The sequence below is a fragment of the Microchirus variegatus genome, assembly GCF_963457635.1.
Source record: "Microchirus variegatus genome assembly, chromosome: 8".
Lineage (NCBI taxonomy): Eukaryota > Metazoa > Chordata > Actinopteri > Pleuronectiformes > Soleidae > Microchirus > Microchirus variegatus.
The window spans coordinates 6530015-6602103 of record NC_139809.1 but is presented as its reverse complement, the minus strand read 5'-3'; the positions used below and the strand labels follow the sequence as shown (position 1 = coordinate 6602103).

The 72089-nt window shown below is 40.7% G+C and overlaps 4 protein-coding genes across 5 annotated transcripts; 1 reads left to right on the top strand and 3 right to left on the bottom strand.

Moving 5' to 3' along the window:
• Nucleotides 1–32089: 32089 nt before the first annotated feature.
• Nucleotides 32090–39396, bottom strand: gxylt1a (glucoside xylosyltransferase 1a). Of its 2 annotated transcripts, XM_083894061.1 has the most exons (7): nt 39165–39396; nt 37495–37675; nt 37268–37399; nt 36917–37168; nt 36302–36425; nt 35956–36128; nt 32090–33798 (listed from the first exon to the last, which is right to left on the bottom strand). In XM_083894061.1, exons 1-7 carry the CDS (start codon nt 39377–39379, stop codon nt 33604–33606), a joined length of 1272 nt encoding a protein of 423 aa, XP_083750187.1. In that variant the 5' UTR covers nt 39380–39396; the 3' UTR covers nt 32090–33603. The 2 variants fall into 2 exon arrangements, with proteins under 2 accessions (XP_083750187.1, XP_083750186.1); XM_083894060.1 differs by having other exon boundaries at nt 36917–37399.
• Nucleotides 39397–40503: 1107 nt separating this feature from the next.
• LOC310930397 (YY1-associated factor 2-like) lies at nt 40504–43343 on the bottom strand. Its single transcript, XM_083893365.1, is given in 5 exon segments — nt 40504–41189; nt 41192–41391; nt 41946–42098; nt 42816–42941; nt 43246–43343. Coding segments are annotated over 5 exon segments (543 nt in total). The 5' UTR covers nt 43272–43343; the 3' UTR covers nt 40504–41151.
• An 880-nt stretch (nt 43344–44223) lies between these two features.
• On the top strand, nt 44224–58999 carry LOC310930859 (uncharacterized protein). The gene is made up of 10 exons (XM_083893913.1): nt 44224–44317; nt 44499–44581; nt 45407–45477; nt 46079–46306; nt 46516–46559; nt 48954–49040; nt 49461–49609; nt 52173–52249; nt 52689–52838; nt 58203–58999. Coding segments are annotated over exons 2-10 (1029 nt in total). The 5' UTR covers nt 44224–44317; nt 44499–44580; the 3' UTR covers nt 58425–58999.
• Nucleotides 59000–59700: 701 nt separating this feature from the next.
• Nucleotides 59701–69558, bottom strand: prickle1a (prickle homolog 1a; the record flags this gene model as incomplete). The annotated part of the gene is made up of 8 exons (XM_083893976.1): nt 69470–69558; nt 65375–65578; nt 63752–63865; nt 62770–62907; nt 61993–62196; nt 61630–61816; nt 60675–61535; nt 59701–60554 (listed from the first exon to the last, which is right to left on the bottom strand). The coding sequence occupies exons 2-8, from the start codon at nt 65561–65563 to the stop codon at nt 59701–59703; spliced, it is 2547 nt and encodes an 848-aa protein (XP_083750102.1). The 5' UTR covers nt 65564–65578; nt 69470–69558.
• Nucleotides 69559–72089: the final 2531 nt, after the last annotated feature.

Genomic DNA, 72089 nt, shown 5'->3' with positions numbered 1-72089 from the left:
AAATAAAAAGAGATACTACTAAACAGAGCGTTCTGAACAGGGCTGTTTCAGCAGGGTGATTGAACTGCTGTGGTGCTTCATCCTTATGGTATTTTGACCAAAGCATGTCACAGACATGTTCATTAGGACACCAGGGAACTAGTTTAACTTGGAGAAATAGGGTATAATATGAGTCCTTTAAGGCTTAACTAATGCTAATAGTGTGTACTTCTTATAAAGTGTTACGCAAAACAGTAGAAAGTCAGTCTGTCATACATGCAATCTTGTGAAGAGAAACTGAACAACTTACTCACTGAACAAATACCTCGGTTATCTCTTCTCAAATGTACATCTTTTTTTCTTCCCCTCCCTCCTTTGAATGTGTTAAATGATTAAACACAAGGCGATTTTAATTAAAATCACCTTCCACGCGGGTGACTTTGTGTTCATTAAAATGAACCGACCACTTCATCACATTTCTGGCCTTGTCATTTATGCGAGGGATAACTGGTGGGACACTCTGGTCTCCTCCGAATTATCTGGAGTTGTCAGTGTGCTGCTGCACAAATTGGCGTGTCAGTGACACATTACTGCTGCCTGCAGACAATTCTGTACTTCTGTTTCCGCACAAATTCGAAACTTATTTCATTATACGAAATAAGCTTAAATGTGAAAGGAACCGAGTCTTCCTGATCTGAGGAAGTCTTTCTTTGTTATGTATAGGCATCGTAGAGTAGACCAGTGCGTTTAAAAAAAAAAAAAAAAAAAGGAGGGGGTGGGTTTTCAGGAGAATGTGTCTCAGAAGAGGAATCAGTTTCACTTTGTGCACAAGCAGACCATCTGTGTGTGTAAAAAAGCCCATTGTACTCATCTTACTGCCGACTATGTAGGTGCAAAACGACAAAATGTATACAACAACCAAACATTAACATGGCAGTTTGTAGTTTAGCCGTCCTGCGAGTGCATTTGCTCTCCCCTCGTTTGGTAATTCTCTCCGTCAGTGAGGCAAAGACCGTTAAAATGCCAAACGTAAAGCCACAGAAGGAAACGGCGAGGCCTCTGAAACTGGTCAGTGCCTCGCGAGCTAATTAAGTTCATCCCTGAGCCCCTGAAAGAACCAGTCAGGTGTAATTAAAATTGATCCTGTGACAGTCGTGGCATTTGTCAGAGCTCCCCGGCAGTTCAAATACCAGTTCTGACAGAAATGTCAAACAGACAGCGACGGCTCATCTCCTCTTCAGCGCTCCTCTCTCTCTCTCTCACACACACACACACACACACACTCTGTCTCTCTTATCAATGCTTGTCGATAACCTTTAGGATTCCCTGAACAGCGAAAACTACAAATTCTCTCTAATTATTCATCCACGGAGGCTCATTCTTTAGTGACACACTACATCTACTTCACAGTGTCTCTCTCTCTCCACTCTCTTCTAATCTCTGAGGCATAATAGCTGTTAATTGTGTCAGATTGCAAATATTTGGCTCTCACTTTAATTACTGACGGTCTGTTGTAATTGACTGTATCACGTTAGACTGACTGCTACTGCTGAGTGAGTGAACTGCTCTGAATATGTTTTTTGATATGTCAATATATATATATATATACATATATAAGAATGTGGCCAAAAACGGTTACTACACTCAAATTCAAATTACCGAGGTCTTTTAGGTTTCGTTTCCTCCGCCATTGTAGCTCAGACGTAACTGGCAACCCGTGGTTGCTCGGCAGCTGAGACTCTACTGACTGCAATGATTGGTAGACGGCGGTAGGTGGCGCCACATGCCAAAACATGATTTCAAAACATAAAGATGATTTGCGGTCTGCAAAATATTTTTTTTTAATGCAAATATTTTGCCTGTACTCTTGTTGGTGGTGAGTTCAGTTTGTTATATGAACATTATTCCTGAGAATCGGTGGCATATTAGGAGGATTTTATGGCCAGTTTAGCTTTAGATTTATTACATAATGCAACTTTAAGCAAATTTACCCTAGAAACATTCAGAATATTAAAGGAAAAGCCAACTCGACCTTCTACGAGGTACGATATACATGAAATGTTCATTAAAATCATCTTTAATAGGAGACAAACCTTTACTGGACTCTTGTTCCTGGCCTTCTAGGTAAAGTATCAATCAATTCACAGTTAACATTATTAAAGAAAATATTATATAATGCTAACACTATTCCCTACTGTAGAATTTTAATTAAAACGATCCTTCACAAAAACATCCGTATTCTCTTGGTTTCATTGCTGCTGCTTTGTTACCGATAAAAGAAAATAAAAACATACATGTTTTCTGTTACAATAAAATGCTTCATGTACCTCTGAAATGAATGTTATAAAAATGCATTTTGTTTGGTTTTCTTCTCCACAGCAATTTTAGTAGCTGCATTTTTTTTTTTTTTAGAGTTGTTTACTTCATATAAAAGATTGATGAAATGACATTACTAACACCTTTATTTCTCAGCCTCTGCAGAGAAAGAAGAAAACATTTGACAGCGTACATCATTGCCTTTTATTATAGGTAAGAGTTTTTCCCCCTAGTTTTCATCAACAAACTCCGATAAAACATTTTATTTGAACTGAAAGTGATGACATGTTAACATTTTCTTTTAGCCACGTCCAAGACAAAAGACACTGGTATATTATAAATGCCAAGAGTTAACGCTCACAAGCATTTTTATTTCATATTCCTATCTCCCCTCAAAGGCTTAGCAATTAATAATTTAGTAGTTTTTTTTCATAGAAAATGTTTTAATTCTTAGGTTAACAACAGCGAGTCCACGAATAGGAGATAATGGTGCATTAAATCACCTCCATTAATATCTTAACATAGTCGGGTATTTTAAATACAGTCCTCAGAAATGCCATTTAATGTGCCATCATTTCAATTTCACAGGTGAAGGTTTCCATTTATCCTGAATGGTAGAGACACACCAGACTTCACTGGGAGTTTGAAATGTTCACACTGGGCTTTTTTTTCCTCCAAAGGGGGAATAAAAGTTTGAAATGTCATAGAAATAAAATATGAAACGAGATATCCACTGAACACTCTAGTACTACAATAAACTATATACAGCCAGACTGAAGATTGACAATGTTCAAAAGCCAAATTGCTGGTGTGTTTGTCTCTGGGGGACGACCTTTTAATTAAGATGTTCTTAGCTGTCTTTTACATGACCTATGACCTATGACCTATGACCCCAGAGCCTGGTGACTGACAGTTGAGCAGCAGGAAGCTTCTCATTCAGGTCATTTCCAGCGTACAGGAAACCTGCTTTTTACAGCCAAATATTCACAGCAAACAGTGAATATAACACAAGTTAAAGGTACAATATGTAGTATTTATGGGTTTATATAACCCAAAATCCACTTTTTTATACATATTATGTGCTCCTGCATTGTCTAGTCGCTGTATAATAGTTTTTGTTTCATTTTCGTAGTGTTTCAAAAAGTCATGTAAAATAACATGACCGCGGACCGCGGTTGCATAGCCACTGTTAGCAGCGAGACGCCATGTTTCTACCGGAGCCTGTAAGGACAAACGCGAGAGAACAAAACAAGCGTCTCTTTACTTGTAGCAGAAGTCCCGCCTCCACTCTCTCCGCTTCGTCTGCTACGGCCGCGGCAGCTCGCCCTCTCCCTCGCCTCAGGAACCTCATCTGCTGACACGGAGAAAGACGACGAGGACGACATTTGACCAGCTGAGGATACCGTACCGCTCAGGGAAGGGAGGGGGTGAGCAGAGCAGCAGGTCTTTGTTGTAAAATTTCGGCCTCTCCTCTAGATGGCACTATAAACTACTTATTTCCCCTTTAATAGTTTGAATGATTTGATGGAAAGGCTAATGTTCTGATCAGTCACTCTCTCAGCTCTGTGTGTTCAAACTCTCTGCTGGATATGGTTGGCTAAGACCTTTTATTGCTTTTGTGGACCATTTGGACTTTTTTCTAGGTTCACATCCCCCCCCCCCCCTCGTGTTTTATTTGTCATTTGTTGGTTTGATGTATCTTTGGGACCCATTATGCAAAAAGCGGTGAATATTTCAGCGCATAATTATGGCTCTAATTACAATTCATTATTCATAAAATGGTTGACTCGTACTGCGGTGCATAAACTGCAGAGGTCTCAAACAATCAATTCTTCCCAGCACATGAACCATAGTCATATTATTGAGCTTAAATAGATATGCTATATGATATTATATACAGGTGTGTATTGCAGTTTTGCCAGGCTTTAAATCATTACTGGGTTTTATCACAGGATGACAAAAGTTAACAAAAGAGTACACACACGTATATATTATTTTGACATCTTAGAACCACGTGGACACAGTCTGGACACAAACTTTTATGTTGTGTGTACTATTTCATATTCACCTCGTTCATGTCCTGTGGGTTTGTGAGTCTGTATATCCAACATAAATTATTTATCATTACCTCACAGAGTTTGAGAACTGATAAATAATGTGTAGTAGCCAGTGAGTAATGTCTGCAGAGTTTTCCCTTTCATTATACACATTGATCCCCTCACCATTTCCATGTTTCTTAGAGGAGAGCCACGTTTTAATCCCGTCATGAGGAGATTTCATCCCTGGCCTCGTCTTTAACATTGTTTTAATTGACTCCTATTGCGCTTCCTAATTAAACCCTAGCATGTGGAGTACGAAGTGAACTCATATCTCTGCACTTTCTGCCACTGATACATCGCAGCGTCGGGTGCGGCGTTTGGGATTTGACTTGTTCCCTTGGATTCTGGTAAGCGGGACATCTGCACTATACTGTGAGTAATGAGAATCCTGCCAGGAGGCCTCGCTGCTCAGAGCTCAGCACTTTACAACTTCTGGGCTTTGCCACAGGCGAGTTAAGCTGGAAATGATACACACGGAGCATCTGCAAGAGAGCGAGCCAGTGAGTAATGACCGCTCACTGTAACTTAGATAGTGCTTCTTTTTGATCAATGAAATGTGGCCTATAAAGATACTGAAGTTAACTTAAGTTGTGTTGACTAATGTTTGTACGCTCATAGTTCATGTAAGGGAAATTGGAACTTCTTGGCCTGAACTTGTTAATATGTTAAAAGCATATTTATTTTGATATTTCTCTTACCCTTACCTGGAAAAGAGTGTGTTTTTTTTCCCTCTTTGGACTGAGAGATCCTTCACGCCCATGGAGACGAGATGGAAACGCCACACTTCAGTTGAACCACCTACAAGTGACAGAACACAGGTATCAAACGTTGCATTTTTGATCTAATCGGGACTCAGACCTGTTCTTTTCTTGCTGAGAGGCAACAATGCTAACGTCATTGCCACCATATTAATGTTCTACTGATATATAGACCCTCTCGCCTTTGCAGCAAGAAGACCCGGGTTCCTGGGTTCGAGCCCCAGTTGGAACAACCTTTCTGCAAGGAGTTTGCATGTTCTCCCTGGGTTTTCTCCGGGGTTTGGGATTAGATGAATTGGTCACTCTAAATTGACCAAATGTGAGAGTGTGAGTGCATGGTTGTTTGTCTCTATATGCGGCCCTGCGATGGACTGGCAAACTGTCCAGGGTGTACCCCGCCTATCGCCCTATGTCAGCTGGAATTGGTACAGCAACCCCCGTGAGGATAGAGCGGTAGATGATGGATGGATGATATCTAGACATTTTCTCCAGTTTCCTCCGGCAGTCCAAAAAAAAGGGGATTTGGACACCCCGACACCCTGTGACCCGCATGAGGAGGATAAAGCGGTAGAAGATGAATTAATGAATGAATGAATGATAGATAGACACAAAATGACATCAGCTCTTCTACGGACACGAACATCGGTTTCCTTTACAAGTTTCACATTTCAAAAGTTTTCAGTCAGGTAGTCAGTAAACGTGATTTTTAATTATGCAAATTAGCAAATTTCCCTGTCACAGAGTGTAGCCCCTCCTCATCAAAGCTCAATCACATTAAATCACCTGAAATCAGTTCTGCTAATTAAATCATCCTTCATTAATCAACACTAAAAACCATTGTCCTCCACTGAGATGTGCATTTTCGATTGTGTCATTTTTGTATGTATTTTTTTTTACTTTTTCGTATCCTCTAAAGCAGTGATTCCCAAAGTGTAGGCCATGAGAGGAGTTTTTCTTGGATGTTGTATAACAGGTGTCACTGGATTTGTTGATCCCTTAAATTTAGCTCTTGAAATTGACAGAACACTTAGGCCCCGTCCCATCTCTCCCCCTAAAAATTTCCACTTGGTTTGAAGTGCCCTCAACCGTAAATTCCCCTCGTTGAGGGAAGTGGCTTCCCTATGGAATTGGGACACCACTATATGCAAATTAGCGTAGTGAACGTAAAGGAACGTGCTAACCTAGGTCACATGTTGCCAATTCTACCGGTGGAGCGAGCTAGTTAGCCAGTTAGCTAGCTGCGTTCATAAATCGTTATTATCGTTATTTTCTGACATTAGTGTTCAAAGCTCAACGGTCCTTTGGACGTATATCAAACCAACATATTCCAACACATCGACATTGTAATATGATTATTTTGCGGAAAAAAATATACTTACAACGAAATTGTTCCTCTGCAGATGTGGCCGGCATTGTTGTTGGAGAAAAAAAATCAGCCAGAATCAGAATTTGCAAAGCATCATGGGTAATTTCATCTTCTACAACACACACAGGGGGTTGTTTTAGCTCATGTACGACACTTTCCATTGTCTTTGAAGTGAAATAAACAAGGCGTGTGTGGTCAGAGGAAGGTTAAGGTGATGGTATATGGAAAGTGAAAGCAGAATCTCACCGTGGATGAACTGAGGACAACTACTTTTGTTCGGGTTAGTGTTGGTGCCAATAAGTTAAGTTAGATAAGTGACACACGGCACAACAGACGGGTCAGAATGCCACATCACAGCACACTGTAGGCACCGATGCCTTCTCTCAGGCCACAGTTTAGCAGGAATGATGCACAACAGGCCAATACTATATAGTCCTTTTAATAAATCAACCCCTGCACTCACACAAATATTAAAAAAGTAGAGCAGTGGATTAGTTATTGGGGGCAACACAGACACACACACACACACACACAGCACACAAATGTATCAGGGCTTCCAATAGCGAGACTATTCATCACTGTCATCGTGATCTTCCTTTTTTGAATATCCTCTCTGGCATTCAGGCTCAGGCTGTGTCTCCTGTGGATTGCTTTGTTGTCACAGGTTTCCTACTGTAAAATATTACCCATAAGTGTGTTTGCATACATATGTAACCGCTTTAAAATAGAATTGTTTGGTTTTACTGACCTTAGTATAAGATTTCTATATGTACTTTATGTAAGGGTACAGGCTGTAATTCGACAGCAGCATTGTGAAATTTGATGCAGGACCTTACTTTCTGGTATCTGAAGGCCACCAAAGTTCCCTTATGTGCTTAAAAAACAGGGATGAGTTTAGATTTCTTTGAATCTGCTATCTCACCATTAGATGTTACTTTACTGGTGTGCGGTACGTCGCGTCTCTGTTTTCCTGTATGCACATGAGCTGCACGTTTCCCGTATCAAACACTTACAAAGTTAATGATCTTTGTTCACAGTTTTAAAGTCTATATCTTTCGCATATAATGCGACAAACCTGGCACTCTAGCATTTCCGTTCCTTGATCACCATTCCTTTTGCTGTTGTACATTTTGTCGTACACGTTTCAGTGTGAAATATGTGCAGCACTGAGAGATGTGCGGCTTCAAAACAGTCCTGGCCTTTAAATGATTACAGAGGAGTATTTATATTATATTTATATATATACTGTATACTCCTCTGTAATCATTTAAAGGCCAGGGCGCTTTAGTATATATTTTTTTTGAAAGCATGCTTCTGTGCAGAAGCTGCACAGACAGCTTTCATGGCAGGTGAGCACAAGACACGCACACACTCATTGGACCTTTAGTTTACAGAGAGAAGTAGCATCCATCCACTCATCTTCTACTACTTTATCCTCCACATGAGGGTTGCTGGTGCTATTCCAGCTGACATAGGGCGTTAGGCGGGGGGGGGGGGGTACACCCTGGACAGTTTGCCAGTCCATCACAGGGACACATATAGAGACAAACAGCCATTCACTCTCACATTCATACCTATTGTCAATTTAAATTGACCAATTTACTGTACCTAATCCCCATATTGCATGTTTTTGGACTGTGGGAGTAAGCTGGAGAACCCAGAGAAAACCCACGCACAGGGAGAACATGCAAACTCTAGGCAGAAAGACCCTTGTTCTGACCGATGATATACTTATATACTTCTCAGGTGTGCACTCCGTTCTTCACGTGTGGATGTGAGCAAAAAGTAGAACAAAGACATCTTTTACTTTATTAGTGTGCACTATACTGTGCTGCAATCAATCAATTAATCAATTAAAAATTGCTTGCGGTGGGCAGTGTTAGTCATGTTTAAGGAGAGCACCATTATAGAGAAGGATGCTTTAATCATCTTAAGTGTATGTGATTCTGTTTAGGTCAGCAGAATGAAGTCACTAGAATCATCTATTACTTGCTTATATGAGCCTCCGGAATGACACGTCACTCACAGCCTCGGCTGCTAGATTAGTCTGTAAATGTGACTAATAGTCTAATTTCCTTACCCAATAAGAGACCGATACAGTTTGTTGTCCTTTGTGTAATGTACAAGTCTGATATTTACATGATGAGCCTTTTCATTATCATTCCATTATTCACTCTGGGTTCTGTTTGATCCTGTGCAATATGAGGTAATGATTTCATCAATAATTCTCAGTAAACATTCATTCTGCGTTAGCGAACACACACACACACACACACACACACGTGGTATATTTAGCCAACGCCGTGTTGAAAACACATGCTGGTGCAAAGACGGTTTGCGCTTCACTGCTCGCGAAATTACAGATCACAGCGGCACAATTAAAATATCAAAGCGTTATTAACTTGATGCTCAAAGAAACGGAGGCTGTGTTCAATCGACTAAGAGCTGCAGCAGGGAGGACGAAGTGATGTGTGGCGAGGAAGCAAGGTTTTTAAATACTGTTAGTCATACGTCCATCTTCTCAAATGGAGTTTCTCAGGCATCTAACTGGAGTTCTTCAAATCAAACGTCTCACAGTAGTCTGACAGTGTGACAGTTATGTGGTATAATCAGTGCATGGGTGGACAAAAAGTGAGTTTTTTCTCTTTCCATTTTTATATATTAGTTCTAAAGATCTTTATTATAGTATAACAATGGTATAGTCATTGTCATCGATGTGAACAATACTAACAGTCAAGTAAAGATTCAAAAGAATCCAAGGTGGGTACACAGTAAAACAGTCCATGAAGCAAAAGTGCAATATCAAGAGGCAAAAACTGGCAAAAAAAACAATAATCATACACTACAAAAATCACTTAGCTGGAACGCTATCAAGAAAGTGGATAGACCAACTGGCAGGGGTCAAATTAAACTGTTGATATAAACTAAAGAGAGGTTTGAATAACGAGACACGGGTGCAAAACAGGTGCAAAACAGTTGAGGGCGTGGTTAACAATTCAGGTCCACAGGAAGTAAATGATCTGAAATGGGAACACAAAGTCGATACTAAAATAAAACAGGAAATGAATGAATCAAATAATCAAAAACAGCCCCTGCCTGAACAGATGTGACGACTACTATCTGTACTAGATGCTAAAATTAAAAAAGAAATTTGTTTTAAAGGTTTTACACTGAAACATGCAGACACAAAACAAGCGGGTGAGCCATCGCAGACCTTATGGCACAGACTGGTTGACATCTCTGATAAAATACAGCATAACGCAGTGTGCATGTTTAATATTCTCTCCCTTTTGTAGTCCTCACACATGTACATGTGCACGTCTCATTATTACATAAAGCTCTGGTGGACATTATTAGACTCCATTCAACAGTGGAAGCTCTATATCTGGGCTAATATTCCTTCTGACGAGCCATTCGTGGTCATCTTGATGAACTGATACGTTGAATTAAGGCTATAATTATGTCCATTTATAATCACTGGTCTTTGTGTGTGAAACTTTATGCCAAAAAATGTGACATTAAAGGTCACATAGAGTGGTCCTGTTGCACATATATGTTAGTTATGGAGGTCTACTTACATATATTAACTTGTTTTTATGGTCAAAAACCTCCTAGTTTCTGTGAACTAGCTGATAGAAATCCTCTTTTCTGACAGTGTTTACTTTCACCCCCAGAAGACAGAGTCTTGTGATTGGCCAGTACTATCCAGCACATCCGTTCTCAGAAGCGCAGCGCCCCCCTCTGGAACGGCGGATGCACTGCACTACATTGTTTTAACAGTGTTTAAAAATAGCTTCGTCACGACTCCCCGCCGCAGTCCCTTTTATGACTTTAAACCGGAGTCAGACCCAGAGTCAGAAGACACTGTTGCTCGTGAAACACCTCCACAACGGACGTTATTCTTCTTCTGCGGTTCAATGTACGCAACCGGATGTGTCCGGACTACCGCCCGGAGCAGGACGATCGGTTGTTCAGGAGAACCGCTGCTTACGTAACTATTACGGGGCTTCAGTGATCTCGTTGAGCCCCGAGATTACAATAAAACACAACGTTCTCAGCAATGGCTGAACTGTATGTTTAGAACCGTCAGGGCTTCATAAACAAGGTAATGACGCAGATACACACCAAAAAAAACAGCGATAATAGGAACTTCCGGTCTAGTTCCACTTTAAATATAAGTCTGATGTTTTTTTTTCATAGCTTCATCGTAAAATTAATTTTTATCTAATTTTATCTTCTTCATTTATCTTCATATTACAGAGTTATAACATGTTAGGAATGCAGAGCATGCTGGTGAAGTATCAAAGACAAAAGGGATCACACAATACTCTTCCTCTCGGTTCTCCACAGCATCTCGTTTGGTGCAGCAATGCTTCAAACTTTCCGCCGTGCACATCCACAGTGTACATTATTAGGTTCATCGCGTGGTGAAAATGAAATGCATTTGACAAACGAAAAAAAACAATGAATTCTATCTCCCGTTGTTACGTCGCATATATACAGTACGCTGGCGTGATGAACAATCCAGGCAAAGCTGAATGACCTCCGGCTACACTGCGATAGAGCCTGACATCACAGTGTATCAGCCGTCATCATCAGTTATTTACATTTGGCCTCGCGCTAAAGTGCCCGGGATGCTGTGCGGCCGTCATATTGCCTTACATTTCACCAGACCCATTCAGGGAAAATTGCCACATCTGCAAAATTGCCAATTACTTCTCTGCTGGTGACATGTTTAGCTGATCGTGTGGGTACAATACGATTTTTAATTCCACATCCCCGTCCTCTGCAATGGGGAAAAAAAACCAACATGTTACCTCTGCTCTGCTGTGACACCCACTGGGGCTTTTCTTACACTTACATGCATCATCTATTGAAAAAGAAGAAACAGAACAGGTCTACGAGATAATTAGGAGTGACTCACCCCCCCCCCCCCCCTCCACCACCACCACCACCATGTCTCTGCAGAGTCTTCTTGGTTGCTGGTGCGTTTGTCAGAAATCAAAATCAACGCTCGCGCTAAATCTTGCAAATTAAATCCGCTTGTCAATCTACGTCTGTTTGATCCTGCCCCGCTGTCAGTCTACATCGAGATTCCTCCGCCGCGGAATATAAACAGAGCGCACTTCTGCTCGCATTAGTCTGCTTCACACTGTTGGCAAAAAGGCATTTTTTTATTTATTATTATTAACTTTTCCATCCCTGCCATGTATTCCTAATCAGCATAATAACATCACTGCTCTCCAGCTGCTCTCCTTCCTGTCCTTTGTTTGATAACTTTGATAACAAGCCAGGCGTCCTATTTCATTTTGCAGGACAACAGCGTTTAGCGGTGAGCTTTTACTGAAACAATAACATTTTGTCTCCTCCATGAATAATTTAGCGCTTTCACCTTTTATAGTACAGTCACACACACTCTCCTACATCATAATGGTTAAGAATGATAACCGGGGCGTCCTCTCACTTCACATCCACCCCAATTTTGTTGATAGAAAGTAAAATATACGCTCTGAGTGACAACATCCTTCCTTGTGGTCTTTGATGGAAGGCCATAAAATATTAATTTTACAACAGCTGTCTGGGGCTTTCTGTTATTTGACATGGGCTGTCAGCCTTCTCATAATCTTCCCGGGTTTTGTCTCATTTGTGGGTCCCCATCGAGGTTGCCTGTAATCTCCTTTATTATTAATCTCACGGAGCAGAAATGTCATGCCGGCAGCCTCAGTGCACACTCGGCATCATTTAATTCTTGTTTACTAGCCTCCCTGTTTCACCCCCGCGGAAGCCGCCCAGTCCTGCCACAGCAGCACGCTCTCCCCTAACGAATAGTCTTTTCATTCTGTCAGGGGACGGAGCATTTGCATTGAGATGTATAGTCGTCTCCGTGCCACACACACACACACACACATCGTGACTTGCATCTGTGTCTGGTACAAAGTGCGCGGGCTAGTGTGTGGCAACTGTTTGTGTGAAGATGCCTTCAAAGCCCCATGAGGGAGTTTTAAGGATGATTTTACCCTCTTCATACATGTTCCACTTCCTTCTCCCTTTAGCTCCTTTTCCAGATCCCCAGACACCTGCAGCTTTGATGCGACATCACAGGATTGTGTGCTTTGCTGAGACCCTCAGCTGGAGCCAATACAGACAGGTTTTGAGAGTTTGTCTATAGATATGTGGTCTAACGCTTAAACACCTACGCCTCAAAATGTCCGTCTGGACTGTAAGACTGATTTATTTTATCCATAAAAGGGCCAGAAAACGTCCTGTGAGTTAGTGATTTTTCACATTTTTCCAGAATAACTTTAGATCTGGCACGTTATTTACAATTTACTACATGTTAAGATGGTGTATTAACACTGTAGTTGTACACAAACACCAGATTTTGCATGTTAAAGGGGACATATTATACCCTATTTCTCCAAGTTAAACTAGTTCCCTGGTGTCCTAATGCACATGTCTGTGACATGCTTTGGTCAAAATAACATAAGGATGAAGCACCTCATCAGTTCAATCACTCTGCCAAAACAGTCCTGTTCAGAACACTCTGTTTAGTAGTATCTCATTAGGTCCACCTTTAAAAAAAGTAAAACAAAACTTAAGGGACAGGAAATGACATCATCCACAGAGGCTACTGGGAGCTAACAGCAGTTAGCATTTGGAAAAGTCATCATTTGCAGGCTCTAGCAGGCACATTGCCGTCATATATAACATGTATCCACTGGACAGATAAATCCTCTGAGGCTGGAAGTTTGTGTAGAACTCTGTGCTGCACTGTGGAGCCAAGAATAGAACTTTTCGTGGACTTCCAGTTTTCAGATACCGTTGCCCTCACCAGCACTCTCACATGTTTTGCGGACAAAGTGGAGCTCTGCGAGACAACAATTCCAGGACTTTAGGGTCTTGTGACGTCCCACTGAGCGCGGAAGTCAACATCACGTGTTTTATCTCCTGTACTTAGACTGAGAAGGACCACAAAAGCACGAGTGAGTCATCTTTTTTACCATCTTTGCCGACTGATAGCGTTCCAAATATGGGATATATAAATATAAGGATTTAAATTATTAAAAAGTTGATTTTGCATAATATGTCCCCTTTAAATTTGAACTGTAGAACACATATTTAAATAACATTTGGCTGACTCTCCAAAAAATGGACACTATGTCTAGGCGTTTTACCAACTCTCTCCTCTCTGGTGACAAAAACGCTGATTCGACGGTATTTTTCCGATAGCACAAACCACTGCGTAATTGCGCCAATTCAAAGTGCGCTTGGGCAAACGTGTTGTCTGCGAATCGCTCAGTGTTAAAGGGTTAAACAATATAAACAAACAGACAAATGGACAGATGGTTGAATGAAATGTACCTTTGCCTTTTTTTTGACTTGTGTTCTTCTATTGCATTTCAAGCTCCTGTTGACCACAGTTACCCTGCTAACTGTTAAATGTTGGCTGCATAACAAACATACTTCTCACCCTCCAGATGCACAGTAGCTCTAACAGTGGCTGGGCCTAAATCGCCTCCCTTTGGATGCAAGTATGGCGAAACAGGTGGTGGAGGTATGAACCCAGATTTAGGATTAAGTCGGTTAGGCCGCCTGAAGGTCCAGCGGGGGCAGAAACCTGGGGTCGACCATGTCTCTGTGAGTCCGTGTGAGAACCACAGAGGCTTTGGCAAATCAGCAGGCCGATATATGAGCGCTCACCAGCTGTTCTTTCATATATGCCAACTCTTTCTTTGTGTGTTGATGGGCTCATGGGATGGGGGGTAACTGTACCTGTCAGAATTATACACAGGGCCTCCGGAAACTCCACAGACAACCTCACAACAGATGGAGAAACGCGACCTGTGTGAGTCCAAAACTTTGATTTTAAAATGTGTTCTGCACACAGCACTGGTGCTAACTTTATGATTGTGCTTTAATAATAATTAAGAATATATCCACTGAAAGCAACATGCTGGACAAAATAGCATTATCTTTTATCCGCAAGCTCAAAAGAGTGATATCATTCTTACCCCAAGCAAGTTTCCTGAAGTTTTTTTTTTTTTACACCGTGCTGTTCAGTATTTTGTATGATAATAAAACAGGATGTCACACCGCGTCTTTGAAAGGGATTCTTCTCCGAATAATAACAGAACACACATTTTAAGCAGAGATTTGTGACTGTAATTCAGTCAGAGACATCACATCACATCACATCACATCACATCAGATGACCATTATCAAACCTCAACACGTGATTTAAAATGATTAAATTCTTTTCGGCTGCACGCTGCTGCTCGTCTCCTGTGCAGCAACACGCTGCTGTTATTGTTTATGCTGCTTACGCCTTTTCCCCCATATACATATTTCTCCGTCTGCCACCAGCCTCCAATCTCCTGCCATCTGCCTTTCTTATTAATCATATGGCTGTGTTTCCTCTGCAGTATGTATATTCCATATCTCATCAATGATGTGTGACTGGAGAGTTTGGGTCGGGGGGGAAAATCTTTTGGGAATCCAGTCGCTGAAGTTTTGAATTCTCTGCGTGCTTTTATGTCGGGAGCAATGCGAAGAACAGAAGTTCGAGGATCACTTTAAATTAGATTCGTACTTTGTGATGGATTTTTTACAACACGGAGCAAAGAGAGCGTCAGTCAGCAGCAACACGTGTAGAACTCATAACTGTGCAGACAAGAAACGGTTTGATCCATGACACATAAAAAAAAAAAATGGAACCACCTGTCATTAGCTGAATTCTCTGCATTGCATTAATTAATTTTGTTTATTATTGCCACGCCATTTTGTTAAACGAACGCATAATTAATCAGCCTCTGAAAGGGTATAATGAGGCGAGATTTGTTAATCAAGCATTGCTTCAGGTAAAAAGCTCAGGGGAGGAGTTATTAAGGTTCTGCCTGCTGACAAGGATTGTTAAGTAAAGGTCTAGCGTCTCTACAAAACACTACACAGTTAATCAGTCCTCCCATCAATATGCAGATTTGAACGTTACAGTTGCAGAGAACAGGACGATTTCTTCCTTAAATATCCTGATATTTGCATTTGTGAGTGATATCAAGTCAATTTTAATATCATTTTGAAATTGTAACATCACATTAGATTGATGATAAATGCACTATTCTTACTACTTACTGAGCCTCAGCAGTAAAACAGGTGACTGGTTGTATTGTTGTGACTGACTTAAAGGTACAATATGTAGTATTTATGGGTTTATATAACCCAAAATCCACTTTTTTATACATATTATGTGCTCCTGCATTGTCTAGTCGCTGTATAATAGTTTTTGTTTCATTTTCGTAGTGTTTCAAAAAGTCATGTTAAATAACATGACCGCGGACCGCGATTTCATAGCCACTGTTAGCAGCGAGACGCCATGTTTCTACCGGAGCCTGTAAGGACAAACGCGAGAGAACAAAACAAGCGTCTCTTTACTTGTAGCGGAAGTCCCGCCTCCTCTCTCTCTGCTTCGTCTGCTACGGCCGCGGTAGCTCGCCCTCTCCCTCGCCTCACGAACCTCATCTGCTGACACGGAGAAAGACGACGAGGACGACATTTGACCAGCTGCGGATACCGTAGCGCTCAGGGAAGGGAGGGGGTGAGCAGAGCAGCAGGTCTTTGTTGTAAATTTCAGCCTCTCCTCTAGATGGCACTATAAACTACTTATTTCCCCTTTAAGCCATGAAGTTGTGTTGAATGAATGAAAAGTTCAAAAAATAGGTTACAGATTGCCAAGAATTATTATTATTATTACTATTATTTTAAATGGCAGAGACTTGCACAGATCTGTCCATTTACCTTTCAGTTGTCCTTTATTGTATCACTATAGTCATTCAATCATACATTCATCGTCTACCGCGGGGGCCGCTGGTGCCAATCCCAGCTGACATATGGGGCGAAAGTACATACGTACACACAAGTACTATAATCATTTTTCACAATGTTTTCGCAAAATAACAACAACAACTCTAGAATCTCTGTGTGGACACTGACAACATTCGGTATTCCACATCTCAAGTTTGGCACTTCTGCTCTTTAGGTTTTTGAAGATATCGACGTGTACGTAGAAGATGGAAATGAGCTCTTATTATGTTCAATAGTGACTTACTTTGCATGTTTTTTATTCATCCTCTTAGAATAATGCACTACCCGTGTGTGAGAAGATCTTATTACAGCACCATTATCACATTAGCAATCCTTTGAAGTGGGGTTTGTTGACTGGATCAGAGGGAAACATTTAAGCCCTCGTGAATATCTGACACTATTTTAACTGACACGAACAATACCTTTTACACAAGGAATAAGAAGAAAGGCTGAAAAATAATGAATGTACTGAAATGGACTAGAATAATTAGCCTTTATTGTGGGGGAGGTCATTTATTGTCTTCCTCAGTCCTCAGAAATATGCACTATTCAAAATGAGCAGATATCATCATTTCATTCAACCTGTCTATTCATATTCAGAAAAGCCAGAAGGCAAAAGCAGAGCAGGAAACATTTGTATGAAGCAGAATATGCAGGCGTGACATTGCCTGGAAAAAAAAAAGAAAAAAAAAGAAGAAGAAGCAAATCTCTTCCAAACGCATTCTCTGTCAAATTACCCCGATATCAGAATGTAATGAGACAGATAGGCAGTGCAATAAAGCTCAGACAATAAAAAAAAAAGTCACATCTGATGTCTAGGTAGGTGTAAATATGGTAATGCGAAAGCTGTGATAATCTGGGACTACAACAAAGAACTCTTCCTGCTTTGATATCAGCGTGTACTGGAAGAGCCAGGTATCAGATATTGACGATATGACAGTTCCTCACAACTATGCTTAAGAAAGGGGAAAATACCAGGGTGGGACGGGGACATGGGAAAGCAGTTGGGAGGAGGAGGAGGAGGAGGAGGAGGAGGAGGAGGAGGAGGAGGAGGAGGAGGAGGAGGAGGAGGAGGAGGACTTTGCACTGGGATGAAGGAAGAGAAGAGGATGAGAAACCACCAAGTGCGAACTTTGAGAACTTTGCATTGCAATGAAGAAGAATGGGAGAGAATGGGATGAGACGGAGATGAGATGAGCGGAGGAAAAGAACTGTGATGGAGAGCTTCCGGCAGTGACTGGGGCTGTTGGAGGCAGCGTTGTGTGCAGCCTTGCTGGAAAATAATATTTGAAGAAGAAAAAGAAGAAGCTTTGAGCTTGACTGTGATTTTGGGCAGCATTACTCCTCTCAGTGTGTACAGCCTGCCACACATATTAGAGAAAGAAGATAAAATGACTCTTGAGGGGGGAAAAAAAAGAGTGGTAAGCTTGGAAAAGTATCACTTCAGAAATGTAAGAAAATGAACGTGGAGATCTGTACAACTTGGATGCTGGAGTCGCTGTCCCAGTGAGACAGAGTGGACCCATGATGTGGAAATAATGTCGGGGTTTTCATCTTCATCTGCAGCATTCTGCTCTCAGACAACACGATGATACAGTCCATATGGACCAAAGCAGCATGACAAATTATCTACAAGCAGTCCGTCCATCCGTCTTCTACCGCTTTATCCTCCACATGAGAGTCGCAGGGGGCGCTGTGTGCCAATCTGACATAGGGCGATAGGCTGGGGTCACACTCTGGACAGATCACCAGTCCATCACAGGGCCACATAGAGTGTCCCAGTAACCTAATCCCCATAAACACAAGTAGTCAAAGTTTTTTTTTCTACCATTAAACATTTCAGACACACAAATACAACATCTCAATTGCAATTATAATACGGCTTTTCCCTCCTGTATGCAGTAGCAGTCCTTAGTGAATATTCATTTAATTAAATTCACAGCAGAACAGGCTACACGTTTATTATTAACTCACCAACAACATATTTCAGTCAATCCATTCAGGCTTTACATCTGCTGAACACGTACTTTCACAGAAAGCTCTCTCTCCCTCTCTCTCTCTCCGAAGATGTTACTTGGGCTAAAAACAAATGGGTTGGATTATCTCTTTCCTTAGTAAGCTCATTCATGTGCTTTAGTAGGGGAAGCACAATCTAAATGCAAATTGCTGGCTGACTTTTTCTTCTTCTTTTTTTTTTTTTAGCTCTATCCTCAGGCATGATGAGGTGATTTCAGTAGGTTGTGGGCTGTTTATTTATAAAAAAATGATTCCTAACTGTTATTCTGATCGGTCACACAGACCACCCTGTTGGTAAACACCAGGTTTGCCTGCATTGGTAAAACAGTATCATTAAATTCTTAGACCTGTACCAACCATTTGGAATGAATTAAATGCATTATTTAGTGGTGTTATAGTCATATTTTGAAAAGATGACGTGTACTATGAAGCTGACCAGTGTCATTTTTACTATGACTGGTCTTCAGTGTACTCAATAGTGTCAGTTAAATGGCAACTTCACATCATTATCTCCGCCACTAAATGCAAAAAAAAAATGCTATAGTATTTTATGATAGAGAAATTAGACACGCAATGTGGTTTCTTCGAGAAAAACCCTCCCCCCATCTCATGTGGGCACACCTGCTGTTGGTTAAAGTACTCAAGTCACTTAAGTTAATTAGTTTTTGAATCAATATGAGGCTTTGACCTATTTTGACCTCTTTGTTGTTGTCTTCTCATTTAAGTTAAACTACGGGGAATATAAACTTGTCCAAACAAGAGGGTAATTACTGTTCATAATGTGGACAAAATTGATTTCCTCTACCGCTGAAGTTTCTTTCTAATGAATCCACAGCGGAAGTGAGCGGCTACATATTCAACAATTCTTTTACTTGTGGAAAAAAATGGTTGTTACCTGTTGTAATGTGTTTAGAAATTCTCGGAATTCAAAATATACATATGCATCCTTGAGTAAAATAAAAATTATGTAATAAATCTAAAGCAACTGGCCATAAAATCCTCCTAATATGTCACAGTGACTCATATATATATATTCATATAACAAACTGAACTCACCAACAACAACAGTACAGCCAACATATTCACATAAAACATTTTTTTTTGCAGACTTCAAATCATGTTTATGTTTTGAAATCGTCTTTTTGGCATGTGGCGCCACCTACTGCCATTGCATCATTGCAGTCAGTAGAGTCTCAGCTGCCGAGTAACCACGGGTCGCCAGTTACGTCTGAGCTACGATGGCGGAGAAAACTAAACCGAAAAAAGACCTCGGTATTTTGTATTTCAGTGTAGTAACCGTGTTTGGCCACATTCTTACATATGGCGCCTTTAAAATGACTCTCAGTAGTATTTGCTCTGCATAAGAATGACAGCGGTTTGAAGCAGCTACACTGAGTTTGTATTACATTATTGCCATAGTTACACATTTGTCACAGCATGACCACGTACTTGGAAAATACATACTGTGACTTTACACCACATGGTTAATCCTCTCAAATACCCAACTCTTCCGTGTGATGATTTCGCACTCTGGCCACAGTGATGCCGTGAACTAGATTCCCTTTGCTACCCATGGAGCTGAAGTCCCACCATAATAAAGGAGGATTTCTGTTCAATGGCAACATGTATTGCTGTCAAAGACTGCAGAGGAGGCCAGCAAAACAAAACAGAGGGATTAGTGTTTTCTCAGTGGTATTCACTGTATAATGGAGGAATACGTAGGGAAAAAAAAAAGTGGATGCAGCCTTTGACAGGAAGATTTCTCTTGGGACACCAACACCTGAATAATAATGACACAGCCTAACAATGGAGTAGGGAGGAGTGGTTTCTCCAAACCAAACCTGTCACTACAGAGACAATGGTTGTTTAAAGACTGGCAACATTCAAATTTGTGAATTCTGCCTGCAATTTTCATTTTAAGCCCAAAAATTGTCATTGGGCACAGATAATACATCGCTGCATTTATTTGTCACACGCCTCTCATTTGCGCTTTCATGAATAATGCAAAATGCAATAGTTGCAACAGTGAATATGCCTAATATATGTCACAAAGGGTTTAACATAATCATTATAATAACAACGTCTGTTGCTGGCTTCACTTTTAGCTTTCGCTGACAGTGTATTAGCTGAGTGACTGCTCTTAACTTGTGTGCGGCTCCATTACAGTTATCACTCGGTGTAGAGAGGAACTAGCACGACAGCGTGCTTGTGGGAGATAACATGGGCTGGTGCTCTTTGTGGACAAGCCATAAATGTTAGATCGTGTAATTATGATATGGAGAAGGCGCCGCCGCGCTTAATTGAAGTGGGAAATTTGACGAAACGCCCAAGAAGAGCTCGAGATAAAGCCGTCGTTATTTAGACCTGCGTCTGCTCTGAGTTGCTATCGTCTCGTCTCCTCGCATTTACACATTTTTGCCCTGAAATTAAAGGCACATACAGTGACATGAAAGTTTGTCTAAAGTGGTAGCATTAAAAAAAGCCTAATGATACTTTTATGACTTTCTGCTCTGGTGAATGGAAATACTCTTCATTACAAAACACATATGGGGCGACTGCAGGAAAAAAAAAAACCCCAACTGCTAAATGATAACACACAATCAGGAGAGTGCCATCATTTCATAATGCATGACAAGCCCATATAGGCTGACAGCTGGAATGTGAGGTCCTTATCTTTAATCTGGATTCCAATCATTGATCATTTAATTTATAAAAGCCCCGTCAGGTTTCCCTCACATAAGTGAGAACTATTTTGCACTCACAAGGTTCACGATTTCCATATCAACTGCTTCGATGTGCATAAATGATCGTGCGGCCAAACTAAAAATCTACTGCAGCTTCTTAAACCGTATTTACAAGCCAACAACATCCGTTGTTTATAATTACATTTTAAAATGCAAATGGGAGAACCATTCGCACACACACACACAAACGCACGTGATAGAGTAAAATTCAGTATAAAGCTTCGCTCAAAGACGTTACAAAAGATGATTGGGCCTTCATCCAAAATACGTTTGATTTAATCTTAAACCATTCATCTGTAATCTCAGCTCTTCTGCTCACCAGCATCACTGGATGATGAGGGTCATTAGAAAGGTCTCGCCAATAGATTCTTTCTTTTTTTCTGCCACAGTTATCATAAGTATCATCGCTATGAGACGGCAGCTGTCAACATTCATCTCGACTCCTGCTAGCATTTAATTCTAATAATCACCAAAATATTTTATACATTTTTTTTTTTTTTGAAAATGTTTCTGTGTTTTTTAAAGCTGAACTAGACCGGAAGTTCCTATTAACGCTGTTTTTTTGGTGTGTATCTGCGTCATTACCTTGTTTATGAAGCCCTGACGGTTCTAAACAAACAGTTCAGCCATTGCTGAGAACGCTGTGTTTATTGTAATCTCGGGGCTCAACGAGATCACTGAAAATCCCGTAATAGTTACGTAAGCAGCGGTTCTCCTGAACAACCGATCGTCCTGCTCCGGGCGGTAGTCCGGACACATCCGGTTACGTACATTGAACCGCAGAAGAAGAATAACGTCCGTTGTGGAGGTGTTTCACGAGCAACAGTGTCTTCTGACTCTGGGTCTGACTCCGGTTTAAAGTCATAAAGGGACTGCGGCGGGGAGTCGTGACGAAGCTATTTTTAAACACTGTTAAAACAATGTTTTGATAATGAGGAGCAGTGCATCCACCGTTCCAGAGGGGGGCGCTGCACTTCTGAGAACGGATGTGCTGAATAGTACTGGCCAATCACAAGACTCTGTCTTCTGGGGGTGAAAGTTCACTCTGAATTCTCGCAGCAGAAAAACACCGTCAGAAAAGAGGATTTCTATCGGCTAGTTTACAGCAACTATGAGGTTTTTGACCATAAAAACAAGTTAATATATGTAAGTAGACCTCCATAACTAACATTTATGTGCAACAGGACCACTCTATGTGAGCTTTAAGTGGGACATGGTTGTGGTGTTTGTGTAGATCACACAATCGGAAGTACTGTAAAGACATAGTAAGTAAGTAACTATTTTATTTATATAGCACACCTTTCGCAGATATGGAATCACAAAAACAAAAAAATGCAGTGAAAAGAATAAAACAATAAGAACCCTAGTCGAACTAAAAAAAACGGGTCTTTGGGACCACGAGTAACATCTGACCTGCTGACCTCTGCACTGCAGGTGTGAAGCTGTAGCAGGCCTGGGGGGGGGGGGGGGGGGGGCAATGAGCGTATAGTTTGGTCAAGAGGGGGAAAAAAACAACTGTTCAGTAGCGTGTAGGTAATATAAGACATCCGTGATGATATTAGATGATGAGGAAAACTGTAATTAAAACGGCTTAAATATGTCATTTAATGTTGAGTGTAATACATTTACTAAAGCATTAAATACAACCTAATGTCCTATTATTTATTTATTATAAAACTATTCCTAGCAAACGTATGTAGTCACATATTCTGTCTATATCCTATCACCTCGCTGGTAGTCGTGTGGGCGGGTAATCGATCGGAGGGTTCGCACGTGGCCCGCGGGGCCGCTAGTTTGGCAACCTTGCTCTAAAGGGTCGAGTCAGGGTCAAGATTTTAAAAAATGGATTCTAAAATAAATTCACTTTATTTAAAACAGGTAAAAAAGACTGTTAGAATAGTCCAGACACAGCAGCTTTCGTGCGCTGCGGCCGTCCATCGATCTATCCGATCACATTCATTCACACACTGATCATGAAGTCATTAGTGTCTGCTTTGCTCTTGTAAACAAACAAAAGTGATAAAGTAAAGTGGTAAACTTTTATCCCGCCGAACTAACTTTTCACATTCCGGCGCATCCTCGTGATAAAATATTACCTCTTATGTTTGTCTTGCCGGGAAAGCCTATGAATATATCAAGTTTTTAAGTAGAACAACTTAATATATATCAGTCACAGCAAAGGACACAAAGGATTATTAAATCACTGTTTGTGTGTTGGTGAGATAATCATTAGCGAAGCCTCCTGGATTATAATTCACTGTCACGCGGTCAGACATCAGTGGTCTGCGGAAAAGAATCAGGAAGTAATCTTCTCATTAAATTGTCAGTCATGCGTTACAGCAACACTTCGGCAAAAGGAATCAAATCTTTATCAGGAACGTCAACCGCTATTTGCATTTATGGACTGCATACTGTGTCATCGTAATTTGACGACCCCGGTATTTTTGTATGAAAGAGTGACAGGTTATTTCAGGTTTGATGTTAAACAATTTATCTCTCTTTTAGTTATTCCCTCAAGTAACATTTAAGATGTGTCTTAATCCAGAAGCCACGGCCTTTTCACTTCCTGGACCAGCCTATCCCTATATAACCCAGTGAATCCTAATATCTAATGATGCAAAATACAATTAAGAGGCCTTCAGAGTTGAATCTTTGTACATGGAAGAAGCTGCTGACTTGATTTCCTCTACGACACAAACTTATTTTGGTTAATACGCCAAACACAGCTCCTGGATTGGGACCCAGCATTCAACTCTTCTAATTTTTAACGCAAAAATTTAATGTGTGAATAATGTCTGCAACAAAACAAACCAATTCATAAACACTGAGAGCAACAAAGTGTAAACGTTTCACTCGATAGAACAATTTAGAAGTGACTCCACATCACAGCGTTCAATTGATTCCTGCTGAACACCTCCATAGGTGGAATATTGAGTAAATGGAACATTGAATGGCTGCCGGGGTAAAGGTAAAAGGAAAATCCATGCATGCAGGAGAGAGATAATGAAACAGAGTGCAGTCAGGCCCTCGAGGCACATGCCAGTGACTCTCTATGTGTCCCATGACAATAAAGATTGTCCTCTTTAATTGAAATCTGCTTATTCTCTAGTCATGGAGAATTTTTTTGAATAAAGACAGCGTCTCCTGTCTTTTTTTATCATCAAATTGCATGAGTTAATCTGGCTCCGCTAATACACTGCAACTCAAGGATATGACAAAAAAATTTTAAATCGCTCAGAACAAGATGCTGGATTAATAAATTCCCATGATTGTGCTTGGACTATAAATGATTTAACTTATGATTTACATCATGGTTTCTCTCCTACATGTGATTCTGGGATTTTGACAGCAGTGGAAAGTAAGTACATTTTCTCAAATATGGCTGTTATTTTACTGTTGATGCTTCGTACATTTCATTTCTAATTTGTTTATGTTCTGACAACAAAATTCCTAAAATTATACCTGTCGCATTCAACCTTTATTAACCTTTCCTGTGTTAACCTATAGGGTTAACCTGGGTCAACCAATTCCCGATAAAGGCTTTCCTCTTCAGCTTGACAGCCACTGATATTCACCTGCGGGTTCTCAGATTGTCACCACAACCTTCTTGACCATGCTCAACCTCAACTTTGAAGAAATGGACGTCTATCGGCGAGATAAAGTGATGAACCCATACTTAAGGTATCGTAGACTTCAGCAGGTGTAGATTTGATCAGGTGAGTCTTTTGATAAATGGCTAAAATCTGTTATTCCTGCAGGCAGAGAGTCAATCCTGTTTGTCACTAGGCTGCCTCATACAAGCATTGAAAAAAAACAAAATTATCTCCTTCAGAAGGATTCAACACATTGCACACATGATATTTGAACGTCATGTCACCATTATCCTTCTGCGTGGAACAGAAGTTCTGTAATGTGGGAGTTGTTGAAGACATTTTTTTTTACCAGGACCTGGAGGGGTTGTTGCCCCTGACAACACAGCTCTATATGGACTCACCTGTGTACTAAACAGAACACTGGCAGTATATCATATCATCAAATATAGCTCCACTCCAGGCACAGCTACAACAGTTACAATACTTCTTACACTTTTACATATTAACAATATATTGTATTATGGAATATAGCTATAGTTTCTGCATGGAGTTTGCATGTTCTCCTCGTGTGTGTGTGGGGGGGTTTTCTCTGGTTTCTCCAGCTTCCTCCCACAGTCCAAAAACATGCAATATGGGGATTAGGTGAATTGGACACTCTAAATTGGCACAGCTCCCCCCAATGACCCTCATCTGGAGGATAAAGCGGTAGAAGATGGATGGATGGATGGAATATAGCTGGACAGTGAGAAACATGTCTGGATTCGAGTAAACATGCCCAAAATATCTGAGTGTATCAATGATTTTTGATCCCGCAACAGCAACTCCTGTAATACCAGGAGAGGACAAATCCCCGTGTAAAATCCAAAATATCACAACACACCACTTTACTACCTGATTATTACAACCGTGGGCATTAATCAGAAATTGCAAATGGTTTTTTTTTTAGAATTCTCCTCTGGAAACTTAATGATTTCAGATGGACAGATGGACAGAAACATGGACGGATACAGTGATTGATGGACACATACGCTGGAGGGAATAAAACTTAACGATCAAAGCCTCCATACTCATTTGAAACTCTTACCCAGAAGAGATGAAGGCTATCCTTTCAGTTTGGTGTAACTCATTTTCACAAAATGACATCTGCTTCACTCAGGATGAGGTTTTTTTTTTCTTTCTTGAAAAATATCTTATCTAAGCTTGATATAGCTTACGCTCAACCACTATCAGGCCGTATCGCTGAAAAATCAGGCCCTTCACTTCTCCAAGCATGCATAAATAATGATAATGACTTGTAGGAGCTTTGATGAGGAACCATTTCTGTGTTTTTTCGGTGGTCAAAGTGCCCTTGAAAATAATAAGGGAATCTGAAAAATGGCTTTCTTGGAGCTATTTGTGCTATGTTCCTTCGCTGAATCCTACAGCTCATTATGCATTTTCAGCGAGGTAACCTTACATTGCATCGTCGACGTAAGCGTCTGATTAATCTATCGCAGTGTTTCCAATTCCATAGAGGCAAAAAAAAAAAAAAGTGTAATGCTAAAATTAGTTTGAGATTAGGTTTTTTATAATAGGTTTCACATGAGGGATATGCCTACAGTCTGAAAAATAAATAAATTAAAGAAGGAACTCATTTAACATTTCCATTGCAGTCAACAGCTCATGAGGTGGAGAGAGATTTGTGATATAAGTCACGGAGTTTGTGGAACAGCGTTTAGCCAAGGGGATTTTTGAATGTACCGTACATTCAACTCCAAAGGAACCGCTTTTCTGGTCTAAAACCAAACGTGAAAATCCATCCATTCATCTTCTACTGCTTTATAATTCCACATGAGGGTCGTGGGGGACGCTAGTGCCAATCACTGCTGACATAGGACGATGACTCTGGACAGGTCACCAGTCCATCACAGGGCTTCATAGAGACAACCATTCACTCTCACACTCAAGCCTATGAGTGTCCAATTTTCCTGATCCCCAAAACTGCATGCTTTTGGACTGTGGGAGGAATTGGAACTCCAATTCCTGAAAAATTCATCCATTAAAGGTGAAGTAAGTAGTTTATAGTGCCATCAAGAGGAGAGGCTGACATTTACAACAAAGAACTGCTGCTCTGCTCACCCCCTCCCTTCCCTGAGCGCTACGGTGTCCTCAGCTGGTCAAATGTCGTCCTCGTCGTCTTTCTCCGTGTCAGCAGATGAGGTTCGTGAGGCGAGGGAGAGGGCGAGCTACCGCGGCCAGTAGCAGACGAAGCGGAGAGAGAGGAGGCGGGACTTCCGCTACAAGTAAAGAGACGCTTGATTTGTTCTCTCGCGTTTGTCCTTACAGGCTCCGGTAGAAACATGGCGTCTCGCTGCTAACAGTGGCTATGCAACCGCGGCCCGCGACCGTGTTATTTTACATGACTTTTTGAAACACTACGTAAATGAAACAAAAACTATTATACATCGACTAGACAATGCAGGAGGATTTTGGGTTATATAAACCCATAAATACTACACAGTGTCCCTTTAAAATGTGTGTTTCATAAAAACTATCCCCTTATTATGTCGCATCTTGCAAAAAGTTACCCATTGACTCGTGAACGTTTCCCAGAGTAGACACACAAATTGTCCTTTTCTGTGTCAAAGACAATTACACTGGCAAATCCATCATGTGTCATGTGCTGTCAAAATCCGGTGAAAACAATTAAAGGCTTCACACGCACAGGTCGAGCTGCTCCAATAGTCAATGAGGCGACATCTCTGTGTGAGCCTATACACGAACGATAAACTCATTAGCGAATGCCAGCGAAGGAAGGAAGGAAGAAAGGATGTATGTCTTCAGAAGACAAATGACCTGCAGTGTTTGAGGATGAGGACTCGGGGGACAGAATAAAAAAAGAGACATGCATGTGCTCAGTTTATTCTAATTATTAAGCGATTAACACCATTCGGGTCAACTAAACAAAAGAGCTCACTGTCACTGAAGCCCCACGGTTGACGCAGAGGGGTCAAGCTGAACTCCTGTAAACGCAACCTGAGGACTTTCAAATGTCTCCCAAAAGTCGACAACCGCACAAAGACATCGCCGCGCGCTCATTTGAATGCAAACGCACAAATCGCAAAAACACATTCTTGGCCTCTGTCCAAGTCGCAGACTATTTACGACCGCCGATGCCGCCGTTATGCTCGTGCATGAACGCGGACACACACCCGTAATAGCCGGAGCAGTCAGTCAGTTACCGTGAATCACATGCTCCGTCCATTAATGCGGCTTGTCAGCGGTGTAAACAGTGCAATCAAGAAAAGTGTGGGGGGTATTGAATCATGGGGCATGTAGTTCGCTAACAATACTTGGCACGGCATTGATTTCAACCAATATCCCTTTAGCCTACAGGCACTGGGATGAAGCTCATCAATGAGGCACTTTATCAGGGGGGAAAAAAGGTCAGTGGGAGTGATTGATATCTTCTTTTATGAGCGGTAATACAGATTTGCTTCAGTCCGGTCATAAAAAGCCAATGTAAGAGTGAGACAGAGTAATAACATGCTTATTTTTTGTATGTTTGAATTGTATGTTGTATGTTTACGCATCTATAAAACATGCCTCTTTTATGTGATGGCAATAGAAGTCCTTGGCGTCCGTGTGGAGGCGCTTTGAGCAGGAGTGGATTATGGAGAACGGCCACCGAACTCTGATCGCTATGGATTATTTGTTAAAATATTGATGGTGATGTTTCATGAATGTCCTTCTGAACTGGGAGATTTGGAGATGCAAAATCGGGAATAACATTTTTTTTAGCTACATAGATGATCTTAGAGACCTGCGGGTGGGGCAATGTCAGTTGGTCCGTCCACCAATTTGGTCCAGATTGAAATACTTGACATGAATGCCCATAAATTGTCACATACGTTCTTGTTCCCCGGGCACAAGGTCGTCTAATTTCCATACTAATCCCAAACACCACAAGGTTGATAGTTGCGTGAACAACTACTCCTGGATTGATTGCCATGACATTCATGTCCTGAACGGAGTGAATTGTGAAAATTTATTGATTCCTTGACATTTTATCTCCTGTTGTCATCGGTCAGATTCGTAAATTCGTCCAATTCTGTGGTTTATGGCCACTTTCAAATCTGAGGTCCATCACCCTCAGCTTCTAGCATTGCGTTCACGCTAAACGAAGATGAAAAATATTATACCTGTTAAATATTAGCAATTGCGTATATATTGACTGGAGAGTATTAGATTCAAAGACACTAGCAGAGCCGTAGACTCTAAATCTTTTTCCAACATTTGGGAAATTAGGAAGAATCTTAATTTACGGTTAAGACCTTTTACCAAATGAAAAAAAAGCGTAGTCAGCATCCAGACCACATACAGCTACCTTCTCATAAATTGATTAAATTGAACTTCATTACTTGACAAGATGATATCCACGTCTGACTCCATGCACTGACGTATCTATCTCATCATATTTGCATATACACATTTCTCATCTCGTTCTGCTTACGGTGGCAAATTCACCTCCCAGCGTGATATTGAAAGATCCATGCATAGCTAATGTTCATAAGTAAATTACATTAATTGTTTTAAACCTTGAAATATCAGCACAATTATACCTGTCTCAGCAGGGGTGGGCCAATAAAGTATTGATCAAAAAAAGTTCATGGTAAATTGTATCATTCTTGAGCAGGAAAGGTGCAGAGCAGAGCGATGAGAATATAGATTTTCTACCTTTCCTGTTCAGTGTTGATAAACCTCTTACCTTCCCTCTCATCTTCTCTTTCACCGCGTTTATCAAAATGACAGGAAACGCGACTCACTGTCAGGTTCATATCTTGATTAAGTGTCGTCGAGCAAATTGAGCAGAGTGGAGACCGAAGGTGTTGATGATGACTTCAACTGTTCTTGTGACATGTTGAGTAACATGTTTTCTCTATTAAAGCCTCGATAGACCTTTCTTTAAAAAAAAAAAAAAATCTTAATTGTCCTCTGACAGGTCTCAGAACTTAGTAACACCTCTGTACATTCAATTCCAATTCCTATCTTAACCCTCAATCTTAACCCTCAAGCTCAACCCTTAATCTTAACTGGCCCTCAAAACCAAGTGTTGAGGGTTATTTTGTCACTTAGAAATGGGACACCCCTTAAATGCAGATACGTCTTCAGACTGCGGGGGGCAGAATAACGAGAAAGCTGCGTCCAGTCTGTCAACTCCAAAAAAGAAGAAGAAGAACACATTTACGTCACGATTATTTATTATGATCCGATTGTCAGTCAAGTTATTAGGTTGTCAGTAAGATGATACTCATACAAATACCACAACCACGGACATATTCAGCTGACAGTTACCACACACCACGGCTTATTGAAAAGTAAACCATAGCAAACGATCGCTTGTCCTGCAATTTTTTTACGGATTTATGTAATCCATAATATGGGCCTAAACTAAGATAATACAATGGTTTTCATCATTTTTATATCTCTATTAACAAAGAAAATACTTAATTTGTAGCGTACTCGTTTCGCTGCTTTCAGCGCCATCTTTGTTATGTGAAAACACGCAATGCATTCTGGGTAGCCCTTGCTCGCAAGGGTGGTCTCGTAAAAAATCTCAATATTGAGGGCGATGCAGCCCTTAAACTTGCCCCTCAACTTAATTTTTCTGAGAATTGGGACAGCACTTGCACTAGAGGGAGTGCACATTTTTTAGATAGAGGGTTAAGCAAAAATATCCACAGGTTTTTGTTTACCTTATCTGAATGTTACGTTGAGTCTGAAGATTTAAATTGTGTCTCATTGAATTAAATGAAGCACTCTTGGAAACAAGGGCCTTTCTGCATGGAGTTTGCATGGTTTTTCATTCATTCATTTCCAGGTTCATTTACATGTTGATTTGGGGATTAGGCAAATTGGACACTCTAAATTGACCATAGGTGCGAGTGTGAGAGTGAATGGTTAAGCCCAATTTAGTCTGTCCAAGGTGTACCCCGCCTTTCGCTGTATTTCAGCTGGGATTGGCTCCAGCACCCCCCCATGACCCTCATGTGGAGGATAAAGCAGTAGAAGTTTCCACCAACCAAAGCAGTTTCCATCAATAAACACGTTGCAGTCTTATGTCCTTTGCACCTGAAATCTCTTCACTTTACTGTACCTTGAGCAAAGAGAAGGTTGAGAAGGTTTTTTGTGACACACTTTATATGTGCGGTGGACCGTTTGCCTCCGACTGTTTATGCCTGGGCTTTAAATCGCTATTGAACATCACAGAGGCCAAGTGGTGCAAGCAATAACATGAATAATCCATTGGCAGTTCCTGTTAGACTGAAAGAGAATGAGAGCTCAATTACCGTGATACTTGGGAGGGGGGGGGGTACAACCAGGCAGTAAGAGCATTAGTCTTTCCACCTAAAAACTGAATATGCTTTGCATATTATTGAAGTTGTAAACATCTATCCTACTAAGGATTGTGCTCCAAGGTGTTCAATACCATCACTGAGCGTTTCGCGGCAGATGTATAATCACCTTACATGTGAAATAAATTGACCCGTTTGTGCACTTTCGTTTTTGTATATACCACACAGCAAATCATAAAATGCACTTGCTGAGCCATTAAAGATGCTTTCATGAGTGGGTGTGGACAGAGCAATTGAAAAAAAAGAAAAAACTTCTATCTTGGAGGCTATTCCTGAACCTTTTCAACTGTAGCAGATCTCCCAAGTCTGAGTAGGAGTGAAACGTCCTGAGGCTTGAAATGATCTGCCACTTTGACCACAACCAAAATAAATAAAATCCCTTCTCCGTTATTGCTCAGTAACTTGCAAAGCAACCACTAATTGTCTAAAATGGAAAACCTCAGCGGTGGTTTTTTTTACTGGCTTAGCAAACCAACCCATTGATATGAGTAAAAAAAAAAAAAATTATTGAAAAACGTTTTTCCAAAATCATTGCACACTGCTATTCCTCATGCAGACACATTACCTATTCCAGTCATGTCTGTCAATCTGTCTGTGAAATGAAGAGCCAGAGGCTACTGACTCAAACACATCAGCTCCTTTTTTTTGGACATCTAACACTTTCTGAAGTCTTCATACTCACACATTGATTTCTTATTTTCAGCTTGCTCTGCCTTCTTGGACATGGCTCAAGCTCATTTGTGCGGAGTGAGTGGGCAACAAGTAGCCTGCAGGTCTAATCCGTTTCTTTTTCAGCAACACTTTAGGAAGGTGAAGGAATATTTTCTTTTAAAACTACAAAGCATGTGCTGTATTTAAACCACACCACAGGAACAGGAATCAGGTTTATTCGAAAATATTTTGTACACATGTTTAGATATCTACAATATGATGCAATAAAATCAAATCAAATATAAAACCAGGGCACCACAAGCTTTGCTGTCTTTGCCTTTGTCAAATTGTGTGATTGTTGACATTTGGATTGGAATCATGTGACTGAAAGGTGGTCTTATGGCGTCACAGCAGATACTTTTACGACATGGAATAGTAGGACAAACACGACACTTTAACCTGTAGAGGCTTTTTTAAATCTACATAAATCGTTCCCATATTCTCCGGATATATTCCAATTAATTGATTAGAAATAATGCACTGAATGGTCGTTATAGCATTGCTAAAACAACAAATCTAATGGTGGCCTGAGACTTGTGCACAATTCCGCATCAGTTTTGTTCCAGGAATCAGCAGATTTTGCAATCTCCAGTTACTTTTTGTAAAAATTCTAATACAGTGTCTTTGTCTTGGAGAACTTCTCAGGATGCTAACGTGATGATCATTTCAATCATCGAAAAAGTGCTGATGTTGGTGATAGTGATATATTTCATCCATCCACCCGGCTTGAAAATGTGCAGAATTTACTGGCGAGCTGTTTTTTTTCTGCTTGTAATGAGATAAGCAATAAATAATAACTTTTGATAGAGTAGAAAAATGTGAATACTGTCATAGATGGCAGTTATGTTAAAAGCAGTAAAGCGCATTCTTTTAGTTCTTCTTTGGTGTTTTACAGCAGTCCTGGATGATGCATTGTTGCCTCCTTAATTTTAGCGACAGTATGTGTCCAAATGTTCTGAACGCTCACACCACTAACTTTGATGTTATATTCCCAGTGAAACACAGGTCAGAGCGTCCTGACCCTTTGGAATATCTGTGATCAGCGTAAAAATTACAAAGAGGCTTTAAATCGAAACCTTACTGTACGTTCTGCCAGCTACTATAACCCTCGAATAATAAAGTGCTATTTTACAGGACTGATGTGACTCAGTTGCTCGCCACATTTTACTGGATGAACTTTTGTAGACACCCGAGTGCAGCATTTGACAGCGTTTTTTAAGACGAGACAAGGCAACATACACGTTTGTTGAAAATCTGGTACCACAATAACACGTAAAACATCAAAAGTGCTTCCAGTCACAGATGTTAATCAATAATAAATACTGGTCCGATTCTACTCTACGAGTTTTGAGGTATGCTTAATGAACAGGTTTTGTTCATCTTGTGTCGCTAACAAGTACCTGAAAAACAACAACCCTTCTCTTGTTAATTCTGCATAGATTAATGCATTTAAAAAACGCCAGTGAGCAAAATTCTATCAAAACGACTCCAATTAAAAATACTCTAAATGATTAAGTACCCTGCTGAGCGTATTTTCCCCCTTAAGACCTTAGATAAAATATACTAATGATTGTAGGTTCTCTGCAGGGCAAAGTGGAATCACAGGATACTCTCTGGCATGGTGAGAGAGATTTTGTGACCCGGCTGTGTTCAATGGACAGACATCTAACAAGATCAGCGTCCCATCATAATCAGATGAGGGATCAATGCGAGTCTGAGTTCATTTCTCCTCCAACTTATTTGCTCCTCCACAGGAGTGTATCTTCATTCAAGGAGTGATATCAATGTGGTGGTGATCTGATTGTCGTCTTTGCGTAACCTCCCGTTGAACAGACATGACACTTTGTTTTAAACTCTTGGTGAAAGTATGACTGGCTCTTCCACAGTAGGTGTGCGCGGCGGCCTGCAGCGACTCTTCGAGTGGCCCGAGCAGCGAAGCATCCATGTTCTCGCCAAACGGGTACTACGACGTAAAGAAAAAAAAGTGCAAGTATTAACGTTTCGATTTCACTTAGACGTGGCTGCACTCACTTTCATTTCAGCTCGTCTCCTGCTCCTCGCATTAGTCAAAGTAAATTATAACTACATTCAGATCATTTGAATTAATTATGCATTATGGCATTTTTCACTCAAATTTCAACACTAACATTCTGTATTTAACGCAACTGTCAAATGAGGCTGTGTACGATACATTGGACTCCCAGCATTACAGACGTGCCTTATCATTTAGTGACAAGGAAAACAACAATGATAAATGTTTTAGCTGTTCCACCACTTTTCTCACATGTGAGTACATAAATCAAGAAGCAGGCCTTTTGTTTTTATAGAGAAGTAAACCTCTCTTTTGTCACTCTCGTTAATTAGAAAAAAACACAATTTTTTAGTGTTTAATTTGACTGTAATTTTCCCCGACATTAGTTTACTCAAAGCACACTTTCTTTATTATCATTCATATACTGCAGTAGGCAATAAAACACCATTAACAGCCTCCTATTGATTTTTATGTGGATGCTGCTGGTGCGTTGTCCACACAGCCATCATGTCTCAAACTAGCATCAGCACTTAAAAATTTACAACTCTTCTGTGGGCTTGGCTGGGTAATGGTAGTGCCTTTTATTGCAAGCTCCTTTGCTGGCTGAGAGAGCCAGCCATGGGAGCCAGACTGACTAAGGAGCTCCTAGTGGGATAGAAATGAGTTTCCTTCAGAATTGCCTGCTCCAGGCTTCAGGGTGCTGTCCTCACAGGACTGAGTGGAACAAAGTGGGAGGGGGCCCGAGGAGCTGGAGCAACAGTAAGGGTTGATAAAAGCTTTAACAAAGACTAGATTATAAACTACAAAAACCACCCTCCTCTATTACATCACCCTGTGCTCTGATTAGCTAATGCTAACACAAAGCCACATGGCTCACATTCATCTACTTTACACGGGGCGTGTTTTGTGAAAACAAACAACAAACCACAGCAAACCTCCATAGGAACTAAACATCCCTCGATTCCAAAAAAATAAATAAAAATTCCATAGCACGTTTTTGTCACAGAGACTGATTGAGGCACGGGGGGGTCGAGCGCCCCATAATGAAGCCTGTTCGTTTACTTAATGGCTGAGAACATTGCCTGCACTGATAGTGGCCAGGCTGAGCCTTGTGGCCGTAATAGATGGAGACCAGCTAATGAAGCGCCCTCCCTCCGCCTGCACGTTGACCAGTGTGCTGAAATCAACAGAGGCAGATCGAAGGCTCTACAGCTGATTTGCTTGATCGGTGAACTCTGTCACTAATGATGAGCAGGAAAAGGTGAATATCACTGCAAGTGTGAAACGGAGAACATACTTTTTTTTAAATGCTGCCTACTTTTGAGTGACAATGCTCTCTTACCCAATCATTGATCCAATGTTGAACCTTTTATATAAACATACTTTCATATCTATTAAGAAAGTGGGGCTATACTTTTCTTTTACCATCACTTTAAGCTACTGTGTGATTATTTTCATTTGAATCATCTTCAGTTGTTTTTTTTTCAGACTTGTATATACATATACAAATTCCTTGTCGATTTTTAACAGTCTTTCTTTGTGAAGTAATGCTGTTTTGAAAAGTTATTATAGTAGTATATTAGACAGATATGACTTATTTTGTCATTGTTAAGAACAATTCAATGCTGCTAATGATCGGTTAGGATGCATCATATGGGCAACACATTTGCAAGCAGCCCGTTCCCTTGTCGAAACAAGGTTAGGCTGATTTGTTTGGTTTGGACAGAAAGACAAATGTTTAACAGGCTATTGATTAAAACACTGGTGGATTGAAGCATCCACGAGAGGAAAGAAATGGTCTGGAGAGTCTATTGATGATAAAATGACTCGTAAATGTTTGCCCAAATAGCCTGGTCTGTTTCCACAACTGTCCCCCAAAGAACCAGAGGCAACAGAAAGAAAGTCTATAAAATAATCACTCAATAGTTACATTTTCTATTGTCTGTGTCTGTCTGGAGTACTCTTAAAATAATTAATATGCTCTATTTTATACACGAACCGTCTGCAATACTAATTTTGTTATATTTTCATATTACTGCAGGGGTTCAGACAAACCCCAGACGGCTGACATGCCGAGGCACTCTCTACCTTTTGGATGGCTTCGTAAACAGCTCGAAATGCTGGCTGCTTGTCATTGTGGTACACTCCCCGGTTACCATGGAGAATGAAGACACCTTCCTGCTCAGCCTGTTGACAGTTGCTGCCATACATGCAGTGGTCTGGACGGTAGTTCCACTGACAGGGGAACATGTATAGGCTTTCTGGAACACAGCAAGAGGTGCAGTTGTTGGGATGATGAAAATAACTTGAGTTTATTCAACATTAACAGTCAAATTAAAGCTAAAACCAACAACCAGCATGTCTTTAAGTAAGCCTTGCTCTTGTCCTGAGCATTTATAACTCAAAATATTCATGTGTATGTGGTTGCAGGAACCTGGATTATGATGAAATATGATGTTCAGAAGGTCCTGGTCCCCCCACGTGATGTTGAGTTTATACTTCTGGAGAAGAGGCATCAGAATTTCCTCCCAGTGTAGTGCAACGGTGGTCAGGTCATTCTGGAGGTACAAAATAAGCTAATCAGAAAACATTTGTATTCGTTTGCCTCAGGAAATCATAATCACCTTTAACACTGTTTTGTTTGACAGTGAATTCTCATTGTGAGGCTTTAAAAAGACATGACAAGAGTGACATCTCCTGGTTAGAATTGGTGGTACAGCTACTACGGTTAACTCCCTTTCAATTTATTTTTTAACACATTTCCAATATATTATTAATAATATCAATGCATGTGTTAATGTTTAATAAATGTGGATAGTATGATTTTAAATCAACATATAAAGCTCTCTCTCGAAGTGACAATTTGACACATTTAGTATGGTATATTGTTTCATTATTCACTATTCTGTATTTGTAATTATATCATGGCCATAATGATAGACAACAATTTAACCTACACATTTCTAGCACAAACAAGTTACATAAACTACACTAACTGAACTAGACGACCATACAAAACACACACAAAAAAAATCTATTTGCACATTACCTTAAATAATTTCTCCCTGAGGCGAGTCATGTTCATAAGCATGACACCTGAATTGATGCCTGTCTTGCCATAATAAGGGTGACGGGCGAAACGATTATACCAGCCAATGCGTGGCTCCTCGTGCTCTGGGGCCATTGCTGCCAACTGGCTTGAATTGAACTGTGAAAGCAGAGCCCAAATGTCCTCTACTGGCTTCAGGAAGAGGATATCAGTGTCTACATAAAGCAAAGAATCCACTTCCTTCAGGATCAGCTGGAAAAAAAAAGACAGCAATAAAATAGAATGATGAGGGCATGTTGCAAATGTATACTCATCACCAGCCATGTATATGAAATATGGTTCAAGACATACTGGCAGGAAGAGTCTCTGAGAAGCACAAGGTTTGAAGAGCTTCTTCCACTCATTTGCATTCTCCTTAGGAAACGTTATGGAATACAGTGTAAACTTGAATTTGGTCTGAGCTGTGCTGGGCCACGAGTCCAGCTGTAAGATCAAATAAGAAAAAAAAATAAAAATGTAGGAAATCAAGTGAATTAACATTTTAGTAATGCTGGGGAGGACAACAGGAGGACACTTACAGAATGTCTAAATCCTTCATGTAGATTGTCCTCAGCAAAGATGTAAAAGTGCAGTGGCTTTTGGCTGAAGAGAACAGCAGACTTCATCATAGTGAGAGTCTCCTCGAGCCTGGGGCCACAGGCCACCACAGCCAGGTGACTCCTCTCATCGCGTACCTTGACTGCAGAGTCTGGCTTTTCTCTAAGAACCAAGACAAATGAAATGATTAAGTCACTGACCCTGAGCTTTTATTTACAATGATAGAACTTAATCGATTTAATAACATGCACAGAAGAAAACGGAGTCATGATTTCCGCAGGTTCAGCTCAGCTGAATGAAGTCCTGTAAGGTTGGAAGTGCCATTAGATTCAGATAGAGAACAGGGTTATTATGTGTCCACTGCCTCCAAGTGTCTTTGTAAACTGGTTTGGAAATCATTACACAGTCACACAGTCTTTCAGTCATATCTCTTTCATAGTATGGCAAACCTAGCATACATCAAGAGGTAGCAAGACCGGGTTTAAGGGCTGCAACAATGAAGCAATTGCTCATTCAATAACCAACTATTTAACCAGTTTGAGGGGTTTTCTTTAACTAAATCAAAAAAACAAAAAACATTTTCAGCTTCAGCTTAGAATGTGATCATTTAGAAGTTTAGGAAACAGTTTTCTGGTTTTATAGAGCAAACTACTATATGACTAATCAAGAAAATACTCAAATTGATAAGAAAAGCAATTGTTAGCTGCAGCCCTAGGTGTTTTGTCTTTTCCTTTGCAAACACAGATTTGTAATACAAACTGAATTACTGTGTGGGATTATAGTTTGCACAGACTCTGTCAATTGCAATAGTATGCAAGTGATTATGAGGTGGTTGATTTCCGACAGCTACTTATGATTAGATATTAAAAGCATTCAAGGAACACTGAGAGAGCAGCAATGGGCTCAATGGGACCCGTGGATATACAAAAGCAGAACAATCTCATGGATTAAAAACGATCACTCATATATTAAGAGAGATTCAATAAACCAGTCATACCCAAGAGTAGATTCCAATAAGCAGTTCACTCCACAAACATCAGCAGGCAGTCTCCAATATGGATTCCAGTAAGAAACTGACAGTGATTTACACCTGTCAGAATGAAAATGTGAGCTTTGCCATCATTTAAAGTTACTTAAAATTAGGTTATTTTACACATTAGAGCTTCATGCTTCGAGATCAGATCTGCCCTGCAGCGACTAAAGAGTTAGTAGTTCAACAGATGGCCGTCCTTCAAATCCAGCCAAAATCAAAAGCTAATGAGGCACAGAACTGGTAAGCATCAGTGTTAATGGTTAATCAATGATTCTGCAAATGCTAAGTCATTCGTGGTAGCTAATTAGTAATAAAGATAGGAATGGTGATTCTGAATCTCATCACATTACATTACACCCAAGCAGCGAGTAGCAGAAGCACGTTTTTAACAGCCAGTTTTAAAGCTATATCCAGCTTGGACAGCTCAATGGTTATGCTAAACTAGTTTAACTACGCCGGTTCTGTGACTGTAACATTAAATGACGTCAGACGTAGCAAATAAAACAAGTAACCCATAACGACAGCTAGTGCTGCTTCATATTTAATCTTAATAGCAACTTTAAGTGCAGTTAGTGCAACGTGTGGGATTTAATGAGACAATAAAGCCGGCTAAGCTACCTGTCAAGCTCATCTTCAGGCTGTCGAAGGCCTAACAATCCCGGGCCTTTCCTGAGTAGGTGCCCGGCGTCATGGCTGCTCCTGTGCGGTACTCTCCGGTTTCTTACGCCCCACTCTTCCTCTTCCTCCTCCAAGGAAGAGGCTACTTTACTGAGCACATAGAGCAGTGAGCAGAAGACGGCGCAAAGGAAAAATGCGTGGAAATAGCATCGCATTTTGTGAATTACGATTTTTTTTTAATGCGCTACCGCGTCATCTTTGTCCATCTGTGCTATCACCTGATGGACTAAAAACAAACTCACAAACCAAGTCAGGATGTAAAGCCGAAGAGCACAGTTGCTGTTTACCACCTCTCTGTCCCACCCACTCCTGAACACGTGGGTGTTTATTTTTGATCTAAAAGTGATATCTGCCTTTTCCTACTGTAAATATTAATAAAAAATAATTACTGTAGAAAAATATGAAGAACATTATTTTGGCTGTACTGCATTCATCATGTAGATACCAAATTCACCTTAGTAAATAAAAATATTGAATAGGTGAAAACATGGTAGGAACACTAGTCCCAAAGAGAAGGCACCTTATTTCCTGAGTTAATAGAGAATTGTAGTTAATTTAAGGTAAGGGATATGGTTTAGATGAGGCCATCAACATTAATAGAAGTCAATGCAGTGCCCTTATATGAAAAACCAGGCAAACCTGTATGTGTGTGTGTGATTAAATAACTGTGACTGAGAACAATGCTATGCTAGAAGTTTAAAAAGGGATCTGAATAGAACAAACATGCACTTGACGGATGCATGATTCAAGTTGCCCAACAATAGAAAACTCACTGGAGCAGTGTATATAAATGATACGTTACGCAACATTCTGTGATGTTGTTAGTGTTGAATTTTCTATTTCATTCCAAAACATGTTTTTAGTGTTTTATATACAACATACTGTCCATTAATGAGACAGAAACACGCAAAGGATGTGATTTAAAAAAAAAAAAAAAAGAATAGGCAAGTAAATGCAATGGGTTATTTTTCTACCACTGCTTTTATGACCCTTAAATTAAGACAAAATGTGTGAGTTTTTTTTTTTTACCTCTTGCAACAAGTGTGAAATGGTGGTGGGTAATATTAATAAAACAGAGTGAAAAATGTTCAAGTTGAAGACAAAGTCTGCTGCCTTGTCATGTTGTCCTTTTATGGAACATACCATTCATGAAGTAAAAATCAGTAATTGACAAATTCAACGTACAAACCCTTAATATGCAAACGTCCATGTTTTTACATACCACTTGTCTTTATAATGAAACATATATATAAAAAAAACATATCAACTATCTACAGCTTATTTTATTTAACATTATTTTACAATATAAACCATTCTATTGATTAAATCGTGCTTGAATCTACCAAGTGAAGGAGAAGCATACTTAGAATAACTGTTCAATATTTTGACTCAAATGTTAGACAGTGAAAGAATTATTGCATCCAAATGCATAAAATGATAAGGCGAATAACAGTGTTATGAATTTACTGTTAATGGCAAAATGGAGATAATGCTAAAACATGGTATCATGAACATAGGATGCCATTAAGTGCAAATAATGATTTTTAAAAAACAACAACAACAAAAAACAATCAAGATAAACTACAATTCTGAGGATTTCTTCACATTTTTTTCATAATGCATCTCAGCAGCAAAGACCAACAGTTTGATGCTAGGTGCTAAAAAAAACAAGTCACCACACCACAACATGTGGTACAGAGTGCAATTAAGTTTATCGTGGTCGGTTTTCTGTAACAATTCTGATCTGTCCCGTCACCTGAAATCTTAATCACTTTGGGAAGGCAGTAACAAATCCAACCTGAAATGGAAGTGATTGACATCATACCATTAGTTATAGTATTATTAAAATGTGTGCATTAAGTGTAATCTCTGGTTGTGGCTGTTGCGAGTACAGAAGAGCAAGTTGTGCTAATTGGGTATATGAAGGTTAGTGAATTTCTCCATTGACTGAGGAGCCTTCTCCACTGGAGATGAGCATCTGGAGACCCCTCGTTCAGTGTTATCAGAGCTCGAGCCACTTTGACTGTGTTGGTCTGCTGAAGCAGCACTTGTTGAAGTGGATGTGGGTTTGGCTTTCTCCTTAAAGTCTGTGATTATTACAGTCAGGTCTCCAACTGTGACCTCTAGATGCTGGGCACTACTCCTGTCTATGTTTTTTAACCTGGGCCTAGTGGGAAGAGACATAAACAGGGATTAAAAAAAACAAAACTAATTAGAGGATAGTAAATATGTTAGTTACATATTAAACATACATACACTACTCACAAAAAGTTAGAGATGTTTGGCTTTTGGATTCAATTTCAGAAAATGCACTATAACCTTTACAGGTGAACTTAAGTTAACCTTCTCTAAACTTTTGAATGCACATGTCCAATTGTTCAATGTTTCAGTACTTAATGAATAACATGCTGTTTTCTAACAAGGTGATTAACCGCAATAATCACAACAACTGTCTGATGTAGTGGTTCAATTGTTATTGAAGAGTTGAAAGTTCTGGTTCAATGACAATTTGTATTCAAAAGGTCCTTTTCCTCATGATGTTCAAATGTTGACATCATGTCTTGAGACCAAGACAACACTTTAAAATTGATCAAGTTATTGAGATTATTTGTTGTGGTATTGCCACCATTGTTGTTAGCTCTTGTTTGAGATATACTTGTCGAATATCCCTAACTTTTTGTGAGTCAGGGATTTTTTAAATTAAAAATATTGATGAAATACCTCATCTTTTTATGGATTTTCTTTTTCAGCGTTGGTTCTTTATCACTCTTATCCTTCTCCGATTTCTCCTTCTTCTCCTTTTTTGGGTGTATGGGTGGTGCAAACTGCTGATTTACTTGCTGTGCAACCAGCTGAGAAACAGGCCGTGGTTTACTGTAAGAGACAAAAAAAAGTGTTAACGGTCTTATTGGCAATTTTAGTCATATTTGGGTTTCAAAAAAAACAACAACCATCAAATATAAAGTGGGTATATTCCATAGTTTTTTGTTAAGTAATGCATGTTCTCCTTATGTTCCTGGCCTGAGGAGTAACACAGTAAGGGACATGGTAAATAATTGAATTTTTAATTCATTTCATGGGTTGCTATGAGGGTTCAGAATACTACAGCAGCATAGTTACTATGATAAGCTTGTGTTGATTCAACGCTGGGGTTAGCAGTTGTTTTAAACAACTGTGCCTCACATGGAGAAATGTGTGGCATACAGTGTTTACAATTACATAAATACAGTGGATAGGATACAGTACAATGTAATAGACGTCAGCATTCTAACAATCAGGGCTAAGTATAATTAAAAAAAAAAAACACCAGTCAAATTAAATACAAGGTTGTCATCACAGAAACTAAACTTTGTCAAATAAAGTTTTGGATGAAACTGTTAGCAAATCTCTGACAACACAAGTGTATCAACGTTCATACAATTCATTTAATATTTAGCCTATAAGAGGATGTCGACTATTACAAATGGTAAAAACTAAATGATTAATCAGACTACCTGGACTTGTTACAGTGCTAAATGTCGTATTGTGAGGTTTTTGATGTCGTGCCATCCCTTTTAAAACGAACGAAAACAACGGGTGCAGTGCCCTTACCGTGTTGACGTCCCCTTCCGAACATCGCACATCATGCACTTGAACGCCTCAGCGCTGTTCCTGAACGTGCACACGCTACAGTCCCAGTACACATCGTCGGAGGACGGCTTGGACTGCCGCTTTGGCCTTCAAACAAAAACCAAACAAAAACACACTGGTAGCGGCACCGTTTTCAACGACAGCAATGACCAGAGACAAGTTGCTTGGTACTGAAACCGGAAAGAAGAGACAGTTAAATTGACTATTTTTCAGCTCAAAGGCCACAGCCGCCGAGGAAGACGCTTTCGGTACAAACTAGCAGTTGCCCCGTGTTACACCAACAGCCAGCCGCCATGAGCACTTGAGTAAAAACAGCTCCATCCATTGACCGAGCTCCTGTTTTCAAACGGCTCGGTAAGTCCTCATTCAAAGACACCCGCGACTGTTTTACCTTGTAGGACTCTTCTTGTCTCCCATGTGGTGAAAGTCGGGCTCAGCGGAGAAGAAACGGTTGAACGTTACAGGTGAGCAGCCGCATTTAGCTGTTGTTACTCAGCTGTGGTGGTGGAAACTCCAGGGCTGGACACGTGACGCTGTCTCAGCCAATCACTGCTGATGTAATCACAACAGAGGGGAAGACTGACGATGTGACACAAGGCGTTCTTCTGACTGAAATGCACAGAGAAGTGGTTGACACACACATGGATGTGAGAAAACTTTTTTGCCGGTTGCTCGTGAAAACAATAGATACATTAGTAGAGTGTGTTAAACTAACTCTATTACCGTTCCGTATGCGATTGCAATGTGGAATTACGTTGTACAGGAGGGCATTTTGGGACAAAACAGGCCTGGCACCTGGTTTAAGTGCCTGAGGGGACCCTTTTAAAACAATGATGATGCAATGATGATACTTGATTTTCCCACTCAATAACTTGATAAATAACACTTGTTTTCTCTCTCCCCAAACCAATCAAACATTAATTGGAGTATAGGCTATCTACAATTGTTTTTTAATCTACAAAAACCATAAATGTAGCACACCGCTTAAATATTGCCATTATTTATGTATGACTTTAACTGAAAATTCTACAGGGAGGTGTGTATGTTATAGATACAGAGGATTACAAGAAACAACATCAAATTAAGATTTTTGCAAATACATTTTATTCACAATTATGGTCTATTTTTGTTTCAACATCTCAAGACAACACACAGCTTTTTTCATAAAGCTTTTTATTTATTGATTTATTTTGAATGAAAGGAGTCCAGTTGGTGGAGGTAATGCACCAAAAATTTGCTTACGAACCGCCATAAATACCAAAAAGTAGTGTAGTAATAATAGTAGTAGTAGTAGTAGTCCACGGTGAGGGGGCAGTAGTGAGCTATTGCAGCGTCAAGGGTGCCAGGTTAAAAAAAAGAAGAAACGCAGTAACTCCGATGGTGTTTGCAGTAATACTTTCACTTGTGAGCATAGTGAACCCTTTACCGCTGCGTAACCGCTGGCGTCAGATGTTGAATTAAAGGTTTGTTGTTTGAGTTGAGAAATATGTAATACACACGTCGTAGTACGGGGTCATGTCGTTATTTGGGGTGTGAGATTCGTTACACTTCCCCTTTTGCTATGATGCTAACAGCTGGGTTTGCTAACAACATTGCGAATGCACTGAGCCAGATATACAAGGCTGTTCTCATTTTTCCTCTCAGGTTCGTCGTTCTCTGAGGTGTAAAGAATACACTATACAAGTGTCGCTACTGAAGGAACCAAGACCATCTCCATCTCCTCATCAGTAAGTTAAAACAGTGCAGTTGTGGATTATTTTACAATCAGAACATCTAGGACCTACCGCACTTTATCTATCAGGGAGTTGCTGCCTTGACTCATGTGATGTTTTGTCTGTTATCCCTCTTGTTTTTCTGTTATTTCCTGTTGATTGGTGAAATATTACATTTTTCAAGCTTTACCACATATCAGAAGACTAGGGGAATCACATTGTACCTCACGATACTATACAACATGCAGTACATAGTCCATGAAGATATATCACCAAATCGATACTCCTACAGGAGACCTGTTGCTGGAAGATCCATTTATCATAAATAGGCTTAAAAAATACAAGTAACTCCATCTATATTAATATAGATACCAAATAAACCAAACTAGATGTGTTAAACTATGGGCACTGTCAACTCATGGCATGGTAAGGTTTTGAATTTAATCCCTGCTTCAGCCAAACTTTGTTCTATGTGGATTTCGTAGGATCTTCTTGTGCTATAGGCTTATGCATAATTGACTTCAAATTACTAAAGAACTGTATTTTCAATTAATTTTGTTTAATAGGTATAATAGGTGTCATGTCCTGAAGTGGCTGACACATGTAGATTTAAGAACCAGAAAATAAAAGCAGACGTTTTCAACTGTCTTTTACTCGTCTTTTGATCTTTAATCCATTTGTCTCTATTCTCAAGCAAAATCTAAGCAGTTGGTGTTGGGACTGTTCATTGTCAGGATTAGGAAGTAAAATAGAGAGCCTGTTCTCTTGATGATTAGAGATGACAAAGTTGCTCCCTCGTATTGCAGAATCATGTTTGAGAAGAAAATGTCTTTCTTGCAGTGGCATACCGACATAATCGAAGGATAAGAGAGGCATATGAAAAACGTTTTTCTGGAATGGATACAAGAGAAGTAAGTCAAGTTTTTCTTACATAGTCAAGATATATCAGTTTGAATTTGTTCACACAAATTTAGTTTTCTGTCATTTGGCTTAGTTTCTGCCCCATATATCAAACAAGTTGGGCAAATAAGCCCAGAACAATCTCTTGCTTTGTTTCTTAGTTACCACTGTGTCCTGAAAGTGAGCTATTGTGATGAGACACCAATCAGAAGATGGATATGTACTTTGGGGAGGGGAATATTTATTCTCTTCGTTGCTGTGTGCGACCACTAGGACTATAAAATGAATGGCACAATAAACTGCAATACAGCCAACAATTTTTTTGTATGTTTGCAATTTTTTGACAACATGGTGTGATTAAATTCTTCAGTGCTGCAGAAATTCACTGGACCAAAAATCTGATCAGTCCTCCCAATTGTGGATCATATCACAATCACAATATCCCTCAAAGTATCTAGTGGTCACTAACTTTACAAACTTTAACATTAGAGTATGAAGCGGATTTGACATCTCCAGTTCTAAATTTGTAAAGAGTATGCCCTCAGCTTCAGGTTGATACAGACTGCACTAAATCTTGGAGCAAATATAACAAGTGATACGGTGTCTACTCAGGTGACTGTTCATCGACTCGTCAGTATTGTTGATGGGAGGAACCGAATGCCTCGGCAAGAGGTGAACTATGACAGACGGTATCAAGACAACCAGTGGTGCAGTGGAAATCGAAATTACCATGATTCTCGTGAATTCTGTGACGACGGCTATTACCATTCCAATGACACTTACTGTGAGGAAAACCCCAACTATCTCAGTTTTTGCGGAAATCCCTCGCCTCCAGAAAATGTAAGAATAACTTGTACCTGCATGGTTTGTAAATGAGTATTATTATTATTTTAATTATCAATAAATAAATAATCAACAGATGGATTAGCAATGTGCATGACAAACTAATGTATGTCATACATTTCATGTCGTCATGACTAATTAAATAAGCTTCTAGTTCCCATTAGTATTTCCAAATGTAATTGTTGTAAATGTTATTATGTTTTCAGGAGGGCCATCATCACCCCCATCAGTTTCACAACAGAGAACCAAGGTAGAGTTTTTGGCAGCTGTCACTGAATTGGTTGTGTAATGCATCATTTGACCACTAGGAAGAGGTAGAGGTCTGTGTTCTGAAAATATTGGCTTGATAGATACTGTATATTGGCCACTGCATATCCCATTCTTTCTATGTAATATCATTGAGAAAAAAGTTTAACCAGCATAAGCATTCAGTAATTTAAACAATTTGATTATTTTCCCCAGTGCGCCATGAGATATAACATTTTATGATTGGAAAAGTGTTGCATTGGCAGAAAAGTCATGGTTCATTTAATTTATTTTATTAAGCATGTATCACTTATCTGTGACCCCCAATACTCTTAAACTAAGCTCAATAACTTAACCAAACATGAAGCAGTGTAATCCAGCAGTTAAAAGTCCTACACCAACATTCTTCTTACTTTAAAGTTTATAGTTTATAGGCCCAGGCCTCCTTTTTCCAGGAGTCATACCAGGCTAGAGAGAGGGACAGACAAAGGGCACTAGTGTCTACTCACTCAGCCAAACAACTCCACCCCCACCCGCTACCCCACCCTGTGAGGAAAAACAGCTGGACCACTCCCTCTTCAGTCATTCAAACACATACATACACACATGTCTCGGATATTCTGATCAGCATACACATTCTGGATTAAATAAAATATATGGAAATTACAGTTCGCCAAAGTGAAATTGTTTAAAAATCTGCTGCGTATTGGTCAAATTATTTCCCCCGTCTTCATTCACAGCGTTATACCCTGGTTTTAAAGAGCGTAGGGAAGTGTAGAGTAGTACACTTCTCCAAAATATCACATAATCCATCTTTGACTGTACATTTTGGCTCGTATAGTATACCATTGTTCTTGAGATTCTTGTGGTATCACTATTTGTATGCGCTGCAAAAATGACCGCTCCCTACAAACAGTTTCGCACATGCCCTCGTGGGTGATTTTGAGGTGATGGTCACATTTCATTGATGCAGTGTCTGTGACGGTGCTTTCATACATTCCAGATTGTTTTGGATGCTCACGCTGGTATACTGGAAATAGACGTATAATGTTTCAGGCTCAAGTTGCATACGTTTCAACATATATTGAAAAAATCATTTGTGCTTCCACATCTCCTGACAAGAGCCAGCTGATTGCCTACCCATTCTAATGGATGAAGTCTATCTGTAGGATTAATTAATAATCAAGGTGGTTCAGAATCTAATGGGACAGTATTGGTGAAGCGTCATGGGCTTCGTGGCTACACCAGCTTATAATAATAACTGTTTATTATTAGAGCTGAAACAATTCATCGATTATTAATTGATTGCTAAATGGATTGTCAACTATTTTGATAATTGATTAATCGGTTTGAAGCTTTCTTCATTATTAAAACAAGTTTGCTCCACATAACAAAGAAATCATTAAAATTTTATCGTTTTGGTTCATGGACAAAACGAGACATTCAAGAACGCTGTCAATTCCAGGTTTGACAAACTGATCAAAGTTTTTTTTCAAACATTTTCTGACATTTTATAGACCAAACAATTAATCGATTATTTGAGAAAATAATCATTAGTTGCAGCTCTAGTTCTTATTTCCTCCTTCACTATTTTTTGCATACAACCAATCAACAAAAATCGGAGAGCTTGTTTAATTATTGAAAAACACTCCAACCCCAATTACTCGATTATTCAATGATTTGGTTGACAATTAATGAAATTATCGATTAATCGATAAGACGTGAGCTTTAGCTAAATAAAGTACACAACCTTTATGCATCATCCTTTGATGTTAGTTTTGTACTGCGTGGAAGGCAATTCAGTGTTGCAGCAAATGGCAGGCCACTTCAAACACAGCATGAGTCGTAAAAGTTTGAGGCCTTGTTAGACCTGCTCTTTGTTTGAGATGTGGCCTGAGTTCAGGCAGAGGTCATGACAACCAGGTGCTTCTGGGTCATTTATACCTGAGAAACTAAAGGTTGTTCACAGATGACTCTTTCTTCGAGTGTAGAGAATCATAAAAAAAACAAAGTGCAGTGGAATTACACTATGTAAGCTATCATATTTTTAATAACTACTGAGAAGTTCATGATTGTAGAGTGACTCCATGTGTTCATTATTACCATAGTTCTATATATAGTCATAGCTGTGCCTTCCATTAATGATGGAAGACCAAAATTGGTCCCACTGTTAGTCAGATATTGCCTGTGCCAGAGTAGATGATTGCGTCCATTTCTCAAATTGATCAGTGTGCCACAGCTCAGATTCGAGGTCTTTAAGGTTTTACCTTTATTTTATTCTGTCTCCATTATCCATTTGAAGTTGAACACTCTCTGCTTCTTAAACCAGCAATGTTGCCACAGCTTTGCTATATTGATTTACCTGTTTTTTTTTGTTTTTTTGTTAAATGTTTTTCAGAAAACTTGGCAGACCTGGTCCCAATTTCCACAACAGAGGCCGAGGGTTAGGTCCTCCTCGGAGAAAAGTGGTGGACATAAAATCCAAGTCAGTACCCTGACATACATGTGGTTTTATACTGTGTACTACAGTTAAAAACCACCAAGTCTATAAACAGGGTGGAAATGAAATCAGATGTCAAGTTTTTAAATTGTTGTGAGCGACCATTCGGTTCTGACAACCTCAGTTTATAAAGCAGCGATCGACGGTTGTTGTTTTAACTGATATTCAAACACATACATTTATTTCCCACTCTTACTGTTTAGTTTAGTGGCCCGCTTGCAGGATTTTTTCAAGGGGAAAATGTCACGCATATATGTGTATGTATATTGTATCCTCTAAATGAATTAACATTTCTGACCAAAAGCCAACACCTTTATTTCTGCCTTGTTTGCTGCACAGAACCTTTTTTAACTATATTATTTTGCAGTATTAATTTGACCTCCTGATTTGTGAACATTTTTGTAGCGGTGACCAAGACTTCAGGATCTCTTCTACTATCATCACACGGGATCGCTCCCCTGCAAGAAGCAAAAGCTCTGGGTCAAACACCGGCAACAAGAGTTCCACGCCTGAAAACGACCAGAACCACACACCCCAGCAGGCCCAGCAGAAACGTACGTTTTGAGTCACAACCTTGCACTGCGATCAGCGTTAATGAAGTCCTAATGGAGCAGACATTGAGCAAATGCATATCAATACAATTTTTCAGACTGTAGTGCCCCTCCAGTGGTTCTGCACAGCACATAATGAGGGGACTGTTTATTTTAGACTTATTTATGTGATGTTGCTTTTTTCATTTCATGCAAGCAAACTGTATGGAATTCTCCAAAGCCATTTCAGACCTGAAATCCTGAAATGTCAAGAGATTTGGATTCTTTATTTCTTCTTAATTTACTGTTAACATATGATGAACTCAGCGGTACCATGTCTGGGTGAGACACTGTTTACAATAGCAGAAGATTCTCTGGTGGACCCAAGCAAGGAGATGGTGCCTGGCTTGAGTGTATAGGAAGAAGGACGCTTCTTCTCGTTCTGTGGACTCACATGAGCAGGAAAACTCTCCAAATTGACTTCTGAGGACATGCATTCACACTTACCCCTCTGCAGAATGTGCAGCCTTTAGTGCATGTCTGGAAGTAGCAAAAGAGAGGCAGAGAAAAGGTCATACACAAGGAGCAGTAATAATATTTGTTTGATCTGCAGCACTAGTTGACCGAATGACATTCCATAACATAACACTAAACTACCTGTCAGCCTGTGGTTGGCTACAGCATGGAAGACCTGAAAGAGCACAGTAATGAGATTGCTAGTAGCTGGTAAAGCTGCAAGTTTACCTTTTATCCCATACAGTGTTTGTACTTGCAGCTGTCGCTTAATGACAGCCAGAGAGAGAGAAGGAGAGAGAGGGAGACCTCATTTTCCCATTTGAAACATGTGTATAATTATAATGTGCAAAGGAATTAAGCCGTTCCAGGTGAAGCATCTGGTTTTAGAGGTGTAGTGTGAGGGTCAAGGTATGCTGAAACACGTTAGGATGTTAATTACACCAACACCAGCCTTTTTTGGAAGGCTGGGAAAAAGGATACCCTTGGTTTATTGGAATGGTTTTGTTTTGGATTCGGAACGTGACCTTTTTCTCCACTGAGAAAGTGATTGATGGTCATATTTTTGTTTAACAGGCCCCAGATCTTTAATAAATGAACAATAGTAAGAAATTGATGTGTTCACATTTTTACAAACACTTGCATCAGAATAATATGATGTAAGCATTGTTATACAACAGAAGGAAATAAGTGTCGGTAGAAATCAATGTGGAAAACTTGATTGCTTTGATTTCTTGGATGCATAAACAAATTATTGCTACAGCCCTGTATTGTACCACCCTTTGAAGTTGCTATAAAATAGCGAGAAAGCAGTCGTACCTCCCCCTCCGCTTCCATCTGGGTTATTAATTAGGACAGCAGAGCAAAGCATACAAAAACAGGGTTTTGGCGATGGTGTGTACATATACTAGACTGTGCCACCCAGTCACTCGTTGACTGTTGGGGAGTAACACTGCAGCTGCTGCAGCATATTATGCTACACTTTTCTAAGGCTTTTTGGTGGGTACAGTTGAAGGAATTTGGGGCCTTGGTGAACTGGAATTTTGCTGTGAAAACTGGCTGCTATGTGAATACTATTTTAGGTGTATTTCTATCAAGAGGCCCACAAACTTAAATCTCTCAATAACTAATGTCCCTGAACATTAATCCCAAAAAAGCTATAGCCAGGAAACTTTCCCAGGGGAGAGAATCCTTGACAAAACCCTGCTGTGTTGAGTTTTTCATCTTTTTAAAGAAGGAATACCCTCTGTACTGCTCCATGTAACAGACACTAAGAAATATATATTTTTTTCAGGTTCACAGAATTAAGGACTTTCCTGCTTGAAACTACTTAATTTACTTTTTGTCTGTACACCGTGAGAACTTTTGAAGAGCAGCTGACTGTTGTGAATAATTATCCAGTGTCCCATATTTGGTATAAACATGTTTTCCTTTTGACACAGTGTCAGGTATAGGTTTGTTTTAGCCTCAAACACTGTTTGTGTGTGTGTGTACGCCATAGTCCCATTCAAATGTGTCCGCCAAGTTCACTCCAGTAACAATGGGAGAAATAAATATATAAATCTAATAACTTGACCATATTTGTCTGTTGTAGACACATTGGAGCCAGCAAAAGGAATGCTATTTTAATTAAAGCACTGACAAACTCCTTAACCACTGTTGTGTGGGAGGCTAGAACGTAGAAGTAGTAAAACATTTTTTAATACATTTCAGCTGCCGCATCATGTCTTGGCATTAGCTGGTTCAGAATAAGTAATTGATTATTTAATGTTTCACAGTAGAAAGTAATTGTTCCCTGCTGTATTTTCAGAATTGCATGTTTTGGCCTTTTACCGTCATTAGGAGAACTGTGCACTGTGCATTCGTCCCAGACCACCAACCCATCAGTATGCTCCCCCAGGGTTTTAGGACTGAGAAAAACGAAATAAAACAATGCTATGGTTACCCTCATCTATTCCTCAGACCGCCCCTTTTTATACTTGTTTCCCCCTTACCAGAACATTTTATTTTCCACAAATAATTGATTGCTCTATGTTCCATTCATTTCTAACTCTGTTGATATTTTCCTCTCCAGAAAAGCACAGTGTGCCAGTGAGCATCACTCCCAGTGACTCTGTGAAGGATTCTCCTAACAGCTCAGAAGCTTCAAAGGTAAAATGTGTGAATAAAATTAAAATAAAATTACTAGGTACCACACATTGATCCTAATTTAAAAAAGATGGAATAATCTGGTTCACTTACACAGCTATACTATAATAACATGCTATTACCGTTGTTACAGTTCCATCAGCTCCTAACCAGGACTATCACAAGTAAAAGTTACTACAGTAAACTAATAAAAATGGCAAACACTCTACCTTGAAACAACATAGATCATGCCTCGTTCAATTACAGGCCTAACTGACACATTTGTGCCACTGTATTCGGTACGGTCTGCTTGCTGTCGACATGTGGCATGCATAATGAGATGTGTACAAAAACAAGACCTCGACACCCGTTTAAAAAGAGAAGAGTCGTCTCTGTTTTGAAATCAGAACCAGTTTCTAAACTTGCTGACCTCAGTTCTAACCCTTAACCTTTGGCCTGCCAGGAACAAACTCCAGCATCTGTCGTGCAGCCAGAGGAGGTGGCGGTGGTGGCGGCAGCACCCAGCAAGGAGCTAAAGGTGACACAAGAGGATGATAACTCGAAGACTCTCCGGTTGGAAGCCATTAAGGCAAAGGCTCTGGAAATTGAGAAGGTAATTTTCTGCTGTAAAAAGCACAATTTTTCAGATCCATTTTCATTGGGTTTCTTACATACTGTAGAATGCTTAATTTAATTCCCAGATGATCTTTGTATTTTCTTGGAAATGGGAGAATCTGCCAATGAGTTGTCTTTTGTCTACGTGACAAACTTTTTCCTTATATTTGGTCAATAAAGGAACAATCAGATTTAGGGCTCTTTTAGAGCCATTCAGACTTATCTGGGATGTAGTGATAGGCTTCAAACTTGTCAGGCAACTTACCAAGGGCACCAGTGTGTGCACTAGGGCTGAACAATTAATCGAATTTTAATCGAAATCGCAATATGGCCTACTGCAATTTTCAAATTACAGGCGGCGCAATATTTGTTAAAGCCAAAATGTCATTTTAGATTAATAATTTTCTTGATCTATACGCATCATATTCTTCAGACTGCAGGGAACATCTTTGTTTCTACACAAATATCACACTGCGAATCATTTTAAGTATGTGAACATTTCCATTCCCACTGATATCAGGAATCATATCGCAATCACAATCGCTGTCAAAATAATCGTAATAACATATTTATTCAAAATCATTCAGCCCTAGTGTGCTCTACTGACGTTGTCGCATGCAAGTTTTGCTTTGATATCGGGGTGGATCATTGTCCAGACAACTCTTTTTACACTAGCTTCATGTTGTGGCTGAGCGTTTTGCATGTGAGCAGCACTTGTTGGTGTAGAGACGAAGGATGAGTCAGCAGAACAGTCAAACGTCTCTTGTGGCCTCCTATTTGGAGTTGCACTTCTTTTTCCCCTCCCCTTCAGAGCTCCTTCACTACAGTACCACTTATCTGTTCCCGTTAAAGCAGGGCAGGAATTGCCCTGCAGGATGCATGTGGCCCACCCACAGTGTGGTACGTCTCTTGGCATACACACACACACACACACATGCTCACCCTGCCATTTTCAAATGCTTCTACAGACGTGGTACGCGATTTTATACTGTGACATCTGCCCCATCCATCACTGCTGTGATCGCCAAACAGAGGATCAGGTAGAGGGCAGAGCTCGACCTCAGATCCTCTTGAACACATTTGAAGAGAATGTTTCATTTCACAGCAGTTACTGTAATACAAGTCTGCCACATACACAACTCCATCTTTGTTTATTTTCTGTCTTTTAAAATCCCATTTTCAGTAAGTATTTCATACTGTGTATATCAGCCTGCTAGCAGTAGCTGGCTCCTTTTTGAAAATCGATTGGTCACACCAACAAAACATTTTCGCCAAGCACATGAAATGCATACTTCTGTGGGTTTTATTATGGCTATAAAGGAACTCCGAGACCACAAACAAAATCGTTGACATGGTTAACATCATTGCTTATGACACTGCGCATAATGACATAATGATGAGTAAGTTGCTCTGTAAAACACCTCTTTTTCTCTTTTTCTTTATGGTGCAACAAATGACAAGTGGCCCAATTTATCAGTCTTTGGAGTGACCACAGAATAAATTGAAACATGTAAGCAGCTCCGTCGACAGGAATGTAAAAAAAAAACATCCTGTCAGATTGAGACTAAGTACCTGGTAGTGATTATCAGAGAAGTCTGGTTCATCATCTCAATCAGTGCAAATGAAACATATCCATTTCAACTATTGGCCCCTCCATCAAGAGGTCCGGTTTGCAGCTTGAGTGATTAAAATGGCCCTTTTAATATCCCCTAATGTGTACCAGCCCTCAAGTCATTATCCTACTTCCCTTATTATGCAGCACCCCTGCCTGCATCAGTGCTCATTTGAGCAGAGCCTCACAAAATATCAGTGTGAGTGCCTTATGCAAAATCTCACTCAAACCTCAAACCTCCAACCTCCCAACCCCCCTACAACGGTATCCAGATGCACACTCATGTCAGTATTTTCACAATTTGGACCTCCACAAACATCCGATTTGGGCACAAGCCCACTTTTTAAGACTTCTCCTTAAGGGCCTCAGTGTTTGCCGTTTCTCTTGGGGGCTCCTGGCCATCCTGTGTGGGCCCTTAGTATCAGGCTTAAAGATCAGCTCATGGTTCCAACTCTAGGGAGGGGGGAACCTCCTTCAACCTTTTTCTCACAGTATAAAGAGCACACTCGGGTCAAAAGCACCCTTCCTGTTCAAGTAACATTGGAGCAGTGTTCTCAAGAACAGTATGCTGAAGTCTGTTGAGTATTTTAATAAATGGGTGGTTATCCTCCTCTTCGAAAACAAATGTACATGCATTGTCATGTGTAATTCACGCTCGTGGTTCATAATCAACACAATTATCTTGGATCTCTTAATATGAGTTCATGAAGGTCACCTTTCCCAGGCTTTTCTTATCTTGTTAAGAATCTTAAGTGTGTGTAAATGGGGTTTAATGTAGTTAAATCATTGTCGATTTAGGCTGAAGTATGGGAAAGCTTATGTCGGTTTTGTTTTGAAAGATGTGCTAATACTCATTTAGTGAAAATGTTTATGAAAGATTAACCAGCGGGGTCATATAATCCCATCTGACATCGTGGTTGCGTTTAATTCAATTCAGAAAATGCATTACGAAAAACCTAGGAATAACCTAAGGCGGCCTGATTTTTTTTTTTTTTTTACTGTATGCAGACGGAGAACAAAACCTGTTTTGTTCAGTGAAGTTGACTGACCCTAAGCTGAGCTGCCCACACGTGTCGTGAGTCTCTCACTTCCTTGTGGTCGGCGGTGAGGCCTGTCATTATGTGAGGCCACGAAATTCGCTTGACATGATCTGCAGACATTAAAGCATCAGCCTCGGTCCAAATATCTCCCACAGTCTGGGATATTTTGGTCTGTATTTTCTTGACCTGCCTTTCTTGTGTATGTGTACAATGACAATACGCATTGTGTCAATACTTTATTTGTTGCGACGATAGCATTTAATGCATTCTCTCTGTGCCTAGTGCAGATTATTCTCATCGAGGTTAACATTATAGGAATAGAGAGATTAGTGATTATCAGTTATTGGAACATGCTGTGTTAATTGAGTCAGATAATGTTTATGGTATAGTTTTAATCTACTTTGTCCCAGTCAGAGACTCACAACAAAGAGTCTTGTTTTTATTGTTACAGGTATACTCTGTAGCCTTTGTCAACCTTAAGCTTTCTCAGCTTGACTCTTTTGTTTGCTTGTAAACAAAGAGGAGAACTGATTCCGCCGTCATTGTTCTGAGCTGAATGTCATAGTATTTTGGTCTCTGACCTCTCCTGTGTTCAAAACCCCCGCCCAATGACCTAGAAAAGACCATCTTGATACTGACCGTTCCTCAGACTGAAAATAATTTTCATAGGTCATTGGGCCACCTCTTTCCATCCCACTCTGCAACCTGAACCTCTGTGTATGTTTGGTGAGTGGGTAGGAAGTCTGTGAGGTAACTGTGTGTAACTTAACGATAGTCCGCCAATCGCACACTCTGGCATCAGGCAAATCAGAGTAATGGTGAAATGATATCGGTTCAGATTTTGCGCAGAATGCACTTGCGTCGTCTGCAGACGGTGAGCACTCAGCACATACAGTGCAGAGAAAATTACTTTCCTTAATGGCAGGTGATGGGAGTCTGTATTCATTTTAGAAAAAAGGGTAACTGAAAATACCCATTTGGCAGTGGCATACATACACTACAGCATATGTTTATCCTGTCACTCCAGTTAATACACAGATGCCTGCTCCAGACAACCATGTCATAGCTGTATTCACATTCCAAATGTCTAAATTAAACAAGGACGATATGATGATGGACATTCATAAACTGTATATTTGAGCCTTTAATAACTGTGCCTGTCATTTGCCTGCTTCATCATTTCTCCTCTCCTGTCTTGAGATAATGTCAATTTATTACATTATACAATATATGAATTTCTCTTAAAAAACCCCAAAGGGAAACTTTCATCAAGTCAAAGTTATGTGATAGTGACGGAATGGTTTTAAAATTCACCTCACACATGATCACGAGTTAGCCGAGATACACGTTATACAATGTGTGTCTAGGCAATGAAATGGCAGTTGCGGTTTAAAATTTTCCCCATAACTGACAGAACCCTGGAATATAACCATTAGACCGGTTAACCTCACATTCTGCTCAAGACTGGACACTGATTAAAGGCGACAGGCAGTGTTTTTCCTGTCAAAATTACCCAAACCGATGCCTTTCTTTTATTGCATTTAACAAAAAGTCAATGTTAAATGAGATACTGTCAACTAATTTTTGTTCTACAATAAAGGCCTGCACACAGTCCTCATTCCTAAAATAGCTGTGTACTGTGGGAAGTCCAACATGACACAGATATAATGTAATATTTCTTGTAGTTTTATTTGATTTTGTAACAACTTGTTACATAAAAGATGTTTAAGAGAACTGAAATGACCATTATTTATGTAGCTAAATATACTGTATAGCTATATACAATATATTTGCCTGTTTGAATATGTTATTTAAAAATTCTTCTCTAGTATTGGAGTGTTTTTTTAAGCGCAGAAAACCCATTATTTCTGCCCCAGTAACTCTGGGTTGCATTAAGTTCAGCACTGGAGTACCCGGTTGTCACCGTGTGCCCCCTGACCAACCAAGTGTAGCCCTAAATCTTTCTGCAGTCTCAGCATAGGGCCCCACGTTAAGCCTTTTTCTCCCCAGGTGATAAAGATGTTGTGAGCTTGCACCTGGGACTCTAATAAAGACCTTAACAGCCGTTTTTTGGCAGTAAAATCCGAGAGGGTTGTGAGAGATTGTTACAATGAGCTGTGAAAGAATGCAATAGCACCAGTAACATACTCTAATGCCTCATGTTTCTTTGGCTACGGGTGGACAAGCGCTGCTATAGGCTGTGTACACACATTCACACACCTGTTTTCAAGGAATATAAACTAAAAGTGGGTTCTTACAAGGATTCACCTGTAGAGTTCAAAGAACTGCTCACTTGTACACGACGGCTGTTCGAATTACTGCTTTATGGGCCTTTTAAATAATATAACTATATCATAAAGTTATGGATGGTTATGGATTTCACTTACAGTTTAATGCATTTAACTGTTCTTATTGCCGCTGGCGCGCAAGAACATGCATGTGTAAAAGTCTGTGTATGCACTGCAGCTGTGGGTAGGTGAGATTTTCTTCATAACTTATGTTGTTGATTATCAGATGGAACAAACAAAATAGTTGTTTCTAGTTCCAGGTAAATAAATTGTTTTAATAATGCTGTAAATGTGTTGAGTCTTTTGAGTGTGGACAAACCCATGAGCAATGCTTTTATGATCGATGTTTGTCTATGCTTCATCATTAATTGTATAGTTATAAATGATTATTATCACTATTGACACAATTATTTTATGTGCAGCATTACAGGCAAGACTGTGAGACATTTCGCATGGTTGTGAAGATGTTGGTGGCAAAGGAGCCCAGTTTGGATAACCTGCTGCAGGCCCCACTGGATGAGAACTTGTTGGAGATAAAACGGCGCTGCCTGGACTCACTAAGGCACTTTGTCAAAGAGCTGGACGAGTCTGGAGAGCAACCGGACGCCTCGGCAAAAGCTGCAAGTCTCAAAACACAGGAGTAATAATATGGAGTCTTAAAATATGGTTTCTAAAATGGTTAGTAAATATTTTTTTGTTTTTTTTAATATAGAAGCTAGGAATGATTGACCAAAAACACCCATTACTGTCATAGAGAAAGGACATGGTGCAACATACATGATTGCAGTTACAAAATGAATGTTACTTTTAGTATTTTTGGTGTGAAGTCAAAGGAATGGATCTGTATAAAGGTAAAGGCACAACATTTACCTTCATATAGATCTTCCATGAGACCTGTTTTGGTAATATGTCAGATAGTATTACATTTTTAAGTTCGACCTTTTTACAAGCCTAGGGGGCTTTGTTTTATTTTACAGGACTTACAGAAATTGTGAACCGAATGATCAAATGTTCTCATCATAAATTTCTACTTTTAATAGTCTTCATTTATATAGCATTCAAAGAAGTATTAAACGGTTTAAATGTTAAGCATTTGTTAAGCATCCTTATTATGTATAGCGACGACCATGCGTTCTATATGTACATCATACGTTCATGCCATTTTTAAGTTCAACTGAATACTTGATATTATTACCTACTCAAGTTGTTTGTAAATAAAAGTTCCGCCATTAAACATACCACTTGTATTAATATATTTTCTTAATACTTAATACTACAAAAAAAACATGATATTTTGATTTGTTTTATTATAATTATCTATTTATTATAATTATCTATTTAAGCTTTATATTCCTGTTTGTACATTTATACAGATTACAATGATTTGTTTATAATGCAGTGAACCATAAATACGCCACTCGACCTGGACCTTTTTATACACTCAGTGTTTCTCTTATTATGGTAAGTGGTGCACAATCATGGAAGAAACACATTGGTGGAGGTTGAGTCATAGTCGATTTGTTATTACATTTCCACGGCTCTCTTTGAAAATGTCCCTGTACCATTTGCCAGTAGTTAATGCTAAAGGCATTGTGGTACTAAGCATGTCATTCATTCAAGAGTATAAAAAATAGCCATTTTATTCATTTGTTTATTCTACAATATATACATAAATATCTGCACTGTCAAACATGGTTCAGATGATGTTTTATAAATACACATGACTTGGAAATACCTTTTATAATGGTTATAATGCTACAGAAGCAGGCACCTATGATAACAAATAGTAGAACTTGCATCTTACACAACCACCATGTGCAATGTGAAGCATTTCATATCAAGCACTTGTTAAGATTTTTAACAGTGGTGGCCATATGGCAGCACAACACCCAAAGCTGAGCATACGAAAGAAATGAACATCTATGAAATTATACAGTTTTTCCCCTTGTGCCCTTTCTTCTTTTTGGATTTAGTCCGTTGGCCATAGGGTGAAGAAGACATGCCTACTACAGGGCTGGGCAAGTCCTCTGTGTAGTAGTGTCTATGGGGTCTGGGCTGAGGGATGGGCTGACCAAGGAAAAAGCCCTCCTCCTCGGAATCAGAGGAGGAGGATGAGCATGTAGAACACCAGTCATCGTCGTCATCCCCATAAAGCCCCAAAAACCTCCCCATGCCTGGGCCTTGTAGCCCACAGCCTGGCAAACCAGGAGAACTGGGTTGACTATGGATGGCTTGATGCCCCTTGGCATTACCTCTGTGGTCCACTTTGTAGCACATTTGTGTTCTCTCCTTTGGCAGAAGGTTAAGAGCATTGTCAGACCGAGACTTGCGACTGCGACGCCTCCTGTGGTGGTGATGGTGGCGACCAGACTGAGGTTCCTGACCTTGTTCCTCAAAGTGGTAAACTCTCCGTCGAGTCCGCTCGCTCATGGGGGGCTGACGAACTGGGACATCACAGTAATGCCCGTTGTCCACCACATCGTCAGAGAATTTGACCTGCTGAGGCCTAGACTGGGAGCGCGTCCTCCTCAGAGCAGGGACATGAGGTTTTGGACCGTTCACTGACAGAGCAGCCACCTCTTCTGGAACGATTTCTTCCACCTCATCTTGTTCTGATACAAGGCTCTTCAGGGAAGTTGCACTTCTGTGTAACATAGAGGAATTGAGGGTTCCCATGTTGCTGGTTTTTTCACAGTCTTCGGTCTCCAGCTCATGGAAGCCTTGCAGAGAATATACCAAAGGTCTATCTTTACTATCACCATCTACTGAGGCCCCTGGAGAAGAGAGAGGAAATGGTCAAAGGAATGTCTGCACATGGATTCAAGAATCTGTAAAACAACAAACCATTGACAACTCAGAAATGTTTTTTTTAAACATTTGATCAGGACACTCACCTGTAATATTGGACAGAGCCAGTGAATCCATTGAGTCTCGCACACTCTGATCCGTTTTCTTAAATTCGTCTGTGATACATTCCATAGAATCATTATACCATTGTGTCACCTCTCCCTGGACCCCACATCCAGCCCTATTATCTAACTCCAACTCCTGGATCTTTCTACTGCTCGCTGGGCCTGGGTGGCTGCCATAGGCTGAATCTCCAAGCCCATCCTGTGACTGAGCCCAGTACATATCAGCCTGGTATTTCTTACTGACGAGGCTCCCCCTTCCCTCTCCACTGGCAACACTTGATTTAGTCGATTCCTGCTTCAACTTTGCATCCTTTTCTGCAGTCCAGAAATCTGTTGGTCTGGAGTCGTTGGCATGCTGGAAGACCTGATGTTCTCCAAACTTTAACAGCAGTTGAGTCATGTAGTCTTCATGCTCAGCCCACTCCTCCTCTTGGTCCTCAGGTGCCTCAGTCTCTTCACCACGTCCTCTCCAGAAATGCTCGTCGTACAAGTTCAGGTGAGCGAGCTTATTGGTCAAGGTGCTTTCACTGAAGCCAGGAAACTTATAGTTGACAGAAGGTGAAAAGAGGAGTGACTGTCTGCATTGATCGGCTGAGCGACTGCTCTTGCCCATGCGCACACTGCGCCGGGATTCACGTGAGCGTGCAGACTGGAAGGCTGAGTCAGAAGAGTCCGAGGCATGCACATCTTCTCCAAGACTGCATGCCTTGGAGCAGTAAATGCGGCCCTGGTGTGGCAGGAAGGGGCAACCTAGTAGAGAGCTCTTACAGTAAGCACAGCTAAAGCAATTCTCAGTTGCATGCCAGTGGAGCCCGTCATGGGTCATTTGAGCGTGATCAACACCTGAAATAAAGGGAACGGTTGGAATCGTGAGCAAAAGGCGAGACAATCATGACGAGGATTTTTATTTTAGAAGACGAGAAAATCATTGACTTACCAATGTGGTCCCCACAAGCCTCGCAGTACTCTGCATAAAGTGACTCAAAGCAGCCACAGCAGTATGGCCTGCCATCCCTCATGATGTATCGCTGACCCCCCAGAATTGTCTCGCATTCAAAGCAGGCGAAGTGCTTCATGTGCCAGTGGCGCCCCTCTGCCTCTGTGCACTCATCAGCAAATATAATCTGTTGACAGACCAGAATAGACATCAGTGACCCGTCGATGTGTCATCAGTTTAGTTTAAGTTAAGTAACTTATTGCTATTCCAAAAGAACCTTTGAAAGACCAAAAAATGTCAGACTGCGTGTTTTTCTCCCTCTGCTACTTTGTTTTTCTCACTGTTTCAGTCTTGTGGTTTTACCTCATCGCAGGCTGAGCAGCGTGGTTTGAGTAGCTCAGCGTGGTGCCTTCCACAGTGGATCTTTCCATCGTGATAGAAGTAGATCAAATCCACGAGCAGCTCTCTACATGTGGAGCAGGCAAAGCATGCAGGATGCCAGCAAAGCCCGGGCCCTGCCCTTGAGGTGAACACTGCCGTTTCCCCGCTGTTCATGTTTTCACCACACTGCAAAATATACAAACGTGAAATTGCGCATTAGTTGTCGTTTCCGAATATTTTTGTGAAAAGTTTATGTGAATCCTCCATAGCCATTTACACCAACCTATCCTCTTTACTGTTGCATACTGATACATGTGAGGACATGACTTATCAAATCAACAGCAGGGACTTAAGAAAGGACAGACGGTTAATTATAAAAAATGTAGATTTCTTGAAAAGATCTGCAACAATGGGACAGTGTTCGACTGCTCCACCATTACAGATAAGTCTAAATTAAACATTACTGAGCCACTATAGCCATTAAATCCAGCTTGTGTTCAGGGATCTCTTAAAAAGCATGGCTGACACTGAGATCTTTATTTCAGCTTTCCCTCGGGGGAACACTGTGGTTTAACCTGGCTATGGATCTGCCAAATACTTATGGCGGAGATGCTGATGAAGCAAATCATTTTGGAAAGAAAAGAAAACTTTTAGGTGTGGCACCTTGTTCTTCACTTCAAGAGACATCCATCCTGCTGTTACTGTACCAACGATCTGTATATTTACAGCTGTAAAAGATTATATGCAAGGAGGACATACATGCTCACAAATGCTGTTCGGGAGATTGCGGGGCAGCAGTTTTATTGTGCCCCTGCCCAGTGCTTCCTTCTTCCTCTGGATGCTGAACATATATAGCTCCTTCTTCTCCTCCTCGCTGAGGGACTGGCAATAACGCACCTGGGAAGAAAAAGCGATAAGTCATGGTTAAGAAGGTGGCCAAACTTTCACGTCAAGTGAATATGAAGTCATTAAAATGACTTTCTCATTGTGTGCTCCTTGGGAGATCAAATTAAAAGACTGGACTAATATGTAAGACACGTTGGTGAGTATAAGAGGGCAGAGTGCATACCAGAACATGCTGAACAAAGGCAACTCTTGACCCCAGCTTGCCCTTCCTACAACCCCCTACATATCTCCACCCACAGTCCGTGATTGAGAATCTCATTTTTTACAACGGGCCTCTTTGATGTCTCCCAAAGCCCTAACAAGAGGGAAAGCAGACGTTTACACAAACAAGAGCTGTGTTTAGAAAGAAACTTAGAGGATGGGGCAACAAAAGAAGAAAGACAACCCAGCCGAACCGTGGTGCCACAGTGGTAGTGGCATCACATAAAGCCTCTTTCAGCGAGCATCCCTGTCGCCTGCTGAGCAGTCCTCGTAAAAAACTGTGCTATGACAGGAATCCTACTGGTGGGGGCTCCCAGCAAACATCATAAAATCATCAAGTCAAAAGTCACATTGTGCCCACATTACATGTCTTACAACATTGTGAAACAAAAATCCCCTAGTGTGATGTCAACTTGAATGCCAAGGACTCACACTAGTGGGATGGCATGTAAATTGCAAGGCATTCAGTGCTGTGGGTTTAGCTGGCAGCAGCAGCAGCAGCAGCAGCTCCAGCTACTCAAAAACGTAGAGTGGATTATTTTTGCAGCTTGACATAAATCAGAGAACCTGGTGGAGATGAATGTTCTGATACTTACGTGTCGTTTTACAACCACGCACTCGCATATATTCTCACCTCATTATCGTGCGGTGGCAGTTGATAGAGGAGCTGCTTGATTCTGAACTTCTCTCCTGGACTGTTGACATAGGGGATCTTATCCTCCGGCAAACAGGAGAAGTACAACTGTACCTTTGGATGACAATGACATGAAGTATTAGGCACACCATCTGAGAATGTAGGACTTACACCTATATTTATCCATGAAACATATAATATTGTTATTATCTTGGACAGAGCAGCCCATATTTATGTTCACATTATTTTCCACCAGGCAACCAAATATCAAACACAATAACTTTGTTATGAGACACACCCTGGAACAGCTCTTTGTAAAAAATGAATGACTTTGCTCGTGGAGTCTGTTTGGTGGAGGTTCTCAGCAGCTCGCGTTGATCATGGCATTGAAGGAATCATTTTTATTCTGGACTAAACAAGTCCAAACAGGTCAGCGGGGTCAAATCAGTTTAAAGGCTGTATTTTTCCAGGCATATGCTTCTTTTAAGGCCGGGACAAAGCTGCCTGTTGCAGTGGCACTTTGACCCTCGGGGCTGGCAACTAAAAACTAAACTTTATGAGGCAGGGCCAATTACAGCCAGGCAGATAAAGATGTGGGATGTGCTTGTCTTGTGTGTAAGTGGGTTTCCTGCAGCTTTGGCTTCTGTGAAGGGGTGTTAACAGCAATTTACCCTGACAATCAAGCTAAAGTTTGCCCCCCCTCCCCACCATAAATTATGCACATTTTCATGCCGCTATTACCCCTCATCCAGCTCCTTAGGGGCTGGGAAACAGTCGGCTATCACCCCGGCTCTATGTGTTTCTTAACTGTAATGATGAGCCATAATATATGTCTATTCAGGGCTATGGCTGCACTAAAGGCATTACAGTTGACCAATGCATTTTGACCGTTGCTGTGAACTCATCTCTTCTTGCCCTTCAGCCCCTCCTCCTCCTCATTGCTTCTGTGCATGCTGTTTAACAAGGGGAGCAGGATGGACGGAAAAGAGAGATGAGGAGTGTGGACAGGGATTGGAAAAGTGCCACATCACACTGGCTGCCCTGCAGACACAACTAACAAGACTAAGAGTCCTGGCTGTGTTTGTGGAGGAGAAGGCTCGTTAGAAGTTGGCCCCTTGATTCCTGATCCTGCCAGCAGCTGTAAGCTCAACCCATCGAGTCCTCCCCCTTACCATGGACTTGATAATCACAAGCAGACTGACCATTTAGATAAATAAATGTACACTCCTGCTTGCAAGTAGCCGAACAGGTCTGCCTTAATCAAAAGGACTAAGCAATTCTTTGTCTGTCCCATATCTAGAGACTCTAGCTAGTAAGTTATTCAGTTATGTGCTGAATAGCATTTATCTGGGCCAGGAAAATGGGCGACATGGGAGGTAGAATCAGGTCAGAGCTGTTTTTATTCTCTGTCCAGAGGATACGCCGTGGTTCACTTTTGTGATTTAGGGAATTAATGAGTTGTGGACAAGTGAAATAGATACCTTGGTAAAAAAGCGTACAATATTGTGATTCACGTCTTTCTGAGGCTTGGCAGGGCTTGTTTGAACTCGCTCGCAACACCGTCATGAATTTCATGAATAATAGCACAAAGAACGGCTCTTTTGTAAGCAAGGTTTTGCTCACCTGTTCAGGCCTAAGTCCAGGTGGTACCCAGGCGTACTCCTCCAGTGCGCAGCCTGAGTCATCGTCGGACGTGGAGCTGCGTTGAAAGCCAGAGGTCAGCTTACCGACTTTATGCTCCATCATCAAGTCTCTCTGGCGTGTCCCGCCCTGGAAGCTCGCCGCCGACACTGCTGCACTCGCCAGGCTCATCAGACACTCTTTTTACTGCACAGACACAATATGTAAAAACATAAAAAAAAACATGTGAGAATGAGAGCAACAGAGAATGAATTGGGGGGCGAGGAGCATTGAAGTGGGCAAGGAAATTAAATTTTGGTTAACAAGCCATTACATGAGCCAGTCCTCACTTAATGCTATCCTCACTCCATCTAATCTTCTCTCATCTCAGTACCATTCCACTAAATGTTAACCACCAGTTGAATCACACCACTGTCTCTTTCTCGAGGCCACCCCCCCCCCCCCCCCCCCCCAAAGCCAATTATGGAGGCTGAGCAAGCTTTTCTTGGTTCACTTCTGGTGATGAGTTTACTTCATAAAGACACTCATAAAAAGAACTATACTCTTTCACTGGCTTTGTGGTGGCAGTGAGACATGTGCCCTCCTCATGTGGCATTGAAGAACACAGGGAGTACCGGAAAATCCCAAAAACCTTTACAAGGTGATGTCTGATCTCATTATAATGACAATAACACGTTAGCTATTCATAAATACACACAGCAAAGTCAGGGTTTCTTTATGTATCCCAGTTGTGGGGAATGTGACACAGACCTCACATTCCTTCTTTTAATGCTGTAATTTAGTTTGTCACCAACACCGAAGTAAGAATATCACCAGGGTGCAGCTCTTTATGCTTATCTGTAATGCTTAGGTCCGATTGAGTCATTCTGCTAAGGTGCTGCGTCGTACTTTGTCCGAAGAAGGGCCACCACATGAGATCTAATGCTGGCCTGATCAGTTGAGAATGAGGTCTGTATAAACAGAAGCCTGGCCTTAGAGACAGGACCAAACATATGGAGAATGTCCACAAGCCTGGTTTCTCCCTTCATCTCCCCTTTTCCCTTTGGACTGTTTGTTTTCCAACCTGCCACAGTGAGTGTCTGATCATCCTTTCATCTTTAAGACAGACGGAGCAATGCCAGACAGGTGAAGAACGGGGATAGGGAGGAATGGGGCAGACAGGGGATGGAACGGATAGGGTCAACTGATACTCAGCTGGACACCGACAATGCAACAGGAGGGAAAATAATGATCAAGGAGATTGAAGACAGGCACAATGTGTGTGGTGGCAATAGTCCCTAATGCATGACTACTGCAGTAGCAAAACTGGAGTCTAATAGAACATGTTTTTTATTGTTTTGGCGAGTGTTACGTGTAATGTGTAACAAAAAGAAAAAGTAAAAGTAAATGCCACCAAGTTCCCCAAGGTCAATAATCAATAAATGAATCATTCTCTGACTAAATCACTCCACGCAGCCTCTAACTTAACTCTCTGAGCTGCTGCAGGGCCACTCGGATGCAAAGATGACGAATGTGTGTCCAGTTGTGGTCATTCCTCACAGGCCAAGTGCTCTAGCTGAGATCAAATGGAAGCACAGCCAGTGTCCGGCAGCCTGGCTCTTGCACCACCTCCCCCACCCGCCTCCACCCCCTATGGCCAGAGAGGGCAACAGGGGCCGCTGAGAGACAGCTGAGAAAACTAGACACACTCCAATGCAGCCTTTGAACACAGGGGTGACAGTAAAGCGCGGCAGACCTGAATATCTGGGCTCTCTCCTGGAATGATATATATCCCTGGCTGGCCTTTGGGAGTGTGCAGCTTCTATGCGTACACAAAAAGGGAATGCACGCGCATTTATGCCGAAACAAACATGTACACAGGTGTGCAGACATATAAACACAGGTGACTGTAGGCTATGCTGGTCCACACAAGTAACAATGCCATAAAGGCCAACTTTTCCTCTTTACTGCCCCATACACTGCATGACAGCTTCTGGCTATTCATATCAACTCATCTTCCTTTAAGGACAATTTATCCCCTAAATCTAAAGATGACCAGTCAAAGACTATTCGAGTTAATGATAGTGTGAATGATAACACTAGGCACTGGATTCACGACCACAAAGTGTCAAGTCAGGTGTATTAGTTAATGGCATGTCACATTAATATGCCCCTTGTTGTCCTGAACAATGGTTCCTCTGTGAAGGAATCCAGTAAAGGCTTGTTCCATGAGGAGCCTCTTTATCTCCTTTTTTTTCTGTCCAGAAGATGTGGTGTGTTATCTCCATATGCATGATAGTTCAAGCCCTCAAACCCAGATAACCTGTCAGATGAGAGCGTAGGGTGACAAATAAGACGGTCTCTTGTTCTAGTCATATCTATTGACTTTCAAATGAGACCAAAATAACTTGCAAAAAAATGTGCCCTTGTTTGAAAGTGGCTAGGGTTTCACATGGGAGATAGCTAACTATAGGCGGGTCCATTCAGAGCCAAGAGACTGCGACTTCACAGCTTTTTTTTTTATCAGGCACACTCACTGTATCTCTTAAAAGATGTTTGCTTTTACGTGCTTAGCCGAGTCTCTGTGAGGATGTTTCTCACACGGCCAAACCTGACTCGCAGGAATGTCAGGCTTGATCTTCAGCCGGGTTCACAAAGGGTAATACACAACATGCACACCACCAGTGCTGGGCAAAGCCGTTAATCTGATCGGATGCTAATTTGACTGACTCATCACTCGTGCAGGCTTTTTAAAGTTCAGTTTGTGAGACTACTTTTTAAACTCACTGTTCCACTCCCCCCCCCCCTCCCTGCCCTCCTCCCACTCGAGCCAGACCCCTGCAGTCCCCAATGTTTAACAGCCCCCTTGCTCTTTTGTAAAAGTGCTTGTTAACATGACTTTGGGAGCTCCAGGCCTGCATATCTGACTCATTTACCCACAGAGGGCCAGAGGGATGTGGGGGGTATTATCAGGCTGAGCTAAAACGGGGTAGCTGACATGTTTGTAAGTGTTAATTTGTCTTGATGCACAAAAGGGAAAGACATTCGAGTTGAGGCTGGTTGAAAGAGGGAAGCTCAGGTTTTTTAGTGAATGGAGATTTTAAAAAAACCTCCCACAGCTATCTGCAATGAATGAAGAGCCGTCTTAATTTCACAGAAAGCTTTGATTGCAGCTAGCTGTATGTAACAGAGGCTTAGTGAACCACTTGAGTTTAAACTTATTTAATTAGGAAACAAAATAAATCCTTAAATCCTTTTAAAATAATCCCTGAGAAGATACTCGGCACATGTCCAAACTAAAGTGTATTATTATTTATCACCTTTACACATACAAATCTCTCACCAGACCCCATACTGTGACCACAAATAGAGCCACCAGTGACATTTAAAACAGTATTCAAAAACACCCAAAAAATCCAGACACCGGAGCCACGGCTTAACAACCTTGGAGAGAGAGAGAGAGAGTGCACAGGAAAAATAAGCAGCTTCTGGTCTGAATTACTGTCTATATTCCTCAAGGAAGTAGATGATGGACATGCACACAACCAAACAGTGCTCTCTGTCAGTTTGGACTGGCCCAACATGTTTAACTTGGCTCCTGCAAGCTCTGCAATTCCAGACGAGCTCTAGATGGAGAGATAAACAAGATTTTCCTTGTCTAGTTGAGAGTTAACTCAGAAAAAACATATTATATCACACGAGGATAGTTTTATATTCAAACTGCAAAACAAATAGATGGCATTTTATTTTTCTACCAGTGCAAAACACATCACAGTTTGTTAATTTTAGGCACTTAGTGACCAGATCAGATGTGTTGAGACTTTCCTTGGCCTGATGGTGAATGGACGGATGGGAATGACATCCCTAAAGAGATCCACACAAGAGAAACCACCTGCATCAACCGGTCACATGCTGCTGTCACATCAGCACACATCAAACCCATTTACCATCCTCCTTCTGAATCGTAAGTTGATATACCAGCATCAGACATTTTTCATCTTGCACCAAAGTTTTACATCTTTTTTTCGTTTTCTTGCATCCCCAGCAAACCTCTTGGAGAAACCTGATTATATCTGTAATTTTCCCTATCGGTCTTACCTCAGTGAAGGCCAAGTCTCCTGGAGTGAAAGCAGGTAAATGGATCTTATTATTTACTACTATATCCAGCCCTAGATTCTTCACCAGCCTCTGGGCTCCATCCTCAGATCCTCTAAATCCAAGACAGGAGCAGCCAGCTTTCTCCACCAGAGCTGTCAGAGGAGTAACAGTCCATATCAAAGCTGAGGCTGCGAAAAGTCAGGGTGATGTCTGTCTGAGCGCGTGGGAGCTAGTGTTAGAGGGGTGTGTGCACGTGCGTGTTCATGGAGGAGAGCACAACCAGATGGTCATTCCTCCTCCTCCTCCTCCTCCTCCTCCCTCCCTCAGCCCAACCCTCTTAACCTCAGCCCACCCCCTTAACCTCCGAGCAGCCAGTCGAAGCAGGGCATGGAAGTGGGAGGCGTCTCTCTTACGCCGACCCCTCCTCTCTTACTTCAAACATAATTATGCTTCCAAATAAGAACCACTGGTGGAACTCCAGTTTACAGGAACTGCGTGCGTTTTTAGTAGTACATCAGTGATGGCAGAGCTAGTCTAACCACACTGACCGCCCCATATCCGCAACAGCTTTCACATGGCATTCTTCTTTCCCCCGTCACTATCAACAGCTCAGAGATGTGGGGAAGGCGGTGAATGTTACAGACAGGCTTCGGTTTATTTGGTGGTCTGTCTTCTTTTTTTTTTTTTACACCCCAAAATGTCACCAAAAGTTACAGAGAATTGTTTGTGAACTACAGCTTTATGATTACATAGAGGCTGCTGGCTTGAATGAACAAAGGATGTTTTATTTATCCCTTCGGATGATTGCTTCCGACCATCTACAGCATCCTGGCTCAGCCTCACATAACCCTTCTCTCTAACTGAATATGATGTCAGCCAGTCTGACTGAGACCCGGCTTTAAGATATCACAGTAATCCTGTACCGCCGCAAACCTGTTATCATCAGCTTAAAGTTGTCGCAATGAGGGTTAGAAATGCTCAACTTTGTTAAGTTGAACACAATGTGTCCACGCAATATGTATTATGGGCATCTGTGGAGTCTTAATGTAATGCGAGGGTTCCAGAAAACATGTGTGGACTCCCCCGACTTCAGAGAAATGCCACAGAAACGACATTACATTCAGGTCAGGGACGTAAATTTTAATATTTTCCAAAGCATAAACGCACTAGTTCAATCTAGAGCTGCAACAAGTGATTATTATCGTAATCGATGAATCTGTCGTTTATTTTCGTTATCGTTTGGTCCATAAAATGTCAGAAAATGTCAGAAAAAAAGTTGATCAGTGTTTGTCCAAACCTGGAAATGACGATGCTCTCGTATGTCTTGTTTTGTCCACAAAACAAAATTATTCAGTTTGAATTATTTCTTTGTTATGTGGAGGAAAGAAACAAAGAAAAGATTCACAATTAAGAAGCTAAAACAATCAGAAATGTTGTTTTAATAATCAAAAATGCTTCCAATGGATTATCAAAATAGTTGATGATTAAAGGTGCCATATGTAAGAATGTGGCCAAAAACGGGTACTTCATTCAAATTGAAAATACCGAAGTCTTTTAGTTTTTGTTTTCTGACCTAAATGGCAACCCGTGGTCGCTCGGCAGCTGAGACTCTACTGACTGCAATGATTGGTAGACGGCGGTAGGTGGCGCCACATGCCAAAACATGATTTTAAAACATAAACATGATTTGCAGTCTGCAAAATATATTTTTTTAATGCAAATATTTTGGCTGTACTGTTGTACTGTAGTTCAGTTTGTTATATGAACATTATTCCTGAGTCTCTGTGACATATTAGGAGGATTTTATGGCCAGTTGCTTTAGATTTATTACATAATGCACCTTTGATTTAGCAATCGATTCATAATCGATTCATTGTTTCGGCTCTATTTCAATCCTCTCTGATGTGATGGCCTAGAGCATTTTTTCTTATGATATAAATTAAAATGTCCATTTGGCCTCTGGAAACAGCCCTTATTCAGATGTTTTCATCATCTAAAACATAATTAACTAGAATGGAAAACAAACCTTACAATGAATGCTATTCTGACTTATGTCCACACGTTCTGATTGTTTTGTTTTTTTTTATGTATGAGACGCTGCTTTCAATCCTAAATGTACATAAATGCCGTAGAAACTCCCTGGGAATGACACAGTTGACCTCTACCTCTCCTTCACCTTTCCAGGCATGCAAGAACGTGATTCTCTTCCTGTTGCTTTTTGAAAACAAAAGTGAGTTTTGTTCAGGGTCAAATCCTGGACAGTCGCACCTTTTGCGTCAGTTTGCGGTTTGTTTGGTTGCAGCGTCGAAGCGTTACTTTCTCCCAAAAAAGGGCGCCCGGTTTATTGCATGCATAATTGGGACTTAGATAACTGCAAGCTTGTCCTTTTCAGTGTGAGGTTTTTGTTGTGGAGTTTAAACATACTTTAAGACCGTGAAAAAAAAAGAAAAAAAAGCTGTGGAGCATTTTACAAGCAAGCGAAGGAATCTATTAAACAGCTAAAATTGCTTGCTTTGTAAACATTTTAGTAGCTCTTGAATTTTGTGGCAATGACGTCAGGATGCGAACTCGAACACATGAGGCATTTACACAGTGGGCTTTTTGGAGAGGAGGCCGAGGG

Excerpts from the sequence above, each read along its gene's own strand:
- gxylt1a (XM_083894060.1), bottom strand. The coding sequence starts at position 39,379 with ATGCGATGCTATTTCCACGCATTTTTCCTTTGCGCCGTCTTCTGCTCA. Across the intron at positions 37,676-39,164 it reads CCTGAAGATGAGCTTGACAG|AGAAAAGCCAGACTCTGCAG; the intron begins GTAGCTTAGCCG and ends CTTGGTTCTTAG. Across the intron at positions 33,799-35,955 it reads TTTACGAAGCCATCCAAAAG|TACCCGTTTGGCGAGAACAT; the intron begins GTAGAGAGTGCC and ends TTTACGTCGTAG.
- LOC310930859 (XM_083893913.1), top strand. Across the intron at positions 46,560-48,953 it reads TTTCACAACAGAGAACCAAG|AAAACTTGGCAGACCTGGTC; the intron begins GTAGAGTTTTTG and ends AATGTTTTTCAG. Across the intron at positions 49,610-52,172 it reads CCAGCAGGCCCAGCAGAAAC|AAAAGCACAGTGTGCCAGTG; the intron begins GTACGTTTTGAG and ends TTTCCTCTCCAG.